We start from the raw sequence: 72089 nt of genomic DNA, 5'->3' as shown, positions 1-72089 counted from the left end.
CTTTGCCAATTTGGGCTAGTTTTTCCTCCTCATGGCGACTCAAGGATATCCATTTTCACCATTTATTTTTTCTCCTCCCTAGTCCCAATACTGATGGAAAGCTTTCTTCCCCCTCCCTGAAATTTTCTTGAAGGACCATTCTTGTTGGTGAAGCTAAGCTTGATTATTGTTTCCATGCGTCCTCCCAAAATGGGGTTGTTCTACCATTTATTATTTCTCGAAAACAATGGTCCTATATTACTCCTTGGTTATGCCAAGCCAAATTCCAGGTGGTTGATCCCACCATCTAGTCATTGAACCTGATCAAAGTGTGGGGGTTCCATTTTGGAGCATATTTTACAGTCCAAAAAGACGCCCAAGGAGTGTAACATATTTGATCCATATCCACCACAATTTTGTTCCACATGCCATATTTACTATCTCAGGATCCTAGAGGCCCAAGTCGCCCTTCGATTTTGGTTTGCATAATTTGTCCCAACTTATCAGGGCCCATTTTTTCTTCTCCTCAACTCCACGTAAAGGAAATTCCTCTGGATTCTCTTAGTTTGTAGAGGATTCCTTGTTGGGTGTGGAGCCTGATTATCTTCTTTATTTAGAGGTATCATCGTATTGGACCTGAGTTTGTGTTTCCACCCGTAATATTGGGTTTCAAGGGGGGTCTAGTGGGGTGACAACGATCTTTAGGAGCCCCCCCAGTGGGGGATCGGGGGAAGCACCCCTAAAGCTAAAAATAGATGTAAAATTGCCTTATTAAATGTTGTAATTTCGTAGTAAATCTAGGCCATTCATTAGGCAGAGATCTGATGGTAGAAGTTATGTTTAATTTAGTGTTTTTTCCCTAGAAGGAAACCCCTTGCTATATATGAGGGAATTGTATTGCATCTATGTAGATATGTATTCTGAGTGAGGAAGATAGAGGAGATTGTGTGAGAGAGAAGAGGGAATTACATCTGATATGTTGTAGGTTGTATCTCTTCAGTTTGCTGGATAACATAAAAGGAAGGACTGGCTATTTCCCATGGACGTAGCCCAAATTGGGTGAACCACATATATATATGTCTCTCTTGTTTTATGTTTTTTCTGTGTTTATATTTATGCAATATATTTTATGTGTTCCATTGCTCTGCAATATATAATTTTCTAACATTCCATTGGGGGCTGGTAACACAGATAGCAGGTACATTGCGATGGCTTGCAATATTTATTTTGTTAGCATTAGTCTGCCCACTAAGTTCACGGCTCAGAAAGTCCACCTATTAATATTGTGTTATAATTTGGATATTAGGGTTTCATAGGATGACTTTTTACAAGATTTATCTATCAAGTGTGTGACACGATAGGTTGATGGTAGATTTTTCCTTTGAAATCCTAGGATGTTTGTGAGATTCCTCTACACAACAATGTGAGTGTTAAAAAATAAAATCATTGATTTTGATCGATTAAACTCAATCCTTGCAGCTTGGGCGAAGTTGTCTAGAATTTAAGTATATGCCTTGGATTATTTGATAGTGGGCACCTTGTGGAGCATAGCGTCATCCATAAAATGTTGACTAGTGGTTGGCTTATGTTGAGGGTGAGGTTGTAATCCTTTGATCCTTCCTAATGTAGGATCTGCTTTGATGGTTTTGTAGAGACCCTCCATTGCTAGAACGAATGGAAGAGGAGATAATGGCCCCCACTGCCTTAGGCCTCTATAGGGGGAGATGGGATTAAATAATGCCCCATTGACCATAATCAAGAAGTTGGGAGTAGTGACCAATGCTGTGACCCACTAAATCCAATGTGGATGGAATCAATAAGCCTACAATGTTCACTCCATACAGTCCCAACGTATTTTATCATAGGCTTTAGAAATGCCTAGTTGCATTACCATTCCATCTTTTTTATGGGATTTTAGCAAGTAAATGATTTCGTAGGATTGGATTTCATTATCTAGGATATTACTCCCCTCCACATAACCCGCCTTCTCTTCTGAGATCAAGGTTGGAAGTAAAGGATTAATTCAATTTTCTATAACTTTAGAGATGATCTTATAGATTACATTATAGAGAGTGATTGCCAAAATCAGTCTAGAGTGTTTGCTTCTTTTATTTTTGTGTTAGAGAAATTAGTGTAGCGTTCAAAGCCTTTAGAATAGTAGATGACCTATGGAAGTATTCTATAGCTCTAAATATGTCTTAGCTTACAATATCCTAACAGGATTTAAAAAAGTCCACAGTAAAACCATCTAGGCTAGGTACTTTACCATTTGGCATGTCTTGAACTACCTACTCCAATTCCTTGAAGGATCTTCGCCTTAAAAGATTTATTGGTGTTTTTCTCCTCAGTTATCATCCTTGGGTATGTTGTAGCGGCTACAACCACCCTCCAAAATTTTTCCTGCACCAATTTCGGAGCCTCCCTTGAAGAGTTTCACTTGATGACTGCAGACACCTAGGTTCAATTTTTGAGCTTGTTTGAGTCTTTACATTCGACTTGCTTGTTTATTACACTCAAGTCTCTACATGTTGATGTCTAAGGCATGCTTGCGACCATGTTATCATTATGCTCAAAGCCTTTGCTTCATATGTGTTTGTTGTGTTCGCCATGAAGGCATTTGTTGCACTCACACACAAAGTCACATCCACTATTGCGCAAGTGTCATCTCAATCATGAACAATCAATCACGAGTGTCACGCTCGTTAGTTGCACCATCAGTCAGTCATGCTGAATACATGTGTTTTATGGTTTGATCGGTTCGTCATCAATTCATGTGAGTGTGTGTTCGTATGATCACCTATGCATCTTTCGACTGTTCACACACTTAGTCAATTTTGCTGAAGTAGTGGCGACGAGAGTCCTCATTGATATCCGAACCATCATCATGCTTTCGACTTGATCAAATGTTATCCAGAACAGTGTAGAAGCAACAAGCTATTCCTTTCAAGAAGCACTACCCACAAACAACTCAAGCAACACTCATGCTGGCCACCTAGACAATCAACCGACTGTTCATCTCAGAAATCACGTAGTGCTCATGAGTAGGCTTCCTGCTGCCCATTAGTCAACTCAACTCAGAAATTACGCAGAGATGATCAGTAGGATAGCCTCCTAGCCTTAGTAAAAATTTCCCAGCTAGCAGCTCCCAGCAGCAGACTACCTGTTCCCTCTAGGAATTGCGCAGTTTTTGCTGCCAGTGACTGAGTAGCCAATTGGAAGTTCCCTCTGGGAATTGCATAGTTCTGGTTGCCGTGACCCCAGCAGCCAACTGGAAGTTCCCTCTACGAAATTCACAGTTCTAGCTGCTAGTGACCCCACTAGCCAAATGGCAGTTCCCTCTGGGAATTACGTATTTCTGGCTACTAGTCTCCCAGGCAGTTCCCCAGAAAAACTGTGTAATCCTTGCTTGCTGACCCTTCATGCAGCCCGACCCGTTCCTATGGAAAATTGCACAAATCTGGTTGTCTAGCCCCTACTGACTGTTCGTTTTGAGAAATTTGCAGAGCATGCCTACCTTGCACTCCTGCAGCCCGAACTGTCCCTCCCAAAATTTGTGCAATTTTTCCTCCCAGCAAAGCCAGACCTTGCATGTAGTCACTATCGACTCAGATTGTTTGTCTCCATCCCTTAATGACTCTTGCACAGTTTTCATCAGCAGTTTCCTGGACCCATCATCCTGCATCACATCCTTGCTACCTCTCCCCGATCACCCACATCCGAATGATCAAGTGTCATGTTAGACTAGGAGGTTTTGGATTTGATGTCGTCTCATCATGAGTGGCTGCAGGTACAGGTACACCAACAAACATGTCAAGACGACGAACGAGATGAATGAAGGGAGCACATGCAGATGGACAATTTCACCAACAGATGAACGAATGAAGCAGACGAAGTGGAAAAATGCGATGAACATGCACCTTCACGAACAAGTGAGCCTGTCAAGCCTTCCAACATGAAAGCAAGGAACAACATGCTAGATCTTCATCAAGCGAACCAATGTCTATTGAAGATTCTGCACACTTTGCCATGCAGAGGTGAAGCTATGATACACCATGAAGATGTCCATCACTCAGCATCATTGTAGCTCGACATACACTCCACCAGTAGCATGAATGTACCAACATTGTCATTTTAAGTCATGTCGAGTCAAGTCATGAGTCATGTTGCCCACATCTCTACTATGGGATTTTTATCAATCAATGTGATGTAACATGGAAGTCCAAGGGACCCACTTGTTGAACATAGAGTCATGTAAGTTAGAAAGTCATGGAAGTCGAACAGTCATGAGGGTAGTCGAACAACCACAAGGGTCAGTTTCACCCTTGGCTATAAATACCCCCCTCATTTGTATATGAAATGACTTTTCACCTCATCTCCTCCCACATACCCAAGAGAGTCTATAATATCTTCTTTGAAGAGTAAGTAGTGGCTCCAATGCCTACTGACAGGGTTAGAGATGTATGGTGTAACGATGTGTCTTTGAACTTTCACTTAATTCATAAGCTTGTCAACAAGCCAACACATTTTCATACATGTATTGTATTTGTTGTAAGACTGATCTTTAACACTTGTAATGCATGTTGCTTTAACCATGTGTTCTACATCTAAATTGATTCATTTGTTGTAATGCATAATCTAATTAATGGAAATGTGTTTTATATGTTGTTAATGTTGTCCCGTCTGTGTTGAGTGTTTTGCTGGACATTAGACAATCCTTTCACATGAACCTTACTATAACAGTCGTTGCACTCATCTTGGACTAATCTGTGAGTGTCGTACGTGTTATATTACCTTGTATGTTGTGATTTCTACATCCGAGTGGACTACTGCGTTGGAAGCTGTGTATGTCCTTTGTGTTGTGTGTTCCTAGATGAGTTGGGATTGATCCCTTTCAACCTGGAACTCACCTTCACCTTTTTCCCCTCACAGTGAAAGAACCCTTGAAACAAATACACTTACACTCACCAGGCACGCAAACCTCACTTCTTAAAGACAAAGTGATCCAATATCCTATCCTGACAAGCAAGGGTTGAGGAAAATCTTTAAGACAATGGAAATCGGGCCATCATACTGGATGGGACTCCCACACCAAATTATGTGAGGTCTAGTTGGGACTTCATACCAAGGTGATCCCCTGAATGTTGGCAGGTCCAACACCATCAACATTCCTGGCTCTAGAAGGCAGACAACTAGTTGTACATGGTTGAAATTCTCCTCACACTCATTCAACAAACACCTATTGGGTGTGGAGCCTGATTATCTTCTTTATTTAAAGGTATTGCCACATTGGACCCCAGTTTGTAATCTGGCAGCAACACTACCTGTAAAATATATGATATAGGGGGGGTCTAGGGGGGCGCGGCTGTGACCTTTGGGAGCCCCCTGTTAGTGGGGTGATTGGGGGCAGCGCTCCTGAAGCTAAAAATAGATGTAAAATTGCCTTGTAAAATGTTGTGATTTCATAGTCAATATGGGATGTTTAGTAGATGGAGATCAAACGGTAGAATTTATGTTTAATTTAGGGTTTTTTTCCCTAGAAGGCAAGCCCTCGGTATATATGAGGGAATTGTATTGTGTCTATGCAGATCTTTATTCTGAGAGAGAAGAGAGAGGAGATTGAGTGAGAGAGAAGAGGGAATTACATTGGATATATTGTAGGTTGTATCTCTTTAGTTTGCTAGATAATATAAAAGGAAGGACTAGCTGTTTCTCTATGGATGTAGCCCAAAATTCGGTGAACCCCTTAAATCTGTGTCTCTCTTGTTTTATGCGTTTTCTGTGTTTATATTTCTGCAATATTTTATGTTTCTATTTCTTTGTAATATATAATTTTCTAACAAATGGTATCGGAGCAAAATCTCTATTTGGCTGATAAACTCGTAGGAGAGAAGGGTTCCTGGTTCGAGTGGAAGCAATGGCAGAAGATGGTAGGTTTAGGGTAGAAAAATTTAATAGCCAAAACTACCAGCTGTGGAAGATGCATATGGAAGATTATTTGTATCAGAGAGATCTGTACCAACCATTGAGTGGAAAGGTAAAGAAGCTGATGAAATGACAAACACGGAAAGGGATATTCTTGACAGAAAGGAACTTGGAACAGTACGGTTGCGCTTAGCGGCGTCGGTAGCATTTAATATTTCAGAGGAAATGACAACATAGGGTTTAATGTCGACATTGGCCAAACTATATGAAAAAACCTTGGCCTCAAATAAGGCATTTCTTATGAAGCGTTTATTTAATATGAAAATGTCAGAAGGTGGATCTGTTGCTAATCATTTAAATGAATTTAATACAATTACTAGTTAGTTAAGTTTTGTAATGGTAACTTTTGATGATGAAGTTAGGGCTTTGATATTTCTGTGCTCATTGCAAGAAATTTGGAATGGTTTAGTTATGGCCATTAGTAAATCTTTCTCTAGATCTAGTACTTTAAAGTCTGATGATGTTGTCGGTGCAATCCTTAGCGAGGAAATGTGATGGAAAAGCTCCGGTGAGACATCAGGTAAGGCTTTGACTGCAGAGACTAGGGGAAGAAAAATGGAAAGAGGAAAGAGCCCAGGATATCACAGTAACTCAAGGAAAGGTAGATCCAAGTCCAGATTGGGGATAGTGTGCTAGAAATGCAGGAAGAAAGGACACCTGAAGAAATATTGCAAGTCTTGGAAGGGAAAATAAGGAGACGCGCAACAAGAAAACAATCATGAAGTGAATGTGACAGGTGATGTGTTGCAAGATGCTTTGATTCTTTCTTTAGAAAATATTATTGATGCCTGGGTGGTAGATTCAGGGGCCTCATTCCATGCCACACCTGATAGGAAAAAATTTCATGATTATGTTCAAGGAGATTTTGGACAGGTTCGATTGGGTGATGATAAACCCTATAAAATCATTGTAATGGATACATTTTTCATAAAATAGTAGAATGGAAATCAATGGCTATTGAAGGAGGTAAGGCATGTTCCATATCTGAAGAAACTTATTATTTCAACAAGGCAGTTGGGAGGTGAAGGTTGTGTGACTACTTTTATAGATAAAACCTGGAAGGTCACCAAAGGATCCCTGGTAATAGCAAAATGAGAAAAGGTTGGTACATTGTATTTATGCAATGGTATTTCTAATTTTGTTAATGCTTTAACCTCTATAGGAGAATATACAACATTGTGGCATCATAGGATCAGACACATGAGTGAGAAGGGGATGCATATTCTTCATCAAGAAATTTGTTGCTAGGTTTTAAGCATGTTGATTTAAAATCCTCTGAGAATTGTGTTTATGGAAATAGAAGAGAGTCATATTCCTCGGAGTTGGGAAAGAAAAGAAGAGAAAAAAATAGAGCTTGTGCATATAGATGTATGGGGACTTGCTCAGGTATCATATCTTGCTAGCTCTTATGTTACTTTTATTGATGATGTAACCAGAAAAACCTGGATTTATTGTATTCAAAATAAATCTGATGTATTTGATACTTTCAAGAAATGGAAAGTTTTGGTTGAAAATGAGACAGGAAAAAGGTTAAAGTGTCTTAGATCAGAAAAAGGAGGTGAATATTGCAACAAAGAGTTTGATAGGTATTGTTCAAAGAATGGAATTCACAGAGAGAAGATAGTTCTAGGAACACCATAAGAAAATGGTGTGTCAGAAAGGATGAATAGGAAAATCATGGAGTGTGCAAAGTGCATGAGATTTCATGCAGGTTGCCTTTACAATTTTGGGCAGATGTTGTAGATACTGTTGTTTATCTAATAAACGGAGGGCCTTCAAGTTCCTTAGATGGTGGTATTATAGAGGAGGCATGGACAGGTAAAAAGGTAAACTACTCATTTTTAAAAACTTTTGGTTGTGAAGCCTTTGTCCACATTAATAAAGAAAATAGAACAAAGCTTGAGGCAAAATCAAAGAAATGTACTTTTATTGGATATGGTGTTAATTATTTTGGTTATCACTTTTATGATTATGAAAAACAAAAAATCATTAGGAGAAGAGATGTCATATTCAATGAAAAGGTTTTGTATAAGGATCAGGTGCAGGAAAAGAAACAAGAAAAATAAAACAAAGAATACACAGTGCTTGATGAGATCATAAAAAAGTGATGGTGCTTGAAAATCATAATGATCAATGGCTAGAAAAGCAGCCACAACAGCAACAAGCACCTCAAACGCCTGAAAGTTGTGTTAGAAGATCTACTCAGATAAGTAGACCCCCTGAACGATACTCTCCTTCATTATATTATGTACAGTTGACTGATTCTAGCGAACTAGAATGTTATGAAGAAGTAATGTAGGTAGAAACTAGGAAGAAGTGGGAGCAAGCCATGAACGAAGAGATGGACTCCTTAGCACATAAATAGACTTGGGACTTTGTCAAGTTGCCTACTAATAAAACAACATTGCAGAATTAATGGGTTTACAAGTTGAAGGAAGAAGATGGAGGTAGAAAGAGGTATAAAGCTAGACTTGTGGTGAGGGGGTTTGCATAGAAAAAGGGCATAGACTTTGATGAGATATTTTCTCTTGTTGTTAAAATGACTTCAATTAGAACTATTTTAAGTCTAGTAGCAACTAAAGATTTGGATCTTGAGTAGGTAGATGTAAAGACAAACTTTCTCCATGTGGATTTGGAGGAGGAGATATATATGCAGCAACCACAAGGATATGAGGTAAAAGGGAAGGAGAAACTAGTGTGCAGGTTGAAAAAGAGCTTGTATGGCTTAAAATAGGTCCAAGGCAGTGGTATCTAAAATTTTATAGGTTTATGTCTCAACAAGGTTATACTAGATGTCACTCTGATCATTGTGTTTATCTCAAAAGGCAAAATGATCCCAGCTATATTATATTGTTATTGTATGTAGACAACATGGTTGTTGTAGGTTCTAACATGCAGGAAATAAATGTGCTCAAAAGAAAATTGGTGAACTCATTTGCAATGAAGGATTTGGGTGCTACAAAACATCCTTGGTATGAGAATAACTAGAGATAGGAAGAATCACAAATTAACATTGTCTCAAAGTGAGTACATAGAAAAGGTGTTGAAAAGGTTTAATATGCAGAATGCAAAACTAGTTAGTATACTTTTGGCTAGCCATTTCAAATTAAGTAAGGAGGAGTGTCCTAAGACTCAGGAAGAAATGGGTCATATGTCTAAAGTTCCATATGCATCAGCAGTTGGAAGCTTAATGTATGCAATGGTCTGCTTAAGGCCTGATATTGCACATGCAGTGGGAGTTGTACGTAGGTACATGAACAATCCAGGAAAAGAACATTGGATGGAGGTGAAGTGGATTCTCAAGTATTTTAGAGGCACCACAAATGAATCATTATGCTTTGGTGGTTCAAACATCGCTCTATAGGGATATGTTGATGTAGATATGGTGGGTGATATAGATATCAGGAGGATAACAACAGGGTATGTGTTTACAGTAGGTGGAACAGCTGTCAGTTGGGTCTCGAAACTGCAAAGTGTTGTTGCACTCTCAACAATGGAAGTAGAGTATGTTGCTACTATAGAGGCTAGTAAAGAAATGATTTGGTTGCAAAAGTTTCTGGATGAATTGGGTAAGAAGCAAGAGTTGGGAAGGTTATACAATGACAGCCAGAGTGCCATACATCTTGAAAATAGCTTTGCATTTCATTCCAAGACTAAACATATACAACTCAAGTACCATTTCATACAGTCAACGTTGGAAGATGGACAGTTGAAGCTAGAAGAGATACACACTAGCCAAAATCCTGCAGATATGTTAACAAAAGTTGTAACCAGGGAGAAACTGAGAATTTGATCAGTTTCAATTAGTCTTTAAGTATGATGAAGAAGATGAGAAACTGCCAAATCCAAAGTGGAGTCATTGTCCAGCAAATGAAGCAGAGGTGGAGTTGATATATTCAGTCTCCAAGTGGGATATTGTTGGGTGTCAAGCTTGATTATCTTCTTTATTTACAGGTATCACCACATTGGACCCTAGTTCGTAAGCCTGTAAAATATACGCTGCAAGGGAGGTCAGGGGGGGAGGCTACGACCTTTGGGAGCCCCCTGCTAGTAGGAGGATCGGGGGAAGTGCCCTCGAAGCTAGAAATAGATGTAAAATTATCTTGTAAAATGTCATGATTTCATAGTCAATTTGGGCCATTCATTAGGCGGAAATCTGACGGTAGAAGTTATATTTAATTTAGGGTTTTCTGCCCTATAAGGCAACCCCTCACTATATATGAGGGAATTGTATTGTGTCTATGTAGATTTGTATTCTGAGTGAGAAGAGAGAGGAGATTGAGCGAGAGAGAAGAGGGAATTACAACAGATGTAATGTGGGTTGTATCTCTTCAATTTTCTGGATAATATAAAAGGAAGGACTGGCTATTTCTCTGTGGACGTAGCCTAAAATTGGGTGAACCATGTATATCTCTGTCTCTCTTATTTTATGCATTTTCTATGTTTATATTTCTACAATATTTTATGTGTTCCATTGCTCTGTAATATATAATTTTATAACAACATCTGGTCAACATAGTAACTAAAAATCTCTCTCACCTACACGCAAATCAGTGGTTGGTTACTCCTCACCTCCTAGTGTTGAGCATGAGACTTCAAATCAACACCTTCGCTCCATTCGTCCCATCGCTCACTAGTTTACAAAAGCATTTGGGCTGATCCCATACAAACATCATCTTCCACGTGCAGCGAGCTGATCCTAGATAGAAAACATGTTCCACGCGTAGCGAGGAGGCCAAAGGCCACTCCCACGAGTGTTGTTGTATCATCACTGGAAGAAGAAACCCTTGCCACACTTGAAGGTCTTGGAGAACCTATCGGAGATGGAAAGAAATCTACCATCCTCTAGAAAAGTAGATGAGGCACTCTTGTGATCTCAGCATCAGGCTTGGGTATATGAGGCGGAGGGGAAGGCAGCGGAGGAGGCGGGGGTGGAGATTGATCAACAGTGTCAGAGTCGGACACATCAAACTCTGAAGGAGAGGAAGAGTATGAAGAAGACAAAGAGATGGCTGACCCAAATCTTGAATGGATGACTGAGAGACCATTGGCTCGCCTAGCTATTTTGCACAAGATGCTGAAGCGAGTGGAGAGAATGAACATCAAGTTTAACCCTGACATTGCGGTGAAGGCAGAAGACCACTTAGACAACTTCTATCGACAACTCTAGACCCTTGAGGTATGTCATGATGATGTAGCATGTATATTGTTTCCATGTAACTTGGATGGTCGGGCAGCTGCTTGGTATCACAACCTTCCACCTAACTCCATATAGAACTGGGGTTCTTTCAAACATATGTTCCTTGAGAAATTCACTGATGAAAAGTCCCTAGCCATGCTACTCAAAGAATTGAGAAGCCTCAAGATGGAGGGAAAAGAAAAAGTGAAAGATTTCAAATAGATGTTTATGTGTATACTGAATAGGTTCCTAGTAGACACTAAGCCTCATGACTCCATCACCACTGATTACTACACGTCTGCACTGCCAACCTACATTGCGTAGCTTGTCAAGCGAGCTACGAGACCAACACTACTGGAAAACTGTGAAGAGGCTATCAGTGTTGAGAAATACCTGCATGTAGTTGGAGCATCAGGGATGATCAATAGTCGAAGAACTCCAAGGGTGCCAATAGGCAGTCCCAAGCAACGACGAACAAGGGTAGAGACAAGGAAGCAACCGACATTAAGACCCTCACTCATCTTGTCAACAGATTTTCCACTGAAATGTCTGAAGTCAAACAACGTATATCGTACACATTTGTAAGTAGTCACTGGCCTAGGCAGAGACAGGCAAGCAATGCATCAAGCAATAACCAGTTCATTTCGAAAACTACACAGAAGCCTATGTTCCAGCTCGAATGGTGTGTAGACCTAAAATTCTGTTCTTTCCATGAAGAACATCATCCTGAGAACTCTTGTCCAAGCTAGAAGTGAGTCACAAATACTTTTTATAGTCATACAGTCAAGGTGGGAATTAATATGCAGGAGAAAATGAAAGACACATGCAATGAAGAAGAGGTTGCACCTGATGAGCCATCAAGCTCTGAGCATGTGGTGAAAACATATCAGTTCTCACAAACAATAGAAAAGACGAACACTCAGAAGCAACCCCAGAAGAAAACTAACCATTATAGTCTTAGAAGCAAAGGGGCTCCCCCCACACTGAGGGTGATGTAAGAAAAGGTTAGACTACTGATAAGGAAGACCGATCCACTGGCTCCCTAAAAGCAACAAACACAAAGCAATTTTAGGAAGACAACAATGGATAAGAATACATCCATGAGAAGCAAGTTGTGAAACACTCCACCAAATAACACGAACATTCATTCCACCCCGGACACCTCGGTGAGCTAACCACCTCTGGACTACAACATTGTTGATGACATTAAGAAAACTCAAGCAAACATCAGCTTGTTCGAGTTGGCTAAGATCCAGAGTCAACAAGATATCCTGTTGTGTGCTTTGGGACAGATAGTAGTAGACAATGCAGGCTCTACTAGCTAGGGAGCAAGCACACCTCCTGGATCACTTTCCACAGTATTCAACATGCTCCAGATGGAAGAAGAAAAATCAGGTTGCCCTCCAGTCCTACTTTCATTCCAAGTTTTTAATTACAATGTTCACAACTGCTTGGTTGATTCTTGAGTGGCAGCCAATGTCATGCCACTCTCCATTGCTAAGAAGATCAATGCATAATGGAGCGAGACATCTGCGTGAATCATCCAACTTGGTCGAACATCAGTACTAGCCATTGGTGAACTGCGAGACGTGAACAATCGACTATCACATGACAGTCGAGTCCACCAATGCATCAAAATAGTTGTTGTGGACATATCAGAAGCATATGGTTTATTACTCAACAAAGACTGGTCCAGCTAGCTAGATGGATATTTTTCTACAGATTGTTCCCATATGTGGCTTTCGCACAGGGGCAAGTGCAACCAAATCCAGGTAAAATTCAAGAGGTACATGAAGCATAATGTCACTCCCATCAATGGCAAGAATGAACCATTGGCTCTCGCAGAAATCATGTCCGGAAACTGCCTCCTTGAGACAACGTTGGGGTGTTATCCTGCATGGCTAGCTCCAACCCCACTAGACACATAGTTGAGACTCCTTCCTTGCCCAACTGGTGGTAATGAAACTTGTACAACACATTGCATTGATAGTAGCATTAGTAGGAACAACAGTAGTAGCACATCAAGCAGTCTACGTATAGATGGGTTGTGGACTTTGTACTTCAACGAATCAAAGTCACAGGATGGCTCAAGATCCATGTGTGTTTTGATATACCCTTACAATAGGAATCATTGGTGTCAAGTTGCTTGGAGTATGAGTGCACGAACAATGTAGTAGAATATGAAGAACTCGTGTTGGGCTTACAGAAGGCCATCAACCTAAAAATGGTCATGCTTAAAGTGGTAGGTGATTCAGAGATAATGGTATGGCAGGTACATGACACTATTCACTATTTATCACCACATCTAAAAAAATACCAAGAAGAGGTATGGCGACTAATCTAAAACTTCCAAGCATTTAATATAATTGATGTGCCATGTGCGCGTAATGTAGTTGCCAATGCACTAGAAAATGCAACATCAAGAATGTCATTGATTAGGGATAGATTCACTATTGAATTTTTTTACAAACTATATATCTCAGACAACATAATTAACTTACGTGTGTATGCTAATGTTTTCAATGATGCAACAATAGATGACAACAATCATGAGCACTCTCTGCAAGTAGGAGTGGATGACATGAAAGGCCACATTATCACAAAAGGTGTGGTATCATTGGAAAAGCTATATGACTTGCAAGAATGGTTCCAAGGGCCAAGGAATAGAAAGACCCATAGTTATACCATGAGGCATCCGTTGATAAACCTGGGAAGAGAAAAGGATCCAAAGTTTGTTAATCTTGGTACATGTTGTACAAAACAATAATGGCAAGCCTTCATTTGCTTATTCAAATAGTACCGAGATGTGCTCATGTGGATGTATGATGACTTGAAAACTTATGACACATGGATCATCCAAAATATCATCCCAATCAAGGAAGGGTTAGAGCCATATCAACAAAAGCTAATAAAAGTATATCTGTCGCTTGAGCCCCTCATACAGAAGGAGCTTACTAAATTGTTGGATGAACGGATCATATATAAAGTTCATCATTCCACTTGGGTCTCCAGCCTTGTGCCTGTATGAGAGAAGTCCAAGGAAATTCACTTATGTGTCGATTTCTAAAACTTTAACCACGCTAAGGACAAAGAAAACTACCCCGTGCCGTTTATGGACCATATTTTGCAAACAGTATCTGGGGCACATATGTTCTCTCTCCTTGATAGTTTTTCAGGATACAATCAGGTTCTGGTAGCAGAATTTGACAGACTCAAAACTACTTTCAATACAAAGTGGGGTACATTCACATATAGACGAATTCCATTTGGGCTTGTAAATGCAGGCGCAAAATCACCTATTGTAGTCTCATTAGGAAGAGCATTGTGGTATACCTCGATGATGTGATCATTTTCTCAAGAAAATGAGAAGACCACAGACGCCATCTTAAGAAAATTTTCGTGTGATGCCAAAGATATGGGATTTCCATGAATCCCAAGAAGAGCATATTCACCGTGTTAGAGGGGAACCTCCTTGGACACATTATTTCCAAGAGTGGGATCAAGGTGGATCTAGACTGGGTCCAAGAAATCACGTGGATTCCTCACCCAGTCAACAAGAAAGCTATGCAACCCTTGTTGGGTAAGATAAACTTCCTCTGGAAACTCATCTCGAACTATGCACAAATAGTCAAGCCCATGCAGGACATGATTTAGAAAGATGTAGTGTACACCTGGGGCAAGAAAGAAAAGCATGCATTCACCTAGTTTAAGCAAGCCATCACCGAAGTGCCTACACTTTACCACCTAGATTTCAAAAAAGATTTCCTACTATACAACTTTTCTTCCGATAACTCACTAGCTGCAGTACTCACTTAGAAAGATGAAGCTAATGATGAACGTCCCATATCTTTCATGAGTGCAAGCATGCAAGGGCTAGAGCTTAACTACCTCACCATTGAAAAATAGACTTATGTAGTTTACAAGGTGGTGAAACACTTTAGTCCCTCTTTGCTGAAGAACCACTGCATAGTCTTCGTTCCCCAGCTAGTAGTTCGTACATAGCTAGTACAACAAGAGTTGGGAGAACGACGTGCGAACTGGATGACGGGTTTGCAAGAATGTGATCTTGGAATCAAGCTAGTACACACAATAAAAGGACATGGACTTTGCAAACTTGTAGCTGAAGCAGTACATGCTTCAGAGAACAAAGAAGAGCTCGTCGGTTGGGAACAGGAGATTGAAATGTATGAAGGCAAGCAAACCCCATGGAAAACGAAACCTCTTGGTATGCAGATGTACGACAGTACCCTGAGTATGGCACTGTGACCTCTCACTTTTCTATTAGACATAAGAGGGAATTGCACCTGAAAGCCTTAGCATATCAGTCAGTGGATGGAGTGCTTTACAGAAATCACAGTAATCGATTTTTCCTCAGGTGTCTAGAGGCATAGGAATCAGAGAAGGTATTCAAGATCTGCATGATGGACCCACCGGGGGTCACTTTGTGGGAAATACCATGACACACAAGGTTATGAGAGATAGTTTCTACTGGCCCACATTATATAAGGATGCTAATGCCTATGCCTGAAAATGCCTGGTTTGTCAGTGATGCGCCGATAGAACTCGAAGATCAGCAACCCCACTACATCCTCTTGCAGTGATTGAACCATTCCAACAGTGGGGCCTGGACATTATTGGGGAAAATTTCCCTCATTCTTCAAAGAAACACTGCTATCCTAACAATAACTGACTACTTTACGTGGTGGACAAAGGTAGTTCCGCTCAAACAAGTGAACAACCAATAGGTTATCAACTTCCTCCAGCATAATATCATCTCACGCTTCAGTGTTCCCGTATCACTTTTCTTTTATAATGAAACTTATTTTTCATCTTCGAAACTATATGAATTTCCATTATAGAATGGCATTGTGTCAAAGCATTCATCTAATTACTATCCTCAAGGAAACGGTCTAGGGGAGTCTACAAATAAGAACCTCATCCATATAATCAAGAAGACTGTTTTCTCTGAACAACGTAACTAGCATACTACCTTGACGAATGCATTATGAGCTGACCATGTAACACTAAGCCCTCTCTGAACACCTCACTGTACTTCTTGGTTTACAGTAAAGAAGGCATTCTCTCGCCAAATATCTACTTGCATGCTCTTCAACTTTCCCATGAATCCCAAGGGGAGCCTTGCTAGCTAGTTCAGCGTGGGATGGATGCTCTCCATAAGCTCTAGGAAGAAAGGATGAAAGAAAAAAGAAAAATTCACACTCCACCGAAACCGTATCAAGAGGTGATTCAATAAGAAGTCTATAGGGAAAGCTAGCTTCGATGTGGATGACTTAGTTCTGAAATGGGATAAACCCCATGAAGACAAGGCAAACATACAAAGTTCCAGTCCCTGTGGATTGGCCCATACATAGTCCATGAGAAGCTTGGCCCATACATGTATCGTCTGCAATCACTCGACAGGAGGATTGACAACCTTCCCATCAATGGCCAAGAACTCAAGCATTATTTCAATAAGCATGGATGCACCCATGCCATGTACATAGTCTACATGCTACTTGTTGTTTCCATTTGGTTTGTCTTGCTTATTATCTTTTTTTTCGCTTTGTTTGATTCTGTGTACTATTTTTGTTCACGTGCATTTTGTTTGTTTGATATATTACTATTTTTATTTTTGGAAATAAGTGCTTCCAACAACTACATTTTGGCTTTTGAATAGAGTATGTGGTTGAAATTTGAAGAGACTTGTGACACTACAACACTTGGCCAGTTTCGTGTCCATTTTCTCTGTGCTTGGTTACAATCTTTGTTTGATGAAGTCTTGACAGAAAATACAAACCATCTGTAAGGGAAGCTTTGGTCCAACCGTGAACCTCTGTCCACACTGGGAAACCCCATGCCTGTACTCAACCTTCTGCTCGGTGTGTTGAAGCTAATCCAATTAGTAGAAACATAGAAGGGGAAAAATCTAAACTAGCAAATGTATGTCAGAGGTATTACATGCTTCTTTGAAGGAAAAACCTTTTCTGTTCTTAATAAGTTAGGATCCCTCTTCCGCCCCAAAAATAAATAAGTGCCTATGCACAGTTCTCTTTAAAAATACAAAGGAGAAAGAAGAGAAAGACTTCCTGTGGGGAGTGGTGAAGCATGCAACACCACTGGGGTACTGACGAGGCTCGCTAGTAGTGGAGCAATGTTTGTGTTCCTCCGTGACTCTACCAGGGTACCGTCTAGGCTTGCTGGCAACGGAGAAATGTGTGTGTTCTTGCGTGACTCCACCGAGGTACTGTCCAATCCTGTTGGTAGTGGAGCAGCACTAGAAATGATCCAAAATGGATTCAGTAAAGCCTCTAGAATAAAAGTCTTCAAATACATGTGAAAGTGGAATCATACTGAAGTGCTCATTAATATGAAGCCAATGGTGCAAACAGTATGTATATTCGAGTTCAAATGAAGAAATTAGAGCCAATTAAATATTTAGGCCAAAACGTCAATGCCTACGTTAGTAGGAAATGTGGCAACTCGAGAAAGATACATAGATTCTTGATGATGTTAGCTCAAAAGGTAATGTGGTAGTCTCTAATTGGTTCATAGCACAGGTGATGGGATTAGCGAACAAGAGCCGAGATCATCTGATCAAAGGATATCGACGCATATTGCATCAAAACATGCAAGCAGGTTATCCTGGAAAACGAACGCGATGAAATTATGAAAAAAAGTTAAATTCCTTTGAGTTCCGGCAGGGAAGCGGTAAGTGGTTTATCACGTGCCTTCAAGGTAGGAAACATTTTTTCAGAAATCTACGCGATTCCACTCAGCGGTCAAAACGTAGCATCCCGAAACGGCTTTCTCACGTGCCTTCAGGGAATTAGCAGATGTGCTAGTTGGAGTGCGAGATCGCGTGACAGCCATCGGATCCCATAGGACAGATCAACGATGTGGAATGTACAGATTAGTTGATGAGAAGGACGTGATAGCCATCAGATTGTTTGATCTCGAGATAAGCGCTGAGAAGAGGTTGAATGGTCGGGGTCAACTCCCCGCCTGTCGGTCCTTTGGTTTATCCTCTATTTTTAGTGTAATCATATTGTGATGCAGGAAAGTGTTCCCTCTATAGACAGAGCAAACCCCTCTAGCCCTAGAGTGGGTCTAGTCACAAACAAGGACAGATCAACAATAGCTTTCCTTAAACAGTCATAGTTGGAGGCATACCTCAACCAGTGGTTGATGGAGTTCCATTGTGCTGCTCCAGCTTTCGCTTCCTTCTCTTAATGAGTGATCAACCTGAAACAATGCAAAGGAAATACAACAAAGCACGTAACTAGAAAACAACAATGATCTGTTTACTCACAAAGTCAAGAAGTCATGAGCTATCAAGTAAATTACATGCAAGACATAGGAAAACATCATTGATTGTATTAATAATGAAATAAGAGTAAGGTTACAACCAAAGTCTTGACGTCACAAGCCTTCTCAGAGGGATCCAGCCAACATGTTCCTCAAGCATTCACTCTTTGAAGATGGATTTCCCAACACACAAGTCTCTCTCACTCATAAGTTTTACACAAGATTAAGGGCACTTCACAACCTTCCACAAGCTATCAACAATCCCACATTTGTCACACTCACACCAGCTATCTAGCAAACTCACAAATACTAACAACACTGCTCAACTAGCCAACTATCAAAAACTATCCAAAAACTAGCAATGCATAGCAATGGTGAGAGTTTAAATAGGAGGAGGAGTCTCCATGAAAGGTGGAAGAGTGAGTTTATCCCAAAGGAAGGTAGCACAATTGATGGAACTACCATACCAGAGAATGGAGGGCGATACAAACTATACCAACAACCAGGTCTAGAGTCATCTGGAAGGCCGACTATTGGAACAAACTCGCCCAATCTGGATCATCGCGAGGACATAACTGAGTTATAGCACTGACATCACTAGTGAGTAAGGTAGCTAGTCAGATCGTCGCTAAAGATTATAAGTAACCTCGCGCTGGGACATGAAATCGGACCATCACGGGAATCAGATGTACTTCCGCGCTGGCAGTGCATCTGGACTGTTCATGAGCACCCTTCAGTCCATATATTTAGTCCATAGACACGATGAGGCAAATAACTTAGGAAGAGTGGGTCTTTTGGCAGCACAAGAGAGCATTTGTTCAATATGAGCATGTTTGACTTGGACACATGACACAGTATAAGGACTGGAATGAAGGCAGTGACAAATTACTGTGTAACAAATGCCCCCTAAAGTATGAAGCCCAAGAGAGTGGGAGGGGTGAAATTCTTTACGAAACTGACTGAGCTAGAACACCATATGGAAGAACCTGCACACAAGTACAACTGATATCTCTGATAATGAAGTACATGCAGTCTAGGCATGGGCGCATCCATCCAAAAGACATGTGAACTAGGTCTGTGGTATGGATGCAGCCATCCAGCTAATGAGACCATGATGATAATAAAGGTATGGTCGCAACCATCCATGAAGACTCGGGTATGGTTGCGGCCATCCATCAACGAGTCATGTAATCATAAACCAATCGATGCAGCCCGAACATGTGCAATCTGAGTTCGGGGTCGAACCCAACCGATCACAATACAAGTTCTAACATGCGAATATATATGCTGAGGTCGAGCATGATAGAAAGTTGCTTGATTACCGGTCAATGATGAAAACTGTTAACAAGCGTGTGAGAAACCACCAATAATGCCAATGGTTCTCAAGGTACTAGCTAGCACAATCCACAAAGTGTGAAAAAGGAGGTGAAGTCGAACACTCGTGGAATCACCCAATCGACAACCAATGATGAAAGTCGACCATCAGGTGCAAAGAACTTGCCATTGAGGCATGCAAGCTCTAAGGTACCAAAGGGGATCTCTAGATCAATCTCCTAGATAATAAGCTGATGTTGACAGGAGACGACCCGTCACAGGAGGGCCATAATGTTTCCCCCATCAACGACACAAGATAAGGAACAAGCGGTAGATGGTGGAACAGAGTATCAGAGAGAAGGAAAGGGTGTAAACTGCAGAAGGATTATACTCTTGAACATGCTGGCGACACAACTTCGGAGGGTGGAAGCATTCAGATACCAAGGGATTAGAGGCTCAATGGAGATGACATGAATTGGAGGCTGAATGGTAACCCAAACCTGTGGAAGGCCAACTGACGATGTATGGATGTCCCAACCCGACAAGAGTAAAAGTGTCGATGTTCAACAGTGACTAGCTGCCATAGACAATCAATGATAAACCTGCTGTTGAATCCAACCTAGTAAGAGTTTAACGAGCCCTAGGGAGGAGAAGCTCGAGTCTCGTCATGATGATGAGTCCAATGTCGTGAGGGTTTAACGAGTCCGACACAGGTAAAACTCAGAGTCTTTTTCATGTTTAGAGATTTTGAAAAACACACGGAAAAAAAAATCTAGGGGGGTCCTTTTTCATAGATTTGTGTCTCTTGAGCCCGAAAAAGTATAAAACGATACTCGAAAGAACCGCCTCACCATTACGATCAAGGAGTAATTTTTGTAACTAGTGACTTTGACCCAAAAAAGTAGAAAAGTGGTCAAAATCACGTCGTTTCGTAACCAATAACAGGCTTGAAACGACAAAGGCCCGGTAATCTTTTCGTGTTTAAATGGTTGGAAAAGAGCTTAAAGGTGACCGCTTCTTATTTCTTTTAATGAGTCAAGAGGAAAAAATCGACTAACTTTTCATTTTTTAAGTCGGAAAAGAGCATTAAAGATGACTTACGGATCAAGTGTACACGAAGATGACATAACTCCACTACCTGTAGCTCTGCACAAAGCGCGTAAAACTGTTACACTAAAAAATGTCACCATGGCTATTTACAGTTGGTATGGCTCTATCAACAGTCATACTACCCTCTTAAGCAAGTCTTATGCCTCTGCTATCCATGTCAAACTCCAAGAAAGAGAGAAAGTCTTTATAAATGTGTTTATCTCTGGGTACGCAGGTTCTCTCAAACCTTGCCTGCGGGTACGCACCTATTGTTCATGAGGTCTGCGTCCAAGGACGCTCTGTATCTAAAGGGGCAGGTGCGTCCCTCTGAAAAGGTTAAAATGCGCAAGTTTTATCTTCAAAAACTTACTTGTGGTCATTTCTAGAGCATTCTAGAAGGTTGTTCGACGTGTATTGAGCGCCTCCAGATGGTTCATGCACCCCTACCAAAGAGGAACTTATCCCATCAATAAGGGAGTGATCCCATCCAAAGAGGGGACTATCCCATTGATGGTGGACCTGATTAAATTCCTCTTGAGCACTATAAATACAGGCATTGGGCCAGAAGGAGGGAGGTTGAAAGCTATACATTTCTAAGGGTAAATGCTGCAGGAATTAGGACTCCCATTTAGAAGCTTGTGAGGAGAGATTGCCATCTTTGCTTGTTCTATTTGGAAGTGGGTGAGCTTTGTCAAAGTAGAGGAAGACTCTTGTGGACCCTAGAAGGAGCTTGCACAACACCAAGGCTCAGGTTGTAATGGTTCCTTTTGATTACCTTTAATGCAAATTGGTCCATTCTTCTCAATAACTTGTTGTTTATGGGTTATTTCATGTACTCCTTGGTCTATATGTTGAATATGCTTTGTTTTATGTTATAATCAGGTGCTATTTAATTGTTTGACTGTTGGTGATTGCAGGTTTTGGAGAAAAGGAGGAGCTCATCCAGATCAACAAAGCTTGGACTTCTACAACAGCGTTTGGACAAAGGTAAGAACAAAACACTTGATTTCTCATATCATAATGCATGTTTAGAGAAGGATAGCTCCAGTTTGTTTTGTTTGTCATTAGAATGTCTTAGACTTCTAGGAAGGTCGGTTGTGTCCGCACTCTTGACTGATTCCGTGTGACAAATTGGCGACTCCACTGGGGATTCCATTGATGAGAAAAGTCTTTTCCTTTGTGTGAACTTTGCTTTGAGAAAATTGGTTTATTTTTCTGGTTTTGGCTCTGTGATTCTGTCTCTGGGTGGGTTAGCTTAGGATTAGTTTTATTTTGGTTTTTCTTGAGTTTTTCAGTAGGACGCACCCTCTGAGTGCTGCACAGTGCGTCCCTGGACGCACTTTTGCTGTGTGCACAGAGCGGGCCCGCACCTGTGCTAACGGGTTGCCTGCGTCCCCTGCCAAAATTTGAGAAAATTCCATTTTTTACACTTTTTGCTCTTAGATTTTGTTTTTTCTTAGTTTTTCTGCCCAGATTCATTAGTCCCTTGCCAAGAATCTTCACCTGAACTTGTTTCGATAGCATTGAGTGTTTTAGTGGATTTCATCGAAGTATAAGCCCTAGGGTTTGATTTTGAGTAGGTCTTGTAGTGACTTTGGCGGTAGGATTTGTCAAGCCTTAGATCTCTCTGGTTTTGTCAACATTCTAAGAAGTCAGACCTGTCATAAAGTCTACCTGTGAGAGCAACTTACCATTGAGTTGTCTCTTGGGCCAATTTCGAAGTGCTTGTTGTTTAAGTCTTGAATTCCATTTTACAAAAAGAACAAAAAGATTTGAGTTTTGTTTTGACTAGTCTTTTGATTCTGCATTAGCTGGTCCTTGATTTGATTTTGATCAAGTAAAACAACCTAGAATCATCTTTGTGAGCTTTTGCCTTGTTAGGTTTGTTTAGAGTAATTTCTCTTTTGATTTGCTTGTGAGTCAAGTTTTCATAGTTTTTGTAGCTTTTGAGATTGTTTTGTGTTAAGATAGGTTTATATGCTTTATTAAAAAGAGAAAATACAAAAACATCTCCTTTGAAAAGTTTTGTTTCAAATAGCTTTGAAAGTTTTGAAAGAAAAAGAGTTTTTCGTGCAAGTAAAGAGTAGTCATGTTTGTGTGCTTGAAAAGAAAAAGAGAATTGTTTCTTTGATTGTCTTTTCTAAGGAAGTTGTTTTCTCTAAAATTTGCATTCTCTCAACTCTCTTAGTTAAGAATTTCATTGAAAAAGCAAATTAGCGTAAATCATCTTAGGTGCATCTTTGTAGTGGTTGGAGTCGAGTCTACACACCATTGGTTTCACTTCCACTACCTTGTGACTTTAAAAGAACAACCATAAAAGTAACGCTTAAAGTAAAATCGAAATAGTAACTTTTATTTACTAGGGCTCTGAAGCACCAATTTAGATCAGGCTAGTGTCTTGGAGTAGGTGAGTAATTAACTCTCCAAGACAACAAAACCAAACAAGTAGCTTATCTTGTGATAGAATAAATCCAATTGTCTCACTTGTACTCTGGGAAAGCTCCTCTTAAAGGAGAAGCACGAGCTCGTGTCCGAACCAGTGAGGGGATCATTCCCCCCTCGTTGGGAACGATGCCAGACACGCACGTATTACAAACGGTAAACCTCGGATTAACCATTGTCAAGGAGCCAGGGGTCACTTGTCGGTAAACCTTGGATTATTGTCAAGGAGCCGGCAAGGGGATTGAGCTTGCTACTCTGCCCTTGCATGCTGTCGGAGTTTAGACTGTTCCCCCAGGTGCATTTGTTGCGGTTGGTAACCTTAGTGGCCATTATCTTTAGGATTCTACCGAGGTGACGGTGGAGGGAAGGTCCCACTGTACCTGGAGCAGACGTCGACTATACTCACTTGGATTTTCTGGGGGGTTCACTTCACTCGAGACGGTTAAAGTGGAGGAACTTGGTCCAGTCTATTCATTAAGCAGGTTGTCGGGGTAACTGTTCCACCCGCCATTTCTGTACTGAATCCAGCGAGGTTGGGCTTCATCACCAACTAGCGCTTTTGGTCCGGAAGACTACTGTTTGTGTTTGGTTTGACGCCCTAGATTCTTTAGGCGTGTGATTCAAATTTGTTTGGTTCTTTAGAGACTTTAGGTGGTTTGATTTGAAATTTTTACTTTGTTTTCGTGTGTAGTAGTTAAAAGTTTTTAGCTGTGGCGGAATTACCGAGACAGTCCCGTAGACTTCGGGGCCAGTCTCCTGAAGTTGTTTCTGTGGCCGAATTGTTGAGAAGATCCCGTAGACTTAGGGGTGAACCTCCTCAAGACGAGTCCAGTCATCTAGAAGGTTTAAAGGTCCTTGTAACTCCTCCTAGTGGCAGTAGAGTAGGTTCACCTGAAGAAGGAGAATCTTCCTTGGTGGTCCATCCAGATTACCAAAGTTTAGAGACAGGTTATAATCCCGAAGCTGTTACAGTTTCTGAGCTTGTTGGTAGTTTTTCGTTTGTTAGTGATACAGGTGAAGAACCAGAAATATCCGAACCTGTTACTCCGACTCCTAGTGTTCCTGATTCACCGAGAATAGAAAGAATTATCACCGAAAATCTTCCTGTTGGTTTGATTGCTATTGAAGAACTGGTTCCAGAGGAAGAAATAGGCGTCTCTGATCCTGAAGATCAAATTACCCTTGATCTAAGGGAACGTGAATCTATCTTTTACAGTCCTCCTAGAAGTACTACTTGGTACCTTTCGTTAACCAATTATCTAGACAACTTTGGGCTAGGTTTTTCTACACCTCGTACTCCTTTTCCACCTGGAGGTATTCATACTCCTGTTAATATGTCTGGTCAGTCGTCCGTGTTTACACAAAGTCCTGAATCTTTTTTACATGGCGGTCCTTCTGTTCCTACTGGGTATCAATCTCTTTCTGGTACCTTTGCGGGAGCATCTCCTCAACCCGTTGATCATGGGTTATTAGTTGGAAACAGTGGCAATGTACCATTGGGTGTAGGAGACATTTACATGATGTCAGGTTCAGTTCCCGTTTCCCAACCTCAAGGTGGCCAATTACCGCCTGGGGGGCAGCCTCCGTTAATGCCTGGGGGGCAACCTCAAGGTCAGTACGCTCCTATAGGGCAATACATACCTCAAGGTCAACCCCAGCCTCAATATGTACCCCAAGGTCAACCTCAGTATCAATATCAACCTCAAGGATGGCAACCTCAAGGATGGCAACCCCAAGGGTATCAACCCCAAGGGTATCAACCTCAAGGGTACCAACCTCAAGGTCAAGGTCAACCCCAGTATCCGTATTTACCTCAAGGTTATCAACCTCAAGGTCAATACTCAAGTCAAAGTTATCAACCACCTCAAGGTCAATCATATGGTCAAGGTATGGGAACTGCACCTTACAATTATCAATCCTATCCTCAATCCGGCTATGGATCTCAGTATCCTCAACCTGTCACGGGTCAATACCCTGGAATGTTAGTGTGGGATCCGTCACAGGGTCAACAGGTGTTGCAGCCAAGTATACAGTTGGTACCTCAAACTGGACAACCCGTAGTTTCTGGTCCACCCCAGCAACCACAACCTGTCCAGTCAAATGTTCAAACTTCTGTAGCTTCGGTAGTTACTCAGCCGCCAATTGCACCTAGTACTCCATCTCAAACGGCTGCTGCAACTACCGCCACATCTACCATACTCACTTCTGGAGTATCGACGGCTCCGGTTTCTACTGTCTCTGTAACCACTCCTCAGACATCTTTACCGTTGTCTGGATCTACGACTCAAACCACGGTCCAGATGCCTGTAGGTCAGCCTGGTATAAGTATGGTTGTCACTACTCAACCTCAATTTGTTCACCAACCGTACCAGGGACAGTACCAACCTGGGCAAGCTGTCCAACAACCGGTTTACCAGTATCAACCGTATCCTGGGTACACTTATCAACCACCTCAACAACCCCAGTACGGTCCGGTTAATCCTGGTTTTCCAGGAGGATATAATATCCCAAATGTGACTCCTGTTCCTAGTTATCCTGGATATCCTCCTCCTGGGGCCGGTATTGTGACCCAGAGTTTTAGAGATCCTAACCGGCAGTTACCGTTTATCGCAACTTTGGATTTACCAGACTTGACGCGCCTAACGAACGATCCAATTCAATATCTTCAGTTCTGGCCGCCAATGCCAAATAAGTTGCCCAGTGATATACCCAAGTTCGAAGGTAAGTCTGGAGAGGATCCGTCCAATCACGTGATGACTTACCACCTCTGGTGTGCTTCAAATTCTATCTCGGATGATTCGATCCGCTTACGTTTTTTCCAGCGTACACTCATTGGTCTCGCGGCCAAGTGGTACATTGAGTTACCACGGGCCTCTTTTTACAATTTTAGCCAGTTAGCTACCTCATTCTTAACTCACTTTCAGTTACCGGTCAGATACGATAACGGTACGGAGTTATTAACTTCACTAAAACAATCAACCTCCACGTATATTTCCGATCACATTCATGAGTGGAGACGTCGAAGAAGGCTAGTGAAAGTTTTTATCCCAGACCAAATCTTAGCTGAATGGTTTGTTAAATCATTATTACCAAGGATTATTGAAGATGTAGCTAAGGCCGGAGTAGTTACTGAGGAGCAAGTCATTGCTCAGGCGCAATACCTTGACTTAGTTTACACTCAGTCAGGTACATTACACGAGAAGATTCCGGATCTTCCAAAGTCGAATCAAATCGCTGCTGCTCCTTCGGGATCTCATGCCGCTGATGGTATGATTGGTATCGTGAATACAAAGAGCAAGAAGAAGTCTTCCAAGGCTTCAACTACTCCTATTATCACTTTGCCCGATTCCCCGACAGGAGAGTCTTCTCCTGAACTTACCGCCGATATTCACACTGTAGAGTCATCTACGGCCAAATTAAAAAAACGGCGGAAAGAAGAAAGGAAAGAAGAAGGCTAAAGCAGACAAGGCTCCGAAGGAGAAAACTGAAAAGTCGAAAACCAATGACGAAAAACGCAAACCTCGATATCCTTGTATTATTTGTGAAGAGGATCATTTTACGAGAGATTGCCCTCATCGGGCCGAGGTAGTCAAAATAGTCAAAGGTTCTCCCACTCCTGCTGTGTTAAAAAATCCATTTCCGGAGCAGGAGAATAAGATGATAGGTTCTTCCTCGAATGCCAGTGAAGAACCCATTTTGATGATGTCTCATGTGAGGATTGCGACTCGATCGCAAGATTATGGTAGTAAGAATCCTGTTGATGGTAAGGAAGCAGAATCTTCTCACTCTAACCCATCAACCTCAGCTCCTGGTTCCAATCTACTACAGATCGAGAAACCTAACCCAGACTTAGTAATTAAACCGCCCACCAAGGGTGTACTTCGAAGGTCTGCTTTCAATCCACATGCGAGAGCGGCCCAGAATTACAACATTGTTGAAGACTTAGTTGTTTCACCCTCAGCAATGTCGGTGTTAGAAGTGCTGCAATCATGCCCAGCACAACGAAAATTGCTTTTGTCGGCTATAGGAGCTGTTGATGTTCAGGATCCGAATCTAATGATCTTCGATCTAGAAAATAGTACGCCGCGTCTCCCCCATCAAATGGCTTTCCAAATTCCAGTGATAGTAAAAAACAGGCCTATTCATAGGACTGTGGTTGATGAGGGAGCTTCTACGTGTATTATGTCGATTCAATGTTGGAGATCCCTTGGTTCTCCTTCGTTGAACCAATCCCCCACCATCCTTAAGGCCTTTGATGGCCGTGGGTTCCGTCCGTTTGGTATTCTACAAGAATTGCCTATAGGGGTAGAAGGTAAAACCGTTAGTCTGGATGTGGAAGTGGTTGATGCCCCTCTAGACTACAACCTTCTTTTGGGTCGAAGTTGGTCATATGCTATGACAGCGGTCGTTTCATCGGTCTTCAGAGTAATTAAGTTTCCACATAACGGTAAGATCGTGACTATTGATCAGCTGACATACTTTTCATCCGACCCAGCCTCTTCAGAGAGTATTCAGCATGTCGGTAAGACGACAATCCCTTATAGGGACGTTGGTGTAGGTTTAGTTAAGGATTCCGGTTTACTGGGAACTTTTCCTCTCCCTCCACTCAGCGTAGAACCTTCGTTTGCAACAATTCATATGATTACATCAGAAAACATTATTTATGATGATCCTTGGTTTGTCCCATCTGACTCTGAGATAGACTCATTCGGTAATGCTATGCCCTTGAGTCCATATGAAATTGCTTATGAAGCTCTCATGTATTTTACCGACTTTCATTCGACCGAGGTCGACCAAATGAATGTGGTCAGTGAAGAGTCACTTTTCACCTCACCCTTAGAACGGATAGCGTTTCCCGAAGTCGTGTCATCTGACGAACAACTTCGCGAAATCTTAAGTGTAGACGATCTACCATGGGAGGATCTCCATCACAGATCTTCGTTTTTACCTAAGGATGATGCATTTGAAAATGATTTTTCATCTATCTTTACCGCTGAATATGTCAAAGACGCTCAGGATCCAACGAAACATTCTGATTCAGAGTTGAATTTAGGGAATATTTCTCGTACTATTCCCATTGATATTTCAGTGAAGCCCGGAATTGAGGAGAACATTCATATAGGTGCCGCATGTACAGAAGAAGAAATCCAAACTTACAAGGCCCTATTCCAAGAATTCCGCGATGTGTTTGCCTAGTCTTACGAGGAAATGCCGGGAATCGATCCTCCCATTGTTGTTCATGAAATAAAGACCTACCCGGATGCTAAACCCGTCCAGCAACGGTTGCGTCAAATTCACCCTCGAAAAGCGACTGCGATTAAAGCAGAAGTCGAAAAGCTGTTGAAAGCAGGTTTCATTTATCCGATCTCGTTAACGGATTGGGTATCGAATATTGTTCCAGTCAATAAGAAACAAGGAACAATAAGAATCTGTATCGACTATAGGGATATTAATCGAGCTTGTCCAAAAGACAACTATCCTACGCCTTATATCGATCAAATTATTGATGATTGTGCCGGAAGTGAAATGTTTTCCTTCATGGATGGTTTTTCGAGCTATAATCAAATCAATATTCTACCTGCCGATCAACCAAAAACGGCATTCATTTGTCCATGGGGGACATTTTCTTAATGCAAATTACCTTTTGGGCTTAAGAATGCCGGGGCCACTTTTCAACGGGCGATGTCTTACGCATTTCACGACATCAAGCACATTGTGCAACCGTATCTCGATGATTTACCTGCTCATTCTTTACGTCGAGCTGATCACCTTGTCCACCTACGAGCAATCTTTATGAGGTGTAGGCATTATCGAATTCGGTTGAATCCCCACAAGTGTGTTTTCTGTATAGAAACAGGTCGATTGCTAGGATTTGTTGTTTCAAAAGCCGGCATTCGCGTCGATCCCTCGAAAGTCAAGGCTATCATCAAATTGCCTCCTCCTTCGAGTTTGCGCCAACTCCAAAGTTTGCAAGGGAAAGCAAACTTTTTACGCTGATTCATCCTAAACTACGCCGAGGTCACTAAAGGTTTTACACGGTTGTTGAAACAGAACGTTCAGTTCTTTTGGGACAAGATTGCCCAACAATCTTTTGATGCACTTAAACACGCGTTGACCCATGCACCGTTGTTGCATCCTCCCAACTACAACCGAGACTACTTCTTATACCTCGCAGCTTCACATTCCACCATTGGAATGGTGTTAGTTCAAGAAGATGAATTCGGAACGGAACATGTGATATATTATCTCAGTAGGACCTTAAATCCCACCGAGCTAAAATATTCGCATGTGGGGAAATTGGCCCTGGCAGCCGTTCAAGCTGTCCAGCGTTTTCGTCACTACATTCTTCTCCGTAAAACTACAATTATTTCGGATTGCAACCCTATGATTTACATTTTGACAAAACAACTGCTAGGGGGCAAGTACTCTAAATGGATCGTTATCCTGCAAGAGTTCGACTTGGAATTCGAGAAGTCCAAGTCTAAGAAATCCTTAGTTTTTGCGGAATTGATGTGTGATTTCCCACGTCCTGACACAGAGACTGTGGCAGAGGAGTCTATTGCGGACGAATCTTTGTTTCTTATCAGTACTTTAGATCCGTGGTACGGGGATATAATCATCTATCTCCAAACCCAAACCTTTCGGCCTGAAGCTTCAAAGGCGGAACGTCGAAAAATTCGGTTTCAATCCCAGCAATACAAAATTATTGGAGATACACTTTATTGCCGGGGGGCAGACTTAGTTTTTCGACGTTGTCTAACTCACGAAGAGGCTGAGAGAGTTTTAAATGATTGTCACTCTGGAGCATGTGGCGGTCATATGTCTGGGTATGCCACAGCTCAGAAGGTGTTGCACGCTGGTTACTTTTGGCCATCTATGTTTAAAGATTGTATCATTGCAGTCCGGAAGTGCCACAACTGCCAAGTGTTTGATCGAAAGATGCGCGCACCACCTGCTCCTCTCCACCCTATAATTGCCGTTGGTCCATTCGCCAAATGGGGTATCGACTTTATTACTTGTAACCCTCACTCGGCCGGGGGGCATGCGTATATCATCCTCGCGGTTGATTATTTCACTAAATGGGCCGAGGCGATGCCTACATTCGACGCAAGCGGCAAAACAGCTGCAGTTTTCATATTCAATCATATTATAACTAGGTTTGGTGTCCCACAAGCAATCATTACTGACCATGGGAGCCATTTTCGAAACACCATGATGACTGAACTTACAAGCCAGCTTGGTTTGCGCCATGACAGCTCTACTCCTTATTATCCGCAAGCCAACAGCTTGGTTGAGTCTATCAACAAAGTTCTGGTTATCATGATCCGACGAACCATTGGTATTCATCGGTCGAATTGGCACAACATGTTATTTTCGGCGCTATGGGCATACCAAACCTCAGTGAAAACCTCAACAGGGTTCACTCCTTTCCAGCTAGTTTATGGATTGGAAGCGGTGTTACCCATTGAATGTGAAATCCCATCACTTCAAATGGCTGTCGAATTACTCCCAGCTACTTCCGAAGAGGAGAAACGTTTATTGTACTTAGCTAAATTAGATGAGACTCGACGTGACGCTGCATTGGCAATCGAGACTCACGCAAAGCGAATGAAAGCTCAGTATGATAGAAATGTGACCCCTCGAAGTTTTTCGGAGGGAGACCTAGTGCTTTTATATGATCAAGCTAACGATAAGCTAGGTGCTGGAAAATTCGTTCCCATGTGGCATGGACCCTATATTGTAAAGCGAAAGCTAGCAAAAGGGGCTTATGAGCTGGTAGATTTTGATGGGGACTCTTTGGGTAAACCTAGAAATGGACTTTACCTAAAGAGGTATTATGCTTAAATGGTGGGTATGGAGAATTTTTAGTTAGGTTAGGTTTTCTTTCTAGCTAGTATGATTGTTAGTTAGTTAGTGTGCTTAGCTTAGTGAGTGTGTTTTTCGTCGTTATTCTGGCTTATCTTGGTTTTACTCTTGATATTACAGATGTCGACGCCTCTCCAAACATACATTGGATTTGCTGATGGTGCTTGTCGTAGTACACGGAATATCTCTTCCGCAGCTTGGGTTATCTATTCACCCTCTGACGAGTTAGTTTCTATGCATGGGGTAAGCCTCGGTCAAACAACGAACAACATTGCAGAATACAGTGCAGTGGTTGAATTATTATCCAAATCTATTTCATTTGGAATTTGACGTTTGATAGTGAGGTTAGATTCTGAACTTGTTGTATTACAGCTTAATAGAGTTTATGCCATTAGAAATCCTGTGTTATTAAGGTTGTTTTTGAGAGTGCGTCTCTTGGAACGTGAATTTGATTACATTGAATATCAGCATATTCCAAGGTCCTTAAATACATTAGCAGATGCAATTGCTTCTCGAGTGTTGGACAGACATTTACGATAATCATGCAAGTAAATTTAAAAACATTTCATCATACATGTTAAACAAGATGAGCCGGTAATAGTGATATATATATAGATAGGAGTGTGTCAAAAAATATACATCGTCTTCGATCATAGGTTGAAAAACACCTTATGATCGGCAAAAATGATAGAGTACAAAAAGTCAAAAATGTCAAATGTGTCTACAAAGTGACTAGTCAATCACTGGTGGTGCTCCCTGTACGACACCACTGCACGGGCTACCTTGCGCAAAAATCTCCTAAACGGTCCAGGGACCGCGACTACATAGCGCTGAAGTCTGATAGGAATATCATCCATAGTAGTCTCAGGTATATCCGCCGTCAGACGCTGTAGATCATGCTCCAACTCAGCTAGTACCTCTGCAGCCGCCGTGTCCTGTGGGGCCGGTACCGGTGCAGCTGGATGTCTGCTCTCAAAAGGCCGAAGGTTGGCTGGACGCTGTGGACCAACATCTGCATTTTGAAAATTTTACTGTCAGTTTTGAGACGATATATATAAAAAACAAAAAAAAAGATACATAATTTGAAAATTCGTGAAAAATAAAGTACCTCTGTCATCCCATTGTTCTCCCTGTGGAAGAACCATGTCCGGATCACCTCGAAAATCTACTCCGGCATACGGAAAGTCCTGAATCGCAAACACCTGGTCCTCTAACCAGTGAAAATAACTGTCAGTGAATCGAACAACTGCCGCACCCTCGTCCGGATGCCGGGCCATCACCGCAACCCATCGTACCAGCTTTGGCTCCTGAGGACCCAAAATATGAACAGTGAGATGCTAAGGGATCAGCATCGGAATTCTCTCTAGGGCAAAGCTCACGACTATAGGCCCATATCCAAAGGTCTTTAGTTTCCCGGTCTTTGCCCTGGTCAGTTGAGCTTTTAAGTTAGCTGACACCGCATCACACCAGTTGAAGATGGTGCCTTGGAGACAGTCAATTGCCATCCGCATTTGGGACCCAGTGGCAATATGTAAAGTGGCTGAGCCACAAATCCTGGTCACAGTGAAAGCTAAGACCATGAGTTCACGCCGAGAGATGTATTTGATCTCTATGCCTTTCGCATGGTGTCGATCAGGTAGGCACCAATCTGCTCGGAGACTATCAAGGGATTGGCCACCCGGCCTAGTCCCGGCTAGATTGAGTTGCTCGCCTCTATTCGGCAAGCCAGTGAGAAAGTAGATATCAGAGGGCTCTATCTCGAGTTGTTGCCCCCCGATATAAAATCATTGCTCTTGAACGTTCCATCTCTTGACCAGCCACTCCAAGAATCTTACCTGAGCCCTCATGCCAGGTATGGCCCAGTATTTGTATAATCCACATCCTCTTAGGGCATCAAGGGAAGGTTGATGATCGATTGCAGCTTCATCAACCTCCTCATGCTCTCTTTCTCTCCAATCCAGCATGATAAGTGCCCTACACATGAACAAACAGGCATTAAAATCAATTTTGGGTAAATTCAATGGTTAATTTGGGAGCTTGGGGTTTCAAAATCCGCGTTTTGCAGAGGACGCACCCCGCGTTTGGCACACAGTGTGCCGGGACGCAGGTGGCCTGAAGGTAGCCTGCGTCCCCCGACCTTTTCCCTGTGTAGGAAAAAGTTGAGGGACGCAAGCCAGCCTTTAGGGAACCTGCGTCCCCCGCGGAGCGGTTTTCAAAACCCAAAACCCCCCAAAAATAAAAAATGAAACCTAAAATAAATTTCTAAACGGATGAAATTGACAAGGAGGATGTTGTGAAATACCTGGAAGAGACGGCGGCTGATTCTAACGGTCGGATTTTCCGCAGCGACCACGGGAAGTTTCTTGTCAAAAGCTCCTTTTTCAACCTCAACAGTCAAACAGTAAAAATGACATGGTAAAAAGTCTTTTTATAGGTTTTTTGGATGAATTTGTTCATTTTTCACCATGGAAAGATGTTTTTCGATGTATTTTTGCCTATCTTAAACAGGTATGAGTAATGTGTCGCTTTTGTGCAGGACAAAGGGACTTAGAAGGAAAATTGTCATTTTTTCACGAACAAAATATCAGAGTCATCTTTTAAGCCCTTTTCTGACTCCTAAAACATGAAGAGATTGCCGAGCGTTTCTTTTACACTCGTTAAAACGGAATTAAAAGACGGTCCCCTTATAGCTCTTTTCTGACCGTAAAATCAGGAAAAGATTGCCGGGTTTTTGTCGTTTCAAACTCGATATGGAAATAAAACGACGTGTCCTTGATCGCTTTTTACTTTTCTGGTCAGTGGCACTAATTATGAAAGTAATCCTTGGTCGCAAGATCAAGCGGTTCCCCCAGGTATTATTTTATACTTTTTCGGGCTTGAGGGACACAAATCTACGAAAAAGTTCAACTTGGAGTCTTCTTAAGTTTTTCAGACTCTCTAAAATTGAAAAACGCCGAGTTTCTCCTATACTGGGCTCATTAAGCATTTCACAGTAAAGGACCTGTTCAATTACAAACAGGAACGAACCACTCCTTCCTAGGGTTCGAATCAAAACTAGGTTGGACTCATCCGAAGGATGAGCTTATAATCAAGCATATGTTATCCTCCTCAAGCTTGTTAAAAATAAAGAGGTACTTGCCAGAAATGGTGGGGGAAAAGAGAGAAGAATGAGCCTATTTGTTACCTTTTGTCTCAGAAGAAGCTTTACTACCACTCTTGAACACGACACTTTTCATTCACCTGGGTTGGGAAATTCTTTACCTCACAGTTGATCAAACCACTTTGAAAGTCTTCAGCCGGGTTCCGGGGATTAACTTTGAGTTATTTAGCACCAAACCATCTGTCGTGTCGTTATGTGTTCAAGAGGTCTGCAAACAAAACTTTCATCTGCAAAATACTTGTCATCCATTTGACCATCCCTGAGTCAGTCCTTACAGCAACATTTCTTCAACTTGAACAATGATTTCGTGTTGTGGGCTTGCCTGCAACGGGTCACTTTCTATCGACATCAGCACATTATCTAGAGAGATGACTTAGAAATCGTCAGTGCCTTGAAGTCTGCATGCATCAATGGCAGATTTCTCGCCTTTGACATCAGTTTACATCATTGACTTTCGATCGAAAGATTCCGTGAAATGTTCGACATCAACTCATTCATTCACATCTCATGGATTGTACTGGGTACTTTGAGAACCATTGACATTACTGGTGGTCTCTCTCACGCTTGTTAATAGTTCACATCATCGACTGGTAATCAAGTGGTTTCTACCATGTTCGACATCGACTCATTTATTCGCATGGCTAGAATCGTACCAATTCGAGAAGTAGGAATGAAGACCCTGGATCAAATCTTTACCATCTAGGCTGCGAGGAGTTTTGTATTCATTATCTAAGTAGACTAACCATAAACAGATGGCTGCGTCCATACTGTGTCTACAAAAGTCTATGATTATGATGTACTGCAAAATCATTCCTGTATCAGAGTAGTTAGTCTGTTAGTTAAAGTTTTAATCTGAGTATTGGAATGCCTACCTCAGTGATGATATAATCTTATACATGTATTTTGTGTTGAAATTTGCAGGTTCTGACCGGGCTCTCCACGGGATAATCCTTGAAATGATAAAGCGCTTCACCCTTCCTAGATAATACAAAACCCTAATCTATTCCAGGCTTCACACTTTAGGGGGCAATCTGTTACACTAAAAAATGTCACCATGGCTATTTACAGTTGGTATGGCTCTATCAACAGTCATACTACCCTCTTAAGCAAGTCTTATGCCTCTGCTATCCATGTCAAACTCCAAGAAAGAGAGAAAGTCTTTATAAATGTGTTTATCTCTGGGTACGCAGGTTCTCTCAAACCTTGCCTGCGGGTACGCACCTATTGTTCATGAGGTCTGCGTCCAAGGACGCTCTGTATCTAAAGGGGCAGGTGCGTCCCTCTGAAAAGGTTAAAATGCGCAAGTTTTATCTTCAAAAACTTACTTGTGGTCATTTCTAGAGCATTCTAGAAGGTTGTTCGACGTGTATTGAGCGCCTCCAGATGGTTCATGCACCCCTACCAAAGAGGAACTTATCCCATCAATAAGGGAGTGATCCCATCCAAAGAGGGGACTATCCCATTGATGGTGGACCTGATTAACTTCCTCTTGAGCACTATAAATACAGGCATTGGGCCAGAAGGAGGGAGGTTGAAAGCTATACATTTCTAAGGGTAAATGCTGCAGGAATTAGGACTCCCATTTAGAAGCTTGTGAGGAGAGATTGCCATCTTTGCTTGTTCTATTTGGAAGTGGGTGAGCTTTGTCAAAGTAGAGGAAGACTCTTGTGGACCCTGGAAGGAGCTTGCACAACACCAAGGCTCAGGTTGTAATGGTTCCTTTTGATTACCTTTAATGCAAATTGGTCCATTCTTCTCAATAACTTGTTTATGGGTTATTTCATGTACTCCTTGGTCTATATGTTGAATATGCTTTGTTTTATGTTATAATCAGGTGCTATTTAATTGTTTGACTTTTGGTGATTGCAGGTTTTGGAGAAAAGGAGGAGCTCATCCAGATCAACAAAGCTTGGACTTCTACAACAGCGTTTGGACAAAGGTAAGAACGAAACACTTGATTTCTCATATCATAATGCATGTTTAGAGAAGGATAGCTCCAGTTTGTTTTGTTTGTCATTAGAATGTCTTAGACTTCTAGGAAGGTCGGTTGTGTCCGCACTCTTGACTGATTCTGTGTGACAAAAACGTAAACCCATTCGATATAAAAATGAATAATATATGTGGAAACATAGTTGAAAAACAAAATTTTAACTAACCATGTGATAAAAAATGAGAAAAGACCCACATTTATAAAATATAATTTTTAATTTTCAAAAATTACTATAAAGGGGCGTAATTTATTCATTTTTACCATTGGTACTGTTCATTTCACCTTGGAGAAATTTGGAGCACCAAAATTGGCTAGCTGACTTCGGCCCCATCCGTCCACTGTTCATCTCGAAAATTATTCCAGGTAGATAGACTTCGTCTTGTGCTTTAATTCAGTGTCTTTTTTACGCATTTTGACGTTAGATGTGTTTGTTGAGGTGGAATTTTTGAGTCGGGCTCCACTGTTCAGTCATCGCGGGTATACCACTTGGGTCCGCGATGACCGAAAATATTTACACATAACGTTCTCCGATCATCACGGGAAAGTGATGTACTTCCGCGATGACCGCGAAAAAATAGAACTAGCGGCCTCGCGTCATCATGTTTGTTTTAAAAACAGATGCGATGGTGACACAAAAATATGTTTTTGTGCAAATTATGGATTAAAATTTTCAAATGAAGTGCTAATTCGTTTTTTCTCATCATGCAGGCCATAATGGCATTTTTCTGGCAAGAATGAACGCATGATGATAATGATGTGGAAGCTTTCGCTGATGTTGGGTGCTGAAATGCATTACGTGCATGCGGATTGCTCAAATTGTTCCTTACTCCACACCTTCAGTCTCAACCCAATTTACTGGAGCTACTGATCCGGGCCTAGAATCCCACAGACGGGAAATTCATTATCCGAGGCCGAGACATCGAGTTTGATGCCACAAACATATATTTCCTAACCGGGCTATTCCATTATGGTGAGAGGCCCATTCTGGAGGGGCAGTGACCTAGGGGCGATTCTCTAGAGATGCTGATGGCTCAAGTGTGCCCACAGGCATGCAAATTGAGAAGCGGGAAGGTGGCAATCCCGACACTGGAAGACGTAGTTCTTCGCGCTATGCTATTCATGGTGACACAGGCAGCGGGCTCCCAAGCCCAACATGAGGCATCGAAGACCCATCTCCGGTTGGCTCTCGAATGTCTCAATCCAACCATGTTCAACTGGGCCGAAGCAGTGACAGCCAATATGAAGAGGCAGCTGACGAACTGCCGTCAAGGAGAGACGAAGCAGTTTGGCTATAGGTCGATCTTAGTCCTACTCATGCTGGAGTGGGTGTCGGCATTGCAGTTACAAGACATGGATTTGGATTTTCCCAGACCATGTGAGACCAAGGCCACACGGTGGGCACACGTTATGCCACGAGGAGGTGGCGGATGACCAGTGTTGTGGGGGACACTGTTTCGAGAGTGGCTGGAGTGCCAGACAATCTTTGTTGAGGATTGGCCATACGCTGGCATGGACTTCCGCAGAGATCCTAACATGCAGCTGCCCATTGGAGAGCAGTGGGATGATGGTGGTAAGACACTCGATCACAATATTTTTTGTATTTTATTTTTATGATGTTTTTTTAGATTTTTCATGTATATGTCCTAATGACGAACTCTATGGTATTGCAGATGTAGGACCAGTGAGACCTGTCAGGCTGGCTCCAGAGGCGCGGAGGGATGCACAGGGCATTGCAGCACTAGCCTTGGCTCCCCCAGCAGATGATATGGTGGAGACAGTGGCTCGAAACCTTGAGGGCATGACAACAGGGATCCCAAATTACATGGGGATCGAGGAGGTCCCCATAGTGTTCCAGATTCACATAGTAGGAGCGGTGCCTAGGGTGCACTGCTTGTTGAGGTGGGTGGCACGAGCGGTGGTGTGTTATAGGGAGCATAACCCACCGCAGTAGACGCCTAGGTTTTATTTCATGCTGGTGATTTTTTGAGAGACGTGTCTCGGATGTATGGAAAACACAGACTCTATTTGGACATGTACACTTATTTTTTGAGCGCCTTGGTGCGCCACACAATATATATATATATATATATATATATATATATATATATATATATATATATATATATAGATATATATATATATATATATGGTTTATTATTTTGTTTTACATGCTTCTTATATGCTATTTTGATTATATGTTACGCAAATGTCTGTCTAATACATGGTTTGCCAATGCATCAGTTAATGTGTTTAATAGTCATGGAATATGTTGATATGTGATAAAATCAAAATTCCTTTCTAACATATTAACACGTAAATACAACCTTAAAATTTGATGGTCTCTGATGGAATATCGCCCATTGAGTTGGTGGACGACAAGTTGAGAATCCAGGTTCACAACCAATGTACGAATACCGAGATTGATCGCCTCGGCCAGTAACTCAATAACAACACTATATTCAGCGACATTGTTTGTGGTACAACCTAGACAAACACCTTGAAGGTCTACTAACTCACCATGAGGATCGTAGATCACCCATGCTACAGAAGACAGGTTGCGGGTACTGCGGCAGGCACCATCAGCGAAACCAACATAAGGTGCACCAGACATCTGCACAAGAAGCAAAAGACACAATAAGCGGAAATATGCCTACACACCAAGCCAAAAACATGAAAACACACACACACACCTGCTAAAAACACACGTATGTACAAATCAGAGTGCATGAAGTTCACGCATAATATTTTTTCAAGTAAAGCCCCTTTCAGGCTTATCCAGAGGGTTCCCTTCATAATGAATCAGCTCGTAGGCCCCTTTTTGCAAAACTCTCTTTACAATATAAGGCCCGTGCCACTTGGGCTCGAATTTTCCTGCCCCCAGCTTATCATTCGCTTGATCGTAGAGCAGGACTAAATCTCCTTCCACAAAAGAACGAGGATGGATAGTATGATTGAAGTGAGTTTTCACTCTCTTCTTATGTGCTTCAATAGCTAGAGAGGCTAGCCAACGAGTCTCGTCCAGCCGCTCTAGGTAAAGAAGGCATTCTTCTACCGGAGTAGTGTTGGGGAGTAATTCGACGGCTAATTTCAAAGAAGGGATCTCGCATTCAATGGGAAGGGTAGCCTCTAGTCCGTAAACTAATTGGAACGGGGTGAAACCGGTGGCATCCTTTACAGAAGTTCGGCAGGCCCATAAGACGGAGAACAACATCAAGTGCCAATTAGACTTGTGCATGCCAATGGTGCATTGAAGCATCGTAACTAAAACCTTGTTAATGGCTTCTACTTGACCATTGGCTTGAGGATAGTATGGAGTCGAGCTATCATGCTACAAGCCTAGCTAGGTTGTTAGCTCAATCATCATATGATTACGGAAATGCTTACCGTGATTAGTGACGATAGCCTGAGGGACTCCGAACCGTGACATAACATGATTAAACAAAAATTGTGCCGCTGTGTGACTGTCTTCAAATAGTGTGGGCATCGCCTCGGCCCATTTTGTGAAGTAACAAATGACAATGATGATATACCCATGCCCCCCGGCCGAGCGAGGGTTACAGGTCATATAATCAATGCCCCATTTGGCAAAAGGGCCGACGGTAACAATAGGGTACAATGGAGCGAGAGGCGCGCACATCTTCCGCTGGTAGATCTGGAACTCGTGACAGGAGCAAACGACAATAATGCGGTCCTTGAAGATGGAGGGCCAAAAGTAACCAACACGGAGGATCTTTTGAGTAGTAGCATATTTGGACATGTGACCACCAAAGGCACCAGAATGGCAGTCATTTAAAACTCACTCAACTTCCTCGAATGTCAAGCATTGATGGAGAACAGAGTTGGTGCCAAGATGGTACAGGGTGTCCCCAATAATATGGTAGGGCTGAGATTCGTGGCGAATTCGTCGTCGAGCATCCTTAGACACATCGGGATGAAGAAAGGACGTCTGTAAATAGACAATGATAGCCTCGTACCAGGGATCGAGGGTGCTAATTAAGAATAGAGTTTCGTCCAGAATATGGTCCTCTAACCGAGATGGCGCGGTAATAGATGGCAGAGAGCAAAGCCACTTAGCAAAGACAAGGGATTTCTTAGACTTGGAACTGGTGAATTCCAAGTCAAACTCTTGGAGGATAACAATCCATTTCGAGTACTTGCCCCCCAGCAACTGACGTGACAGGATGTACGTCATCAGGTTGCAATCAGAAACCACTGTCATGGTGCGCAATAAGATATAATGGCGGAAGCATTCGACAGAGAAAACGGCGGCCAATGCCAACTTCTCAATGTAAGCATATCAAGTTTCCATATCTAGTAGATTGCAACTGAGATAATAAATGACATGCTCGATGTCATCATCATCATCTTGAATGAGAACCATGCCAATAGTGGTATTGGCAGTGGCCAAATACATAGTGTAGTCACAATGATAATTAGGAGGACACAACAATGGAGTAGAAACAAGGAGAACCTTGAGGTGCTTGAAAGACTCTTGAGCAGTGGCATTCCAAATAAAAGGGGTATCCCGCTTCAATAATCACGTATAGCCTTTGGGCACTTCGGCATAGTTCTGAATGAATCATCATAAAAAAATCGTTTTGCCCCGCAAACTCTACAATTGTTGCAAAGATGCAGGGGAGGGAGATTCAAAATAGCCTCGACTTTAAGGGGATCCAAACAGATACCCTCTCAGGAGATGATGAACCTGAGAAGTCTGCCAGACTCAACGCAGTAGACACTTATGTGAATTAAGCCAGATGCGATAGTGTCGACAGCGGAGAAAGATTTTTTGAAGGTGAGCGGGATGGTCTTGGTATTTTGCTGAATGAGCTGGTAGATCATCCAAGTAAGGTTGCACAGTGTGTCGAATATCATGGAATGCATAAGACATTGCGCGTTGGAAGGTGGCACTGGCGTTCTTCAAACCAAAAGGGAGATTTTTTAGGTGAAAGTGCCCCACATACAGATAAAGGCGGTCTTGTGCTGATCTGTGGGCACAATATTAATCTGGTTATAACTAGAAAATCCGTCCATGAATGAATACATTTCACTCCCAGCACACTCATCAATGAGCTGATCAATGAAGGGTGTGGGGTAGTTATTTTTGGGACAGGCTTGATTAATATCATGGTAATCAACACAGACCCTGATAGTGCCCTATTTTTTAGTCACAAGGACGATATTGGAGACCCAATCTATGAGTGGGATGGGGTAAATAAAACTAGCCTTAAGAAGCTTTTCAACTTCCGCTTTAATAGCTGCAGCCTTTCGGGGATGCACAGGGCGTAGACGCTGCCGAACAGGCTTAGCACCCGGATATGTAGGTATCTCATGCACCATGATACTAGGATCGATGTCGGGCATTTCTTCATAATACCAAGCAAACACATCACAGAATTCGCGACAAAGATCAGTATAGCGCTGAATCTCCATTGGAGTACAAGTCATTCCAACATGGATGTGCTTGAAAATCCCTGGCTTAATAGAGATGTCGATTGGCTAGGTTTGCGTAATGTTTCACATGTTCCCTTTAGAAGACACTTGATAATCTTGAATGGGTGTCTGAAGGGGTTGGCTGGGAGACAAGAAGCAAACCGCTCGAGACAGGTAAGCATTTCCCGGTGGGCAATGAGAAATGAGGAACGATGGTGATGATCGGACCAAGGAGGTTCCTCGAGAGACATGGTCTTGATAATGGCTTCATCAAAAGGAAATATTTCCTTTAGAGGGTCTGAAGAAGTGTCGTCTCCAAGCCAAGGGGAATGAGCGTACGATTCAAGAGCTCTGCTCGAAGGAGAAGATTCAGAGGGTGGAGCTGATGCAGCAACAATTTCGACATAGTTGAGCTCGGCAGGACTCAACAGAATCTCATCGCCCCAAGAGTCTATCTGATCAGCGGGGGGGAGAACCCAAGGGTTAGAGTGAACAAAAATCATATTAATAGGAGCGACGTTGGGAGGTGGGAGTGAAAAAACATCCATCAGGGCAGGATCTTTAAAGAGTCCAGCTCCCACACTCTCACATGGAATGGAGTTATGCTCCACAAAAGGCACGTTGCCATCAGAGGAGGAGGTGAAGAAAGAAAGCTGGTTTACTATGACAATCTTCCCTTGATGACGGAAACGAATGACACAAAATAGAGATGAAGCCATGACTTGCATGGCATATGTCCAGCTTCGTCCCAAAAGGAGGTTGTAAGTTATATTGGCATCAACGACTTCAACCTCCACTTCGACTATCTTCCCTTCCAATGTAAGAGGCAAGCATTGGAGTATACCATAAGGGCGAGACTCTCTCCCATCAAAGGCTTCCAAGGTCGTAGGAGACTGGCTCAGAGTCGGAGAACCAATAGCCTTGCAACAAGCAATAGACATGATGCAAGTCGAAGCGCCTTCATCAATGACGGTACGATGAATCATTTTAGAATTGATGATGACCTGGATAAGGAAGGCAATTTGGTGAGTCAGTCTCGGTATATGGCTGTCGAGGTCAAAAGTTATTAAATCTAAGTTGGCTGGGTCAATGTCACCGATAACTGATAGCAAGGACTTCCTCTAAGAGGGGCAACTCTAGAGAACTTCTAAAGTGGACATAGCTGACAGAGCCTAGGCTAAGTCCTCAACGATGCTATAGTGCTGAGTAGCACAAGAATTAGGATTGTAAGAATATTTCTGGAGTACACCTTTAGGAGGGGGTCAGATGGGCGTCTCAGTGCTAGGTCTCTCAATATGGAGCAGACCAGAACTGGTAGGAGGAGTGCTAGAGGGGACCTCAGGCTCTTTCCTGGTAAGCGACGGATAGTCTTTTGCCTGAGTACTAATGTGGATGGGAATCGTCCCAGCCATAAACACTTGAGAACCAAAGGGAGAAGAGGACTGGGATGGATCAGCCACCATTTGCATTTGCTGTGAGGGATAAGGCTCTTTGAGCACGGCAGGAGTCCCAGGAGCACCTTTCAACAAACAACTAACTTTAGACTGCCTCAGGTAGTCTTTGGTATAGTGATCCTCATCATAGATAAGGCAAGGATACTTGGGCTTGCATTTGGCACCTTCCTCGGGTGGAGGTTTAGGGGAATCTTGCTTGGGTTGATCAGCTTTATTCTTTCCTTTTCCCTTCCTCTTTCCTTTTGAGGCTTTGTCTGCCGTGGTGGACTAGACAGCGTTAACCTCGAAAGTATTACCAGTATTGGATACATGCTCAAGAGTATTTTCATTCGGAGCATTTGACTTTTGCTTCCCAGGGTTCGCGGAAGATTTCTTAGAGGGCGGATTAACAGAACCAATGATGCCGTCAACAGATGGTGTTGGCAAGGATTTGGAAGTTCTGGGCCTCAGGGCATCAGGCAAATAATCATATAGTATATCGGACTGGGAGTAAACCAAGTCAAGATACTGAGCACGCGCAATAGCCTGCTCCTCAGTTACACATGCCCCCATAGCAATATCCCAGGCTATTGGATCGACAAATGAGGTCGTGAACCAGTCGGTCAGACATTGGTCGAGAATCCAAAACTTAATCAAAAGGCGACACCGTCTCCATTCATGGATATGATTAGAGATATGCGTAGCTGTTGTTTGTCTTAAGGATGTCAGGAGATGTGTGTCCGTTTCATATCGAATCGGCAACTGAAAATGAGTTAAAAATGCCATAGCCAGCGAGTTAAAATCTTGAAAAGATCCGCGAGCTAACTCAATATACCACTTAGCAGCAGAGCTAGTGAGGGTCCTTTGAAAACGGCAGAGCGAGATTGAATCATCAAGCCATGAATTTGATGAACATCATAGATGATAAGTCATAACATGGGCTTGGGGATCTTCTCCAGCTTTACCATCAAATTTGGGACAATCACTGGGAATCTTAGTTGGAATCGGTGGCCAATACAGATTATGAAGAATAGGATCATTGGTCAGTTTGGACACATCCGGTAATTCCAACGTTGCTAAGAAGGGTAATTAAGGGTTAAAGGAAATTTGAGGCCACAGGTAGGAGGTAGCACTAGAGTTCCAGCCAGCTGCTTATTGCCCCCATTGATTCTGTCAGGACGGATTTGGACAAGGAGGCTTTTGTCTGTAGGGATTTTGTCCATAGGGGTTATAGCTATAACTGGATGGCTGACCCTGGATTTTCCCCGCAGCATTCCATTGATTACCAACTTGGCCTGCAGGAGCAACATACGGTTGCTGGTAATTCTGATAAGGACTCACCTACAGTTGTTGATAATTTTGGTACAGGGAAAATTGAGTTTGCCCTTAGGATTGCTGGAAACCATAAGGCGGCTGGGCTCCAAACTAAGCCTGGGAGGCAGGCTGTGTTTGATAAGCAGGTTGATATTGGGATCCAACTTGCATTTGAAGACCGGATTGGGTCCAGAGCCTAGGTTGGGGCTGAAAACTAGGTGGAGCTTGAGAAGCAACAATCGTTTGAGTGCCCGGCTGAGCAGGCCCAGATGGATGTCCTTTAGAGAACTGAGGCTGAGCCATCTGGCCAAAAGGTTGACCTAGTTGAGGTTGAGATTGACCCATTTTCCCAGAAGGTTGAGCTTGCTGGGTATTGGGTTGTCCTTGCACAACTAAGGGTTGTCCTGATGGACCGGATGGCTGAGCAGACTGGACAATTGGTTGACCTGATTGGATTTGAGGCTGACCGACTTGTCCAGATGGTTGACCAGACTGGATAGTGGGCTGGCCTTGCTGAACGTAAGGTTGACCAACTTTTCCAAAAGGGTAGCCTTGTTGGACACCAGGTTGGCCTCGTTGCATGTAAGGTTGTCCCGAATTACTAGAAGGTTGCCCGAAATAGGTAAAAGATGAACCACCAGAGGCTGAAGGTTGTCCCTGGAAGGGTTTTCCTTATGGGCCTCTAGGTTTCCCTAGATAAGGTTGTCTGTAATACGGTTTCCCATAGGAGGGTTGCGTGTAAGAGGGCTGACCTTGATAAGGTGGTCCTTGAAAATTCGCAAGGGGTACTTGGCCACCATGATAACTGGTTGTACCCCAAGCAACAGATAATGGGACTGTGACCTCAACTGCAGGCTGAGAAGGCAAAGGTCCAGGGTAATAGATATGAGCTTGTCGAGAATAGTAATAATGAAATGGATCTTGGGGGTCTGGATTCTGAAGAGCATGCAAATATTGATCATATGCCCCCCTACTGGAATGGAACCAAAAGAAGGTGGGGCATTTAGTGCAGGATCAACAACTCCAGGTGTAGATGCTGACGGACCACTATTCGCAGATCCGGACGGAGGTCCAGTAATAATGGTCACAACTGAGGATGCAGTGACGACACCAACAACAATGGTTGAAGAGGCCACACAGACAGTTGGGATAGTCAGGGCTGAGGTGACAGACACATTATGAATTTGAGGAATAAAAGACTCCGAGGTTGGAGTGACGGTGTGAGACCACATAGAACTCATAAGGGAGGTCCTAGAACCCATAACATCCCTCAAAGCCTTATAGCGTAAAGGTAGCGTGACACCAAGAGGGGTGACACGGAGAGGTGTAGTTTCCGTTGAGATAGGAATTTCACCACTTGTCACAACGGATTCTTCACCTGTAATGGGGGATGTGTCATACATGTCAGAAGAAGACATTGGGACGGAAACACTGGGAGGAGTACCGGGAATATCTTCTTCGAAAGGCTCCCAAACAGGGTTCTAGTGAATATCGTAAGACTCGTCTTCTGGAGCACGATATTTAATCGGTCGGATACTCGGAATAACAGGGAGAGTATCGCTAACAACTGGTATCTCAGGAGCAACAGAAGAGGGAGAGACTTAGTCGCATGGAACGGGAGACGGGTTCAGTGATTCCGCCAGGATGCTGATTCAAAAGCCCTAGGAAAAGTAAAGAGAAATAACCCTACTCAAGCTAATGCAAACAAGATCTAACAGGGTAAATATGATTGTGGCTGAATAAATTTTAAGGCACAGGAACAAAACTTGACCTTTTCATCTTTAAAGAGTCGAGAAAAGGACAAAAAGATGACTCTAGTCGCCTTCAAATATTTAATAAGCCTAAAGTGACAAGTGCTCAGATGGACCTTTTCTTTTAGGGAGTCCGAAAAGGAATGAAAGTGACTACTCTAGAAAACTAGGCATAAGGTTTACTAGACAAATCCGTAAAACTGCATATACACCTTGGCAGTCATATGAAAACCAATGACTTTCTGTACGACAGTCAATCTTCTCGAATGTTGTGTTCGGTGCGTTATGGTTTGTAAGGCGATAGACACGGCTTCCTAGGGATAAAGGATGATAACCTAGTGGGGTCTCCCAACATATACGCGATGGTACATGGGAGCACAAATCCGTACTAGACCACTATTGAGTCATAGAAGTAGGAACCACCCAACCTTGGGTGGAAACAAAAGTGACTAGGTTTAACGACGCCGGAGCACGTCTCTAGCCTAGACCTCTAAATAGTGTGCGTTATGTTCCAATGAATTGTTATATTTATTCAGTTCATTTTAGAGTTGATCTTGGATTATGTTTCAATTTTCAGGCCTTACCGTATGTATACAACAAATCCTAGGATGCAGCTAGAATGAATGAAAAATCCTTTTTCTTCAATGAACATCTACCTACATGAAGGTAGAGAGATTATTCCCAAACCAAGAAAACCAAGACAACAAAGGTAGTCACTCAATGCATATAAACATCATTTCCTAAAGTGCACGGATACTACTAATGAGAGATTTAAACATTCTCTTTCTAATATGCAAACTTGAAATGCAAACTCACTTTCACTTTCGTACACTAGATGAATGCAATCTTTTTGATTTTGATGTATTTAAATCTAGAAGAAACACATAAGCAACAAGAAATTGTAGAAAAACCTGGTTGACCCAAACAATTGTGATCTATGTTCGGTAGCGAAAAGAAATCGAATCAATGCCAGAGATTGGTTCAATAATAGTCAATAAACAATTGACCAATAGCAAGCAAAGGGGAAGGCTCAATAAAACCAACAACAAGCTGCAAACGAACCTTGAGCAAACAAGCAATCAAGCCAACTGATTCAAGGAAATTGAAATAATGAACTACGTCACATAAGCAAAAAAGCAAGATTCATTCAACAAAGCTCACAAGCAAGTGCCTTAACCATAAACAGTGAAAAACAAGCTGTCAAGCAAGTGAGAAAAGCAAGGGACAAGCAGGACTGATGGACTCAGGAGGCAGAATTGAGAAAATCAATTCTACAGCAATAGCCGCGGGTAATACACAAGCAACTAGGGCTGATGAAGGACTAGCCACAACAACAAAGCGAAGTCAACGTGGAAGTACACGACTTTTCCGTGATGGTCAGATTTCCAGAAATGTCACGACTGTGAAGCGTAATTACACGATGCACAAGATATTACAAAAGAGTGAGTGTGATGACAATGCGGCTGTTAAATTTAAATCTACGATGATGTTCAAAACAATGATAGGCGAACCAAAACTCCCAAATCAAAAGCAGTCAATCCTTCAATCAAATAGAGGTACTTCCCAGATCAAGCCAGGAAACTCAAAAGACTGATAACTAACCCCCAAACTTCAAATAATACCAAATCAAAAATCAAAACAATAGCAAACAAAGGAAGAACAAAGGCCAAACTCCCCAGCGGAGTCACTAATTTGTGATGCAGGAAAGTGTTCCCTCTGCGGACAGAGGCAACCCCTCTAGCCTTAGAGTGGGTCTAGTCACAAACAAGGACAGATCAACAATAGATTTCCTTAAACAGTCATAGTTGGAGGCCTACCTCAACCGGTGGTTGATGGAGTTCCGCTGCGCTGCTCCAGCTTTCGCTTCCTTCTCTTAATGAGTGATCAACTTGAAACAATGCAAAGGAAATACAACAAAGAACGTAACCGGAAAACGACAATGATTTGTTTACTCACAAAGTCAAGAAGTCATGAGATATCAAGTAAATTACATACAAGACATATGAACACATCATTGATTGTATTAATAATGAAATAAAACTAAGGTTACAACCAAAGTCTTGATGTCACAAGCCTTCTCAGAGGGATCCAACCAGCATGTTCCTCAAGCATTCACTCTTTGAAGATGGATTTTCCAACACACAAGTCTCTCTCACTCATAAATTTTACACAAGATTAAGGGAACTTCACAACCTTCCACAAGCTATCAACAATCCCACACTTGTCAAACTCACAAACACTAACAACACTACTCAACTAGCCAACTATCAAAAACTATCCAAAAACTAGCAATGCATAGCAATGGTGAGAGTTTAAATAGGAGAAGGAGTCTCCATGAAAGGTGGAAGAGTGAGCTTATCCCAAAGGAAGGTAGCACAATTGATGGAACTGCAATGCCAGAAAAAGGAGGGTGATACAAAATACGCTAGCAACTAGGTCTGGAGTCATCTGGAAGGCCAAATATTGGAAAAAAATCACCCAATCTGGATCATCGCGGGGACATAACTGAGCTATAGCATTGACATCACTAGTGAGTAAGGTAGCTAGTCAGATCATCGCTAAAGATTATAAGTAACCTTGCGCTGGGACATGAAATCGGACCATCGTGGGAATCAGATGTACGTCTGCGCTGGCAGCGCATCTGGACTGTTCATGAGTGCCCTTCAACGCATATATTTAGTCCACAAATGCGATGAGGCAGATAACTTAGGAAGAGTGGGTCTTTTGGAATCACAAGAGAGCATTTGTTCAATGAGCATGTTTGACTTGGACACATGACACAGTAGAAGGACTAGAATGAAGGCAGTGACAAATTACTCTGTAACACGTATTATTTCATGATTATCATAGTTTGTAACTATATGTGGTATATTAATACCATAACATAGAAAAAGTTAAGAGAGTAGTTTTGAGCCATTCCAGGGGGTCTGGAGGTCATAGTGCCCAAGTACGGTCGAGTGTATACTCGTTTCGACTCGAGGATTCGAGCTGAACACAATAGTGAGATCCATTTGTGTGTTTGAGACTGTTTTTGAGCTCACACCTGTAACAACTATTTGAAGACATAATTAAGAGGTCAACACTGGAAGTGAAAGGACCAGGAGACGTAGCCAGGAAGTCTGGTGAACTCCTTTATTAAATTTTTCTTTGTTGATGTGTTATGAATGTGTTTTCTGATTGTTTAAGTGTTTATGTTATTTTCAATATTTCCAATCCATTGCACTAAGTAACATAGGCAACTTCACACATAGTCTGTAATACCTTTTTCAATATCAGATCAAATGGTATCAGAGCTGAAGGTTTCTAGGTTTTACAAGTTTGTGTGGAGATTTGAATGCTTACGAGGTTGAGGCTCAGACGAGGTGAAGTAGAACTTGTTGAGGCAAATCTAGAGATTGGAAGGGTCTTTTCACAAAGAAGGATGGTGGATGAAACTCCACTTGGGTCAGAATCCCAATTCTTGGAGAGTTTCATGATGATACATTCAATGGTGGAAGAGATGTATAATGAGTTTAAAAAGGGCAAAGGTGAAGGTACTTCATCACCACAACCAGACAAAGGAGCACAGGAGCCTTTTCTTTTTATCCCTCCAGATAAAGAAGATAAATGGAAAAGGAGGAATGCAGCCTCCACCATCTCCTTCATCATCTCCATCATCGTCGTCATCATCATCTACTTCTCATAAAACTAGTTCTTCTAAGAAGAAGAAGAAGAAAGCCTCTGATCAAATTAGATGTAAAATTTGATTTGCTAATTTATGATGGAGAACTTAATGCTGAAAAGCTTGATAATTGGATAAGGAAAATTGATGTATATTGCAGGGTGAAGAAATTTGATTCAGAAAGGAAGAAGACCCATCCTGTTACCCTTCGACTGGGAGGAACCGCACTTATATGGTGGGAAGGAAAGACACAAGCAGATCTCCCAAAACATGGTAAAATAATTTCAACTTGAAATGAATTTGTTTCTGCCATTAAAAAGCAATTTTATCCTTTGGCTTAGATGCAACAAGCAATGATGAGTTGGCAAACACTACGTCAACTAAAAGGTCAAAGTGTTCAGAGTTATACTCAGGAATTCCATATGAGAGCTTTAACATTAGGAATACAATTGGACTCACCAAAGACATTGTTAAAATATATAGGTGGTTTTCGTAGTTATTTGAGGCATACTATACTTATGTTTAACCCAACTAGCTTAGATGATGTATCAGTTCAAGCAACTCATCTAGAGGCTAGAGGTAAAAATGTAACCCCAGATGTTGGGAAATCATCTAAACCTATTGAAAGCAAGAAGAAATTGAAATGGAAGGAGAAGAAAAAAAACAATGTGAAGAAGGATAAACCTTCATGCACTCATTGTAAGAAGGAAAGACACGATGAGGCACACTGCTAGTCTTTGCATCCAGAATTGAAGCCTAAGAAGTTCAGGAGTAAAGAGCAAAATAATGTTGTTGCTATTCAAAAGGACTTGGGATCAGACTTAGGTGACGAGACAACAATTACAACTACAGGGATAAAAGGTAAAGATTTTGAAGCATCTACAAGTAATTCTCTTCATTCTGTTGATAATGAAAGTTATGAGAGGAATGAGCTATTTAATATTAGAGTCATTTCCAAGCACACTAAAATTGATACTTTATTTGATAGTGGGTCATAAGTTAATTTTATTTCTGAAACAATTGTAAAAAAGTTTGGTCTAGAAACAAAACCTCATAAAAAGCCATATCCATTAGGTTGGTTGTGTGATAAAACAAAACTACAAGTCACGAAACAATGTAAACTTCATTTTGCTATTGGATCAACGTTTGTAGATGATGTTGAGTTAGACATAGTCCCATTGGACATATGTGGAATTGTATTAGGAATTTCATAATTGTACGTTAGAAAATCTATCTTCTATCGAGCTGAAAATAAGTATCAACTCTCTAAGGATGGAATTGAATATATTGTGAGGGCTCATAAACTCAAAGATAACTTCTCTCTCCTAAATTCATAATAGATGAAAAGAATTGTAAAGTCAAGTAAACAATTTTTACTTATGATTGTAAAAGCAAATGATCTTGATAAATCTGATGCATTCCAAGGCTCTAATCCTAAACAAAAAGTAGATACAATTATAGTTGTTTTCGATTATGATATTCTGTTTCAAGAGCCTAAAGCACTTCCACCCAAGCGAGAGATAGAGCATGAGATCTATTTGCAACAAGATGCTCCACTAAATAACATTGAAATGTATAGGTTATGTTATGCCCCTATACCAATAGGTGTTATATATCATGATTGTCTTATTGACTTTGTAATATGTTCATACCTTCACTTGTTGCAAAGGTTTTCCATATTTGTAAAAAAATCAAAAAAATTAAAAAATGTAAAGAGGGTATACCCTAAAAGAAAAATCAAAGGGTGAAAAGAATAAAAATATGGTCAAAAAAATGAAAGAAAATGAACCCCAACAAAAAAATAAAGACCAGGAAAGTGTGCAAGACTAAATGCCACTAGTTTTTTACTTTTGTATAATTAACAATTGTGTGCAGTTTGTCACCTATGCCACAATTCATGAATAGTCAAATAGTTTAAGCTTGACTAGTTCATATTTCAATTTCCTGTTGTAGAAATAGAGAATAAAGATCTGACCAAACAGTGTAATTTTGGTAGATAAGTAGATATGTAGAGTGAAAAAGAGCTCAACAGTTTAATCTAAGCCCTTGGATGTAATAAGTGTAGAATTAGATAGGCCATCACCATGTAAAAGAAAAGAAAGTTTGATAAGGGTTTTGCAATCTAAGTGCACCCTAATAAAGAAGTAAAAAGCTACGTTAAGTAGGTAGGGTAGGTAGATGATGGTCGTAGAATAACATGTGGTGAATGTTGAATTTAAATGTGTAAATCTTTTGCTTTCATCACAAGGCAATTACATGTATCACATGGAAAACATATCAAACAAGGAAATTCAAATTAACTCCCCTACTCATTTCCCCTCAATGGTCACTAATTTCCCCTAAGTGCCAAAGTATCTATCAAATTAGAGGTGCTGAGAGCATTTCTTTGACTTTTAGAGGGACCGGACCCTCTGCCCAATAATTTATAAGGCATAAGTACTTAAGCCCATTCTTCAATATTATATCCCTTCATAAATCATTCATTCCCCTTCATAAGTTTTTTCCTAAGTAAAATCCTATTTTATGAAGAATCTTTGGCGAAAATCACATAGAAAAACTTTTGTTGACGCGTTTCGAACCATCCAGTGTGGTTCATCGTCACGACAAGTTGAATGAGCAGATCTCATTTAGCACATTAAATAGACATGGCAGAGAATCCATTACTCAACAGCTAAAAAATAATAGCTAGAATTGACTTGATAACGGCTAGTTTGACCAAGATAAAGGGAAATTATTATTATTATTATTATTATTATTTTAATTTAAAATTAAAATGAAAGGGGACAATAATAAATAATAAGTAAATCAAAAAATAAATAATTTCAAATATGTTGATAAATATAAATTAAAATGAATTAAATTAAAAAATTATATAAAATAAATTACTTTCAAAATTAATAGTTACTTATAAACGTAAAAAATAGAGTAATATATACTTTAATAAATATTCGTCAAAAAAGAAAAAGAAAAATATTACAAAATTAACAATTAATTTAAGGAACCAAAAATAGTATATTAGTTTTAAATTAAAAAATTAGATTATTTTTAAAATTAATTTTTATAAATTAAAATAAAATTAACAGGAAAAAAGATTACACAAAAAATAAATAAAATACATAATTACAAATAAAACTAACCATATTAAGAACCATTAATAGTTTAAATTAAATAACTATTTTGAAAATTAATATTAGTAAATATATTATAATTAAATCAAATTTAAAACACAAAGTTTAAAAATAAATAATAATAATAATAATAATAACAATAATAATAAATAGATAAAATAATAAAAATAAATAATAATAATAAAATAAATAAATAGATAAAGTTTTAAATTAAATAAATAAATAATAAAGTTAAAAAAAAAGAAGAAAAGAAAAATAATAATAATAATAATAATAATAAAAAAATAAATAAAATAAAATAGAAATCACAAACTTAATAAAACAAATATTAAGGGAGGGAAAGAAGGAAAATTACTAGGAGGAGAGGGCTGGGACCCAGCAACTACTAATATTCCAGCCATCCTCTCTATTAAGATTGATCGGCCTTTTTTCAATCTCAAGGGCTTCCCTAAATTTCCGGTGATGGAATTGAGACACTCTAGCAATCACACTAGCCTCCTCGATGTAGACATGATGATTGGTTTTCTCTACATGTTCTGTTAACGCGGAAGATTTAGTTCTCATATGCTTTAGGTCAGCCACGTGCTCACTAATCCTTTGATTAATGGAGCGACCAGTCTCACCAATATAGGGGGTCCCACATGAACAAGGAATAATATAAACCCCTTTCATGTCTTTGGGGTCGATGGGATCCTTCACAGATCTTAGGGATTTACGAATGGTGTTAAGAGGTCTAAACGTTGCGGGGATATTATGCTTCTTAAGAACCCTCGCAATCTTATCCGTGGTCCCCTGAACATACGGAAGATGGACTCCAGGAATTCGCTCTTTAGGCCCCTTCCTGGTTAACGAATTCTTAGCTACTTTGAGGAAAACCTTTTATCCCAAGTGTTTGTTATAACCATTCTCGACAAAGACATTAAGGAGATGGGATTTCTCCTCATCGAAGCTCTTTTTATCAGATATCCTTAAGGCACGAGTTGCAAGGGTGTTGAGAACCCCCAACTTCTGGGCTGGGAAATGGTGGGAACTAGCATGAAGATACTGCTCCGTATGAGTTTTCTTGCGAAACACTTGGTGGGATAGGGAACCATCCTCATTCTTAGAGATAAGAATATCAAGGAAAGGGAGGCAACCGTCAACCTCTTGTCCCTTAGTGAACTTAATAGTCGAGGATTGACTATTGAGATGATCAAAGAAGAGATCTAACTCCTCTTGGCCATGAGAACAGATGACATTCATGTCGTCTACATACCTTTTCCAAAGCTTGGGTAGGAGATGGGCTGAGTTCAGAGCCTTATATTCAAAATCCTCCATAAAAATATTAGCAACAATAGGGGATAGGGGTGAGCCCATGGAAACCCCACAAGTTTTCTCAAAGAACTCACCTTCAAAACTGAAAAAGGTAGAGGTGAGGCAGATCTCAACTAACCGAGCGGTATCAGGATCAGTTACAAGGTAGATCACATCCATGGCCTCATTAATAGGGATGCAAGTATAGAGGGAAACAACATCAAAATTGACTAGAATATCACAAGAGTCTAGCTTGATGTCCTTGAGCTCCTCAATAAAGGAAGCTGAGTCTTTAATGAAGGACGAAGTATGACCAACTAAGGGCTTAAGCTTCAAGGAAAGAAACTTAGTAAGAGGATAGGTAGGACCTCCAATGGTGTTGACGATAGGCCTAAGGGGAGCTCCTTCCTTATGGATTTTAGGGAGCCCATAGATTCTAGGCGTGATAGGATTGCTCTCAATGAGTTTATGGTGCAAGGGACTCACTGAGTCACTAGATTTAATGGCATGGGCCACAATCCTGGAGATCCTCTTTAACGAGTTTTTCGAATCTTCTTATAACTACCGCTATTATGAAGATGATCTAACATTTTATTGCAGTAGTCTACCTTATTAAGAATGACAACAGCCCCACCCTTGTCAGCTTTCAAAACAACAATATCTTTGTTCTGATTTAACGATTTAAGGGTTTGAAATTCATCCCTGCTAAGGTTGCTCCTGGGAGGCTTAGCCTTCCTTTGGATAACAACACAATCCTGCCTAATAGTATCCTTAATACTATCAGGTAAACCCCGAATCCCAAATTCCACGTCACAGATAATATCATCAATAGGGATCTTCTTAGGGGCCAAGGCAAAGTTTAGACCTTTGCTTAAAATGCTAAAAACAGAAGGAGGAAAGGAAAAGCTAGATAAATTCACCATTTATTATTATTATCATGAGAATAAGGGTGAGGATTAACACCATTTGAATGACTCTTCCTTGATTTAGAGGTCACGTCTCTATGTAAGTTAAGCCTTGTTAACCTATTATCATTATTCATTAACATCCTAGTCCTAGAACAATATTTATTTACCCTCCCATTATTATTTCCAATGTTAATATCATTATTATCAATATTAGCATTGTTAGTAGTGTTAATATTTTCCTTATCAACAAAGAAATTAGTTTTATTATTAATATCATTATTAATGACAATGTTAATATAGTCCTCATTATTATTACCATTGTTATAGCCAATATCATTCATATTATAAATGTTAATATTATTATCATAATTATCTTTATTATTATTATTATTATTATTATTATTATTATTATTATTATTATTATTGTTGTAAATCCTATTATTGTTATTATTTTTAATATTATAATTACTATTATTATCATTAGAATTATTAATAACATCATCATTCCTACTGCTATCGTTATTACAAATATCATTTACAACAATATCATTTATGTTATAATTATTAATATTATTATCCTTGTAATTAATAACATTATTACTATCATTACTAATATTATAAATATTATTACTCTTATCATTTTTAATATCATTCGAATAACCAGCATTATTCAAAGAAGCGAAACCACAGGAGAAATTTACCGCCCCACCTCTTATCCTGCCACTGAGACTGCTAATCAGATTCTCATCATTGATCAAACCTGAGCGGCCGAAGGCAGAGCTCTGAGCATCTGTGCAGCAACTGTTCACATCATAACCATCGCGGGAAGCCGGATCAGGATCTGGATGGGCTGCACGGGAACCAATACTTGTGAAGGGGGCTCGAGGAACAACGATTCCGGATAGAACAACGCTGTCCCTAGGACCTGCTCCCCCGACAGCAGACTGGAACCATCTGAGAATTGACAACCGGACTGTGTCCGAGGCAAAATCGACTCAACTCTATCCCCCACGTAGGTAAAATGACCGGCTGAGTAGGAGGAGGAAGGAACCGAGCCACTGGAAAAAGGAATAACATCTGTGCAAGAAACCGCCAGAGGGCTTGGATGGGAGCAGGCCGCTCCATTTAAATTACAGGACGCGCCACCTTTTACCCTGCCGCTGAGACTGCTAATCGGATTCTCATCGTTGATCAAACCTGAGCGCCGAAGGCAGAGCTCTGAGTACCTGCACAACAACTGCTCACATCATAACCATCGTGGGAAGCCAGATCAGGATCTGGATGGGCTGCACGGGAACCAATATTCATGAAGGGGGCTCGAGGAACAATGATTCCGAATAGAACAACGGTGTCCCTGGGAACCTGCTCCCCCGACAGCAGACTGGAACCATCTGAGAATTGAGCACTGGACTGCGTCCGAGGCAAAATCGACTCAACGTTATCCCCCACGCAGGTAAACTGACCGGCTGAGCAGGAGGAGGAAGGAACCGAGCCACTGGCACAAGGAATAACATCTGTGCAGGATACCGCCAGAGGGCTTGGATGGGAGCAGGCTGCTCCATTTAAATTACAGGACTGCACAGGCGAGTTCGCTTGATTAGAACTATGAAGAACCCAACTACGAAGTGCAGATCTTTGAACAGCAGAAAGCCGACCCTGGGAGACATAATCTACTGAAGAGACTGGATCTGAAGATTTGATAGTCAACCTCAGAAACTTAGAAGCTAGTTTCTGCTTCCATCGATCCTCCATGCGCAGGCATTTTAGAGCTGAACAAGCATCAACCCTCGCCCATAGGGAGGCTGAAAACGCGTTAGATAGCTCCAAATGCAAAACAAGCAGATTCCTAGAGAGACGATCTAAGGTCTTACGAATTCTGTTAATCTCAGACCTTAATAATGCTAAGCTAGCTTTAAGGAAGACATGCTGGTTATGAGGAGAGAGCAGGCGATGTTTAATCTGAGCAAAAACCGGAATAGTGGCGGAATCTCTGCACCTTTTAAGAAATGCTAGATCTGCTTTCAACTTAGAAACCTGCAAGCGTGCCCGTTCAAAACGATGAACTTTAGATGCAGTGGCTCCTCCGTGCAGGGATTCAATTATTGAATTGAGACTTCCTCCTCCTGCTCAGCCGGTCAGTTTACTTGCGTGGGGGATAGCGTTGAGTCCATTTTCCCTCGGACACAGCCTGATGCTCAATTCTCAGATGGTTCCAGTCCGTTGTCGGGGGAGCAGGTTCCCAAGGACAGTGTTGTTCTATCCGGAATCATTGTTCCTCGAGCCCCCTTCACAAGTATTGGTTCCCGTATAGCCAATCCAGATCCTGATCTGGCTTCCCGCGATGGTTATGATGTGAACAGTTGCTGCACAGACGCTCAGAGCTCTGCCTTCGGCCACTCAGGTTTGATCAATGATGAGAATCCGATTAGCAGTCTCAGTGGTAGGATAAGAGGTGGCAAGGTAAGTTTCTCCTGTGGTTTCGCTTCTTTGAATTATGTTGGTTATTCGAATGATATTAAAAATGATAAGAGTAATAATATTTATAATATTAGTAATGATAGTAATAATGTTATTAATTACAAGGATAGTAATATTAATAATTATAACATAAATGATATTGTTATAAATGATATTTGTAATAACAATAGTAGTAGGAATGATGATGTTATTAATAATTCTAATGATAATAATAGTAATTATAATATTAAAAATAATAACAATAATAGGATTTACAATAATAATAATAATATTAATAAAGATAATTATGATAATAATATTAACATTTATAATATGAATGATATTAACAATGGTAATAATAATGAGGACTATATTAACATTGTCATTAATAATGATATTAATAATAAAACTAATTTCTTTGTTGATAAGGAAAATATTAACACTACTAACAATGCTAATATTGATAATAATGATATTAACATTGGAAATAATAATGGGAGGGTAAATAAATATTGTTCTAGGACTAGGATGTTAATGAATAATGATAATAGGTTAACAAGGCTTAACTTACATAGAGACATTAACTCTAAATCGAGGAAGAGTCATTCAAATGGTGTTAATCCTCACCCTTACTCTCATGATAATAATAATAAATGGTGAATTTATCTAGCTTTTATTTTTCTCCTTCTGTTTTTAGCATTTTAAGCAAAGGTCTAGACTTTTCCTTGGCTCCTAAGAAGATCCCTGTTGATGATATTATCTGTGACGTGGAATTTGGGATTCGAGGTTTACCTGATAGTATTAAGGATACTATTAGGTAGGATTGTGTTGTTATCCTAAGGAAGGCTAAGCCTCCCAGGAGCAACCTTAGCAAGGATGAATTTGAAGCCCTTAAATCATTAAATCACAACAAAGATATTGTTGTTCTGAAAGCTGACAAGGGTGGGGCTGCTGTCATTCTTAATAAGGTAGACTACCGCAATAAAATGCTAGATCATCTTCATAATAACGGTAGTTATAAGAAGCTTCCCAAAAACCCGTTAAAGAGGATCTCCAGGATTGTGGCCCATGCCATTAAATCCAGTGACTCAGTGAGTCCCCTGCACCATAAACTCATTGAGAGCAATCCTATCACGCCTAGAATCTATGGGCTCCCTAAAATCCATAATGAAGGGGCTCCCCTTAGGCATATCGTCAACACCATTGGAGGTCCTACCTATCTTCTTGCTAAGTTTCTTGCCTTGAAGCTTAAGCCCTTAGTTGGTCATACTTCATCCTTCGTTAAAGACTCGGCTTCCTTTATTGAGGAGCTCAAGGACATCAAGCTAGACTCTTGTGACATTCTGGTCAGTTTTGATGTTGTTTCCCTCTATACTTGCATCCCTATTAATGAGGCCATGGATGTGATCTACCGTCTAACTGATCCTGATACCGCTCGGTTAGTTGAGATCTGCCTCACCTCTACCTTTTTCAGTTTTGAAGGTGAGTTCTTTGAGCAAACTTGTGGGGTTGCCATGGGCTCACCCCTATCCCCTATTGTTGCTAATCTTTTTATGGAGGATTTTGAATATAAGGCTCTGAACTCAGCTCGTCTCCTACCCAAGCTTTGGAAAAGGTATGTAGACGACACGAATGTCATCTGGTCTCATGGCCAAGAGGAGTTAGATCTCTTCTTCAATCATCTCAATAGTCAATCCTCGGCTATTAAGTTCACTAAGGAACAAGAGGTCGATGGTTTCCTCCCTTTCCTTGATATTCTTATCTCTAAGAATGAGGATGGTTCCCTCTCCCACCGAGTGTTTCGCAAGAAAACTCATATGGAGCAGTATCTTCATGCTAGTTCCCACTATTTCCCAGCCCAGAAGTTGGGGGTTCTCAACACCCTTGCAACTCATGCATTAAGGATCTCTGATAAAAAGAGCTTCGATGAGGAGAAATCCCATCTCCTTAATGTCTTTGTCGAGAATGGTTATAGCAGACACTTGGGACAAAAGGATTTCCTCAAAGCAACTAAGAATTTGTTAACTAGGAAGGGGCCTAAAGAGCGAATTCCTGGAGTCCATCTTCCGTATGTTCAAGGGACCACAGATAAGATTGCGAGGGTTCTTAAGAAGCATAATATCCCTGCAACTTTTAGACCTCTTAACACCATTTGTAAATCCCTAAGATCTGTGAAGGATCCCATCGACCCCAAAGACATGAAAGGGTTTTATATTATTCCTTGTTCATGTGGGACCCCCTATATTGGTGAGACTGGTCGCTCCATTAATCAAAGGATTAGTGAGCATGTGGTTGACCTAAAGCATATGAGAACTAAATATTCCACGTTAGCAGAACATGTAGAGAAAACCAATCATCATGTCTACATTGAGGAGGCTAGTGTGATTGCTAGAGTGTCTCAATTCCATCACCGGAAATTTAGGGAAGCCCTTGAGATTGAAAAAAGGCCGATCAATCTTAATAGAGAGGATGGTTGGAAGATTAGTAGTTGCTGGGTCCGAGCCCTCTCCTCCTAGTTGTTTTCCTTCTTTCCCTCCCTTAATATTTGTTTTATTAAGTTTGTGATTTCTATTTTATTTTATCAATTTATTTATTTATTTTATTATTATTATTTATTTTTAGTATTTTATCTATTTATTATTATTATTATTATTATTTATTTTTAAAATTTGTGTTTTAAATTTGATTTAATTATAATATATTTACTAATATTAATTTTCAAATTAGTTATTTAGTTTAAAATATTAATGGTTCTTAATATGGTTAGTTTTATTTGTAATTATGAATTTTATTTACTTTTTGTGTAATCTCTTTGCGTGTTAATTTTATTTTAATTTATAAAAATTAATTTTAAAATTAATCTAATTTTTTAATTTAAAACTAATATACTATTTTTGGTTCCTTAAATTCATTGTTAATATTGTAATATTTTTCTTTTTCTTTTTTGACGAATATTTATTAAAGTATATATTACTATATTTTTTACGTTTATAACTAACTATTAATTTTGAAAGTAATTTATTTTATATATTTTTTTTAATTTAATTCATTTTAATTTATATTTATCAACATATTTGAAATTATTTATTTTTTGATTTACTTATTATTTATTATTGTCCCCTTTCATTTTAATTTTAATTTTAATTTAATAATAATAATAATAATAATAATAATAATAATAATAATAATAATAATAATAATAATATTTTCCCTTTATCTTGGTCAAACTAGTTGTTATCAAGTCAATTCTAGCTGTTATTTTTTAGCTATTGAGTAATGGATTCTCTGCCCTGGCTATTTAATGTGCTAAATGAGATCTGCTCATTCAACTTGTCCTGACGATGAACCACACTGAATGGTTCGAAACGCGTCGAGAAAAGTTTTTCTATGTGATTTTTGCGGAAGATTCTTCAAAAACTTGATATGGATCACAGAAGTCTCAATTCAATAATCCCATTTTACTTAGAAAACTTAAAATATTTCCACAAAAACCCTCTTTTTCACTTTAGCCTAAGTTTAAATACACACCTCAAATGTTTTATACTTAGTGTTTTTCATTCAAAATCATATTAACTACTAACTTGTATTAATATATAAATCCCCTATAAAGTTTACCTGATCCCGTATTATTCCAACTATGTAAAAATCCTGAAATACTATATATCCCGCCACTTTGGTTAAAATATAAACATAATACGTGTTAAATAGGGATTAATTATTTAATCAGTAACTAATTAATAGCCTTGATGCCCCCCCACATTAAAAAGGGATTAATTAACCCTCGTGGTTAATTAGCTGCCGCTCCCGATATGATTATATAATCCTTAATTATATCGGCCCTGCCTCCATTAAACCCCTGTCATTTTGCATCCCCAATAGCTGTCCGATCACACCTCTGAGATCTGAAGACTATTGTGCATATCGTACGACCCTTTGCGACCGCACATTAGCGCTCGATCACAAAGTGGTTTTGTGTACAGTGCCTCCGCCACGCGTCGGTCAATCTATGGAATCGCTGGATCGAGGCTAAATACCACCCCCTCCCCATAAGTAGTGCTATCTAAACCACTTACCACCTCCAAACAAAATGACAAAACATCAATCATGTCATTCCCCACTATCGTCACCCATCCAAATCCTAAAGCCCGCCAACCCTTGACTTTGTACATAAAACAAAACAAGTCATTTTCATTGTTTTATTCTGTGAACCTGTATGCCCATGCAAACAAATGTCGAGGTCAACTAGCATGAGCTTTCAGCCACCAACCTGCTCCAAACTTTGCAGCCGACACTGCCCAGAGCCCTCCAGCCATGCCCAGTACCTGCATTCCATTGCTTGTCCCCCAAGAGCAAGTATTTATCAAATTCCCGACAAGAAACCCTGCAAATACTTATTTTCCACTACAAATTAACTAAAAAGGCCCAAATTCACCATAATTCTGTTATTAGTTTCATCATTCAAGTCCCCTAGACCCTCTGTTTTGCGCATTTTACAAAGAAAACCTTAGTTTCCTATCTGAATCGACAAGAACCAGAAATGGAAACCTTGGTATCTCTGAATGTTTCACCCATTAATGCTCCTCATCGAGATTTAGACTATCTGCATCTGGCAGATAAGGACTTCCAAATAAAAGATTTAACCACTGATAAATATCACCTCAAAGTCTTTTACCAATGTAGAGATAACTACTTAAATGGCTATGATGTCATGGGACTCTGGGAATCCAACCTCCCAATGTACTTTCTCCCCTCTGTGCATGTTTTTCCAGATATAGTCCATAAGTTCCATGCAAATTATGACCCCATCCGCAGATCAGTCATGTCTCCCAACCAAACAGTCCTCTTCACAATAACTATTGAATCAATCAATGAGATGCTCCAATTTCACCCAGGTCAAGCCCTCACTCCCATTTCCATTGGGAATTTACTTGAGAAAGCAACCAAAATGTCCCAATTTGAACTTAATCGCCTCTACCAGACTTTCATGCTAAAGGAATATCAGACTACAGATCCCCCTCCTTATGGGTCAGTTTTCTTCACAGATATGGGTAAAATCATAGTTGATATGATATCTACAGTTATGGGATTCAACAACAGTGAGTTTGTAGATGAGTTGACCCTAGTGTTTATGTCTATTTTTACCCCTGGACAATCCCCTGCTGTCAAGTATGATTATGCCTCATTTATTGCTGACAAAATTCATGACCAGTTCATGAGACTGGAGAATGAAAGGGTTTTTTTGATGCCAAGGGTAATCCAAGGTCTGTCATCTTTTGGACTTCCATCTTCCATAGATCCTTTGCATGACCTTACTCATATAATGATTTATTGATCAGTTTGTTCATCCAGCTACCACCTTGCTAACAGGGATTTCACCTCCCAGAATCAGTGATGACATTAAGAGGATCCTTCATCTCTCCAAACAGTACAGAGTGGGTGACTGGTATTTGTACCAGAATTACACAAAAATCAAGGTATATGGGTGTGAGATTTCCCCTTTCAAGCTACCAAAATATGTTCCAATGAGACTGTTTGCATTGGAATACTATAGACAGATAATAAACTCAGACTTGATTCATTTTACTAAGGCTAAGAAGAGAGCATAACTAAGGATCAAGGATCAATTAGGCCCTTTCCTTTGTAACACTAGGGAAGCATGGAAAGCAGCAGAGCAAATTCTAGAAGACCATCTAAAACTAAACAAAAGTTTTAATTGGATTCCTTATGATCCCCATAGTTTCATCTGTGATAGAAGGATGAAAAATAGACTGTCACCATACTTGCATCACAGAATCCCAGAGATTGAACAATTTTCCAACATGGATGAATGGAGGGAAGGGACCCTAATAGAAACAGATAGTGAGTAGGTCAATATAGAAAATGTAATGAAGGATCTTGAAAAGACACTTGACCTGGATTCTTTTGGACAGGTGCAATTTGAGACTTCTCAAAAGCCAGCATCAAGGACTAGTGCCTCAACAGTTGATACCTCACAAAGGCACTCATAGGAGACCAGTACACCACGTGCAGAGACATCAAGGGAAAAAGAGACCAGCACTCAAGCCATAGAACAATCAATCATGTCTAAACAACCTGAAACTTCTCAACAGCAGGCTCAAACACAGGGCCACCCAACTCATGTCAACATGGGAGAGCCACCAATTTTGCAGACTCCTCTGAATGAGGAAAGGAATAAAAAGAGAGACAGGGAAGTAGCTACCCCTGCTAGTAGCCCATCAAACGAGCCTGGCGCTAAGAGGCATAGGCTAAATCCTCATTTAGAACATGAATTTTTTGAGGAAACTACAGAGAGCCAAATAAAAGAAGGTGTAGACAGTCATCAAACTTTCCAAACAGGTGGGAAACCTTCCATCTCATATAAATAGGAACTGGAAAGGCAACAAAGTGCTAAAGTGTCATCTTTCAAGCCTCTAGGAAATGAGAACCTATATATTAAAAAGAAATTCAAAGAAATAAAATCTAAGAACGAGCCATTAAGGATCCAGGTCTACAATCAATATTTAAAAATGGCTCCCACCAATCAGAATAGGTTGATGTCAGCCTATGACATCAAGGAGGGAAAAATGAAAATTATCTTCTTTAAGCCCAAAGTACAAAAGCCTCAGATAATTGCATATTATCATCAAACAGATTTTGAGGTCATGGAAAAAGACATTCATCACCTGGATCAGATTGAACTACACAGGCAGGCAAGGGAAATGATATATTCTACATTAACTAGTAAGGCTATGATGACCCAAAGATTAGAAAATTCTTTGAATAATACAATTGCTCAGTTACAGCTGGAAAGAGCCTCTTCACAGGCTAAAGATAATAGAATTAAATCCTTGGAAGAATTGGTTATTGGATTCGGCCATAACCAAAAAGATGTTAAGGCTACATAGGTCTTGATTAAAAAAAATATGAATACATAGTTCCCTTAACAAAATAGTTAAAATTACCTCCATCAAGGCATCCACAAACCACTGAGATTATACAAAAGAGGTCTGAAGAAGAGCTTATGGACTTAGTCCTCAAGCTTAATGAACAGTTGAAGGACACTGAACAAGAGTTAGAAAAATCATTGAAGGACAAGTAGGGAGAGTTGACCTGTCAGCCTCCAAATGTTATACCAGTGGTCTCCAATGTAGTCCCTTCAACACTAGCAATAGCTCTGGAACCCAATGTCCCTTTAATCACAGCTGAAGTAATCACAGGTACAACTACAGGAACAACACAAGCAGGAACTTCAGGTTTAAGCACAGAGAAATTGATAAAATCAATGGAGGAGATGAAGCTTCAAGTCTCGGAATTGAAGAAGATAAAATAAAAATTTGTTACCTTAGAACAGAAATATGATCTTTCCAAAATTAATTTTTCTGAAAAAGTGAGGGAGAATAAAGGGTTAGCTCAACAGGTGAAATCATTAGAGAAAGACCTCACCTTTGACAAGCCCTTAACAAACATTAGGAATATTCTTTGGACCAACATCACTCAGTCAATAAATGATGTCTGGCCATCAATACAATTAATTTTTGAACAGATTGATTTGGTAATGGTAGCTCTTGAAGAAATCCAGAAAACTAAGGAAGAATTAGGAAAGATGCCTCAGGAAGCCACTAGGCTAATAAACTTTTTGAATAGCAAAAATAAGTACCAGCTAAAAGAGCTGGGCATTGAAGACGGAACAGGAACTATTCTGGAAATCAAGAAGGTATTGACCAAAAGGGCTCTAATGCAAAATTTGGAAAAAAGATGCTAAAACATGCAAGAAGAAATCAATGATTTTATGGGAAAATTTGGCATTTTGCATAGCAAAGGGCTACCCAGTCCTTTAATAATCAATGATAAATTGATGAGACATATAAACTATGTTGACAAATTGGCTCAACATGCAGATAAACAAGCCCGTTCATCAGCTAGTGCATCTGCACCAAAGGCACTACCTATAGGCAAAGTTCTCTATGACAATCTAGAGAACCTTTTTAATGTTGAACATGAGTTAAAGAATTTGTTTCCAGTTCATCCTAATTTTGTTAAATACACAGAGGCTGATGAAATCTTCAAGAAACTTCAAAGGACCAGAATACCACAGGAAAAATGGTGGATAGATATGACATAAATTTAGTAATTTATCCTTGGTAAAAAAGTAAAATTTTCATTAGTTACGATAGTCAGTTGTGGTAAAAGAAGGTAAACAAGGATCAAGTAGGTAAAGAGTATCAGAACAGCTCAAAGAGTACCAATAAAAAGATGAAAAGTAGAACAACCATCACTGATTTACGAGGAAGAGAGAAAGATGCTTCATAATAGGGCCTACCTCCAGCTCATTCACAAAAACAGGGACAGCGAGCCATCAGTTTACTTTATCTTCTATCTTCGAGACCATCTGTCTATACTTTCATGTAACATATAGTTAGTCATCCTAGAATATATCTCTCTTTTTTATGAGATATTTTATTGTAAAAAATTTGTATAAATACTTCTTCATTCGGAGTATTAAGGGTGGATTCTTAGACATTTTTGTAAAACTGATTACTTTGGAATAAAGTGCTATTGATCAACTCTCGTATGGTTGGCTGGATGTAGAATTAATAAAAAGGACTTTTCACAGGATTCATGTGTCAAACACCAGACAAATAAGTATTCTATATCTCATGTGTTATTGTATTCTTGTTTAATATTTCAATTGTGTTTCATATCTGAATATTAAAATGAAAAAGTATAATTCAGAAAGTGCTTAAGTGTAATCTATCTTCAAAATCGTTTTTATTCTAAATGTTTTCTTCTAAACTATCATAAGCAAGGAATTCTTAACTGCTCCTGCTTCTTGGTTTATCATTTTGGTCATTTAGTAAAAAAAAAATTAATTGCTTTTTATTGATGATCATCCAAATTCCCTCATCTTAAAACATGTTGAAGGATTCGTAATTGCCCTTCTTCCCTTTTGAGGCCATCCCATCCTTTCAAGTTACCATTTGTTCCCTATTTAGCTATCTTACCCTATGAAACCATCCTTTGTTGAAAAGCCAAATCCAGTTGAGCCACATATAGTTGACTCCATAGCCCAATGGACTGAGGTACTCTTTTCTATTCATCTGTTCTTGAATTCCACCACCAAACACAATCAAAACCCCAAAGCTTTCATAAGTAGCCTAATATCTATAAAAAAAGCTAAATATTGTAGATAGAGCCCTCTCTGAGTACAGATTGGCTAGATTTTGTACTTAAAAGTTGGTTTGTTGTTACCTCAGACCCCTTTCCTTCTTCTTACAACTTCTAGGAAAATCTAAGTGATAACATAGTGGAAACTATGCTGGGGAAGCCAGTTCCTCAGTAAAATACATCTTTAAGAAAAGTTCAAATCTGAAATCTAAAGTATCTTAAAGAAATCACAAAAGTTGTTTGTTGATATTAATTTAGAATATGAAAACCTAGAAACCTGGCCTCAAAAAGGACTCGTTACGCTAGAGCTTATCCTGATCCTAATCCACCACAAGTGTTCGAGAACCCCAATCTAATCCCCAGAATTCTTAGGAGACAAGAAAGTCAAGAAAGTACTGCCAATTCTCGGCCCACCTTCAGATCGACATCCTGTCATGTTAGGTGGATATAACTTGAAGACGAACCCTTTGATGAACATTTTGATACCTCTTTGTTTATGACATCTTCTGATTCTGAATTAATTGACCTAATCCCAGACCCTTTGTTCATCGAAGAATTACAGCTTCAAGCTGTCAATTTCTTAATTGACAGACATCTGCAGAACTCAATACAATCTGATCTTATTTCTGAAGGAACACCCAATCCCTCTATAATCACTACTGCTTCTGCAAGCTCATCACCTTTTCCTCGTAAATCTCAACCTCAAACCACTTCACATCAAACCACCCCTTCTACCCCTCCATCCACAACTCAAACACCCATTGTTATCCCAACCCCAGCTATTGTTTCATCATTACCTACAGCCATGGAAAACAGGTATACCCCTCTGGTTCTACCAGCAAACTTAGGTGCCATGCCTCAGGACTACCAAAGCAAGATTACTCCATTTGATGGTACTGGTACCTATACAGCCCAAAAACCCACCAAAAAGATGATTGATTATTTTGAAATTTATGAGATAGATGCTGATGATGTACGAATGAGAATATTTGTTCAGATTCTAACTAGGGAAGTCAGAACCTGCTTTAGGGCTCTAGCAGAAAACAATATACACAACCTAGAAACCCTCTGTAGACAATTTTTGAATCGATGGGAGAAAAAGAAATATCTTCTTCAGATTTTATCTGAGTATGAAAACCTAAAGAGAGGAACACAAGAAACTGTGCAAGATTACTGCACTAGATTCAATAATGTCTATAATGCCATCCCTCAAAACCTCAGACCCCCAATTGATTTGGCCTTAATAAAATTCCCAGATGGATTTGATTCAGATATGGCTTTTCAGCTAAGGGAACGAGCCCCTAGAACTTTGGAAGATATGCAAAGTATAGCTGTCAGTGTTGAAGCCAACCTGATGTCTAAAAGAGCCAAGGTTAGAAGCAAAAGAAGGATACCAGTAAAAGAAGAAGCCTCACCTTTTGAACAGAAACTGGATGCCATAATTAAAGGTATGGATAGACTAGGGGATAGAGTAGAAACAATTGAAATAAAATCCACTTGGGATCGTCAGCCTACCAACACTAGGAGAAATCTTAATTTCCAAAAAAATCAGAACCAGAACATTGGGAAGACTGGTCCAGACCAAAAAATTAGACCCCCTTTCCAGGAAAATTATGTAGAAGCATCTAGTTCTAAAGGTCCACAAGAAGATACTCAAATAAATCTAATGGGACTCAACAATGAAGGAGAAGTTTTATTGACTCAAGAGGATCAAGAGGCCCACATTCTTAAATAATTTCAAACTCAATCAGGTGAATCATTTGACTTTAGGGAGGGATATGACGCAACCATCTATGAAGTGCATAGGCAGTATAACCTAAGGAGCAGGAGAATTGATGTTCTTGAAGCAAATAAACAAAAGGTTCGGAAACATCCCATAAAAGGTAAGACAGTCACTACACCTGTACAAATTCTTTCCAGACCGAACAATAACCTTTCTAACCCAATAATTGAAGATGTCTCAGATAATCAACCAAACAACAAACAATCCTCCACTCCCCTTCCTTCTAAGGGAACTATGGAAGAACCTCCAGAAGTTGATTTAGGAGAAACTGCAAATCATAGCCCCACTCCTGAAAAGGAGAAAAACACATAAAATACAGAAAATAGAGAGAATGCTAACATTTGAAATCCAAAAACCCAACAGAGAAACCCTTTAATCTGGAAACTGGAATAGCTAAGCTGAAAATTTTTGTCCCTTTATCTAAATTAGCTAGACATGATGCCTACCAAACTCAGATCCATAGATCACTGGAACTGAAGATTCAGTTAATGTTTTTGATGACCATCCAGAATTAATCTTTGGCCCTGAAGTAAATGGAAAACATTTAGAAGGAGGAATTCCTCCCTTCTATGTGAGCTTAAACATACATGATAAAATCCTTCACAATGCCATGTTTGACTCTAGGGCATCTCATAACCTCATGCCCAAGTCTGTAATGGAAAAATTAGACCTAGACATCATTAGACCATATAAATATCTCTTTTCTTTTGATTCTAGTCAGGTGAGATGTTTAGGATTGATAAAAGACTTGTGTGTCTCATTGGTTCAATACCCTGCAAAAACAATTTTAATGGATATAGTGGTAGCACATATACCACCAAAATATGGCATGTTATTGTCCAGGTCCTGGGGTGCTAAGCTTCAGGGATCTCTTCAATTAGACATGTCCTATGCTACTATCTTGGTTTTTGGCCAACCAAAGAAGCTATACAGAGAAATGTTGATGAAATATGTAGTAAGTATTGAAGAAAAACCACAAAATTTCCCCATCTACTCATTACACTCTGATATGGACTCATTCATTCTTTATAATACTGAAACCAATCCTACCAACACTTTAGAAGTTTTAGCAGTAGAACTAAAAGAAATTAAAAAAGAAAAATCAAGTGTTCAGATTCAGGAAATATCAGATACGAATGACAAATCATACAACAAAGAAAAACCGGATGAGAATGAAAAACTAAATCCCCCTGTTAAACAAATTACCACTACCCCTGACACTAATTATGAGCATGAAATTCTTTGGCATTTAGAATTTGATGGCTCAGTAAATAAATTAGGGGCAGGAGCAGGAGTTTGGGTGTACAATCTAGAAAATGACCACGCTGAAGGCCATGCCTACAGATTAAATTTTAAGTGCACGAATAATATGGCACAGTATGAGGCTCTCTTTATGGGTCTAAAACTTGTCAAAATATTAGGGGCAATCAGAGTATCTTTCATAGGAGATTTAGAGTTAATCATTAAACAAATCAAAGGGGAATATTTAACTAGGGATTCTAGATTAGGGTATTACAGAGGAATAGTTATAGAGATTCTCAATACTTTTCTAGAAACTCAGCTTACTACAATCCATAGAAAACACAACTTGCAAGCTCATAGCCTGGCAATGTTCGCTAGCGCCTGCAAATTACCTTTCAAACCTAATCATCAGTTTACAGCTGAAATTAGGCATAGACTAGCCATCCCTGGCAATCTGAAGAATTGGCAGGTTTTCGATAGTGATGAGCAGATTAATAACTTTTTAACTTAAGATGAAGAGTTTTCTAATAGTTACATAGATGTTGATACATACATTAACCTTAATCAAATAGATGAGGTAGAAGCAAATATTTTGGAAGAAAATTCAATTCAAATGCTTCATCCCACAAAATTCACACAATAGGAAGTTCAAAACCTAAAAACAAATAGACCTTGATGAGATAATTGAAGAAGGAACAGAGGTTATCAATTTAAAATACAATCATCTACTAAAAGGGTTGACTCCTCTTGAAGACCTTTTTGATTCCAATAACATTCCTAAGAAACCAAAGATGGAACCATTAAAAGCAGACATTGAAGAATACAATTTAGGAACAGAGGACAAGCCAAAGATGATAAAACTGTCAAAGACTTTACCTCCTGATCAGAAGTTAAAATATGTTGAACTCATGAGAGAATTCCAGGATGTCTTTGCCTGGAGTTATGCAGATTTGAAATCATACGATACCTCAATAATTCAGCATACAATACCTATGAAAGAAAATTAAAAGCCATTTAAGCAAAAACTTAGAAGAATCAACCCTATGTTATTACCACTGATTGAAAAAGAAATTAAACATATGTATGAAACAGGGATTATTGACCCTATTAGATTTTTAGAGTGGGTGTCTAATTTAGTGCCTACTAGGAAGAAAACTGGGGAAATTAGATTATGTGTAGATTTGAGAAATGTGAATAAGGTGTCTCTTAAAGATAACTACCATTTACCTAAAATGGATCATATTTTGCAAAGGGTAGTAGGTTCTTCTAGAATTTCTCTTTTAGATGGGTTTTCAGGATATAACCAGATCTTGGTTCATCCCGATGACCAAGAGAAAACATCTTTTACAACACCATGGGGCACATTTGTGTACCTCAAAATGCCATTTGGACTTAAAAACGCAGGAGCGACTTTCCAAAGGGAAATGGACATTGCATTTGCCAAAGAAATTCATGATTTTCTTGTTATATATTTGGATGATCTAACTTTTTTTTTCTAAATCAGATCAGCAGCATTTGGACCATCTCAGACAAGTATTTATAAAATGCAAAAAAAATATGGTATTTCTTTGAATCCAAAGAAGTCCTTGTTTGGCCTGGAGGAAGGAAAACTCTTAGGTCACATCATATCCAAGGATGGCATTCAAATTGATCCTGTTATAGACATTTTTGTGCCTTACAGCATAGAGCATGAAATGTCAATAATCTGAGGGATCCAAAGTCCCTAAACAAGTTGTTCTTACCCTTAGAGGAACAAGGTCAGCAAACCACAGCACTGCAAAACAGTTCTCCACTGAAAAACACTCAAAAACAGGTCAGTTTTGGATCATTGCAGCTGCTCCACTAGGCATCTGTGCTGCATAGCAGGTACAACAAAGGCTACCTGCGTTGCATAGCAAGTAGAACAAAGGCTACCTGCGTTGGGCGTACTTGGACATGTGGAGGAATCTTTTTCTCAAAGTGCCAGTGCCCAGGAAGCTTCTAAAAAGACACTTGATGATAAGATTCACCTAATGATGAGTTAAGAGCTTCTAAGACTCCAAGTGGAAGATAGAAACTCCGAGTGAAGAACTGAAGAACAACTGGAGTTGAAGAGGACAACAAGTCACACATCAAGCTGACTTATCTTCACTCCAAAACTCTATATAAGGATCTCATCCCATGGGATCTGGGAGGCCGGAATTTAGTGCAAAGAATTGCTGTTGGTTTGCAGTTG

This window comes from Pinus tabuliformis, chromosome 9, assembly GCF_031772625.1.
Source record: "Pinus tabuliformis cultivar Carrire ecotype Pingquan chromosome 9, CPIR1, whole genome shotgun sequence".
NCBI classification, from domain to species: domain Eukaryota; kingdom Viridiplantae; phylum Streptophyta; class Pinopsida; order Pinales; family Pinaceae; genus Pinus; species Pinus tabuliformis.
Note: the sequence above shows the minus strand (reverse complement) of the source record.